This window comes from Triticum aestivum, chromosome 3B (assembly GCF_018294505.1).
Source record: "Triticum aestivum cultivar Chinese Spring chromosome 3B, IWGSC CS RefSeq v2.1, whole genome shotgun sequence".
Classification (NCBI taxonomy): Eukaryota; Viridiplantae; Streptophyta; class Magnoliopsida; order Poales; family Poaceae; genus Triticum; species Triticum aestivum.
Window position 1 is genome coordinate 653,307,411 of NC_057801.1, and position 72,089 is coordinate 653,379,499.

The 72,089-nt window shown below is 45.8% G+C and overlaps 2 protein-coding genes across 3 annotated transcripts; one reads left to right on the forward strand and one right to left on the reverse strand.

Moving 5' to 3' along the window:
• Nucleotides 1-17,462: 17,462 nt before the first annotated feature.
• LOC123071485 (sialyltransferase-like protein 1) lies at nucleotides 17,463-19,179 on the forward strand. The gene has a single exon (XM_044495059.1). The coding sequence runs from the start codon at nucleotides 17,664-17,666 to the stop codon at nucleotides 18,849-18,851; it is 1,188 nt and encodes a 395-aa protein (XP_044350994.1). The 5' UTR covers nucleotides 17,463-17,663; the 3' UTR covers nucleotides 18,852-19,179.
• A 20,116-nt stretch (nucleotides 19,180-39,295) lies between these two features.
• On the reverse strand, nucleotides 39,296-44,690 carry LOC123071486 (uncharacterized). 2 transcript variants are annotated; one of them, XR_006434355.1, is made up of 2 exons: nucleotides 44,583-44,690; nucleotides 39,296-39,701 (listed from the first exon to the last, which is right to left on the reverse strand). XR_006434355.1 is itself a non-coding variant. In XM_044495060.1 (2 exons), the coding sequence occupies exon 2, from the start codon at nucleotides 44,352-44,354 to the stop codon at nucleotides 41,721-41,723; it is 2,634 nt and encodes an 877-aa protein (XP_044350995.1). In that variant the 5' UTR covers nucleotides 44,355-44,357; nucleotides 44,583-44,689; the 3' UTR covers nucleotides 41,628-41,720. The 2 variants fall into 2 exon arrangements, 1 of the variants encoding a protein (XP_044350995.1); XM_044495060.1 differs by lacking the exon at nucleotides 39,296-39,701 and adding an exon at nucleotides 41,628-44,357 and having other exon boundaries at nucleotides 44,583-44,689.
• Between the last annotated feature and the right edge of the window lie 27,399 nt (nucleotides 44,691-72,089).

Below are 72,089 nucleotides of genomic sequence, written 5' to 3' on the forward strand. Positions count from 1 at the left end.
ATCATGCCTAGATATTTTCATAACTATGCACTTTTCTATCAATTGCTCGACAGTAATTTGTTCACCCACCGTAATACTTATGCTAACTTGAGAGAAGCCACTAGTGAAACCTATGGCCCCCGGGTCTATCTTTTATCATATAAGTTTCCCATCTACTTTTATTTGCATCTTTACTTTCCAATATATATCATAAAAATACCAAAAATATTTATCTTATCTTATTCTCTCTATCAGGTCTTACTTTCGCAAGTTACTGTGAAGGGATTGACAACCCCTTTATCGCGTTGGTTGCGAGGTTCTTGTTTGTTTGTGTAGGTACGAGGGATTTTTGAGGAGCCTCCTACTGGATTGATACCTTGGTTCTCAAAAACTGAGGGAAATACTTACGCTACTTTGCTGCATCACCCTTTCCTCTTCAAGGGAAAACCAACACAGTGCTCAAGAGGTAGCATCGGGTAATGACGTCATGTCATACTACCAAAATTATCAGCGGATTGGACTCGTGAAGTATTATATTCTCTATGGGCGTGTGTGGAATTTGTTTTGCAGAGCCGGACACGATTCTTGTGTTTGAAATTTACTTTGGAGTATTCGGAGAAGGAACTCGCCTTGCAATGCCGAATACAATCTGCGCGCCGGACTCTTCGTCATTGAAGCCTGGTTCAGGGGCTATTGAGGGAGTCCTAGACTAAGGGGTCCTCGGACAGCCGGACTATATACTTTGGCCGGACTGTTGGACTATGAAGATACAAGATAGAAGACTTCGTCCCATGTCCGGATGGGACTCTCCTTGGCGTGGAAGGCAAGCTTGGTGATTCGGATATGTAGATTCCTTTCTCTATAACCGACTTTGTACAGCCCTAGCTTCCCCCGGTGTCTATATAAATGTCACGCCCAATATGCGATACTATCCTAAAGAGACACGAAGGTCCCACCAAGGATAGAACCGCATATTGATACGCTTTTGCAAGGTGGATATCATTACATCAACATTACATAATAGATGGGGATACATACAAAAGGCATGCAATGCCACACGAATACAACATCATCTTACATAAGAGCACCACCCGACTATGGATGAAACACAAACAGAAGCTCAAACGACATCCACCCTGCTAGCCCAGGTTGCCGACCTAGAACCTATCCCCTGATCGGAGAAGAAGCAGAAGAAGAACTCCCAAAACAAGCAAACATCGCTCTCGCGTCATGATCATCGCATAACCTGTACCTGCAACTGTAGTTGTAGTAATCTGTGAGCCACGAGGACTCAGCAATCCCATTACCACGGGTATCAAGACTAGCAAAGCTTAATGGGTAAGGAAGGGGTAAAGTGGTGAGGTTGCAGCAGCGACTAAGCATATATGGTGGCTAACATACGCAAATAAGAGCGAGAAGAGAGCAAACGGAACGGTCATGAAGCTAGCAATGATCAAGAAGTGATCCTGAACTCCTACTTACGTCAAGCATAACCCAAAACCGTGTTCACTTCCCGGACTCCGCCGAAAAGAGACCATCACGGCTACGCACACGGTTGATGCGTTTTAATTCGTATCTGGTGTCAAGTTATCTACAATCGGACATTAACAAATTCCCATCTGCCACATAACCGCGGGCACGGCTCTCGAAAGTTTATACCCTGTAGGGGTGTCCCAACTTAGCCCATGATAAGCTCTCGCGATCAAGGAAGGATATACCTTCTCCCAGGAAGACCCGATCAGACTCGGAATCCCGGTTTACAAGACATTTCGACAATGGTAAAACAAGACTAGCAAAGCCGCCCGATGCACTGACGATCCCGATAGGAGCTGCACATATCTCGTTCTCAGGGCAACACTGGATAAGTCAAGCTACGAGTAAAACCAGCCCTCGAGTTGCCTCGAGATGGCCCCGCAGGCTGCTCGGTTTGGACCAACACTTAGACAAGCACTGGCCCGGGGGGGGCTAAAATAAAGATGACCCTCGAGAGAGTGACTCCCAAGGGAAAAGTAGGTGGTGGTGAGGCAAATGGTAAAACCAATGTTGGGCCTTGCTGGAGGAGTTTTATTCAAAGCGAACTGTCAAGGGGGTCCCATAAATCACCCAACCGCGTAAGGAATGCAAAATCCGGGAACATAACACCGGTATGACGGAAACTAGGGCGGCAAAAGTGGAACAAAGCACCAGGCATAAGGCCGAGTCTTCCACCCTTTACCAAGTATATAGATGCATTAATTAAATAAGAGATATTGTGATATCCCAACATAATCCTGTCCACCATGTAGCAATCTTCAACTTCACCTGCAACTAACAACGCTATCAGAGGGGCTGAGCAAAGCGGTAACATAGCCAAGCAATGGTTAGCTAGGAAGGGTGAAAAGGTTAGAGGCTGACATGGCAGTTTGGGAGGCTTGAAGAGCAAGTGATAGATAGCGCAGCATAGCGATAGAACAAAGCAACTAGCAAAGCAATGATAGTAGTGAGATCCAGGGAAATGGTCATCTTGCCTGAAATCCCGCTAGGAAGAAGAACGAGTCCATGAAGAAGACGAACAGGAGTAGTCGAACGAGTTCTCACAATCGCAACATTACTGGAACTAAGAAGCAACACCAGAAAGAAACAAACAACATGGTAAATGCACAAGCATAAACACGGCATGATGCACAATCAAGTATGATGCGTGTCCGGTTTAATGAGGCATGGCATGGCAAATTGCAACAAACAATACTATAAGTTAAGTGGAGCTCAATATGCAACGAGTTGCATATTGACAAAACACCACATTGACATATTTAGTTTAGTCTCGTATAAGCTACCAAACAATATTAAATGTTGTTACACATGGCAAGAGGTGAAGCATATGAAAACTACCTATCTAGGCAAGTTTAAATGAGGCCGGAACAACAAACAACAATTCCGGAAAATCCCCATGTGCATATTTTAGATTTGGTACTGTTCTGCCCTAAACCACATTTTAGAGTTGTTAAACTGCAAAAGAAAGTGCACCATGTTAAACTAGGCATTTTCCCACCCCATTTACATATAAAGTTTATTAAATTTGGAGGTACGGTTATTTAGTTATGAAATAAATCCTTTTAGCATATTACCTAAGCAAAATTAAACAAACAGCATTTTAAGCATTTTAACATGGGATGAAAATAGCATATTATGAAACTAGATGAAATTCTAAGAACTTTGCATATATAATATGTTTTAATCTGATGCATGGTTAATTAATTATTGATGCATGAACATTAAGGGATTTTCTGAAAAACTGGCAATCTCTGGATAATTAGGAAATTCGTAGAACCAAAAAAACATATATGGGCCAAATCTGACTGGCCCGATGGGAGCATGGGCGCTGGAGGCTCACCCAGCTGGGCCTAGCCCAGGGCGGTGGAGGAGGCAGGCCGAAGCGGGCGAGCTGGCGGCCTAGGCGACTGGTCAATGCGAGGCGAGTGAGCTGCTCCTTCTCGTTACTGAAGAATAGAGGCAGCTGCAGGTTCAAGGCGACGCAGAAAGCGGCATCACCGAAGGTCCTGGCGCCGGGGTCGGCAGGAACCGGCCGGAACGGGGCTGATTCGGCAGCCAGGTGGTGGAGCAGAGGAGATCCGGTCCAGATCGGGGCCGGGACGCGAACTTGACGGGCGACTATGTGTTGTTGTCTGAAGAAAAGGACAGAACCTTCAGAGGAGAAAACAAGGCAAGGAAGAAGAGAGAGACGGAGATGGCAGGGCATGACGACCTGCGGGGCTTCACCGGCGTCTACACTCGTCGGAGATGGCGACCGAAGGTGGGGGAGGTGGAGCAGAGGCAAGCCGGCGGTGTCGGGATCCTCTTGGCGGCCTTGGCGTGGTGCTTGCCTCCTGCTCAAAGTAGAGGATGTAGGGGAAGCAGAGACCGGCAGCGAGGGATGCGGGGTCGCGAGGCGGCAGCGCTCGGGCAAACGGGAGGAGCGGGTGCGAGGGCTTCCCTCCCTGGAACGAGGCGGAGGCGACGGGAACCTCCAAGAGCTCCATGGGCGGCAAGATTCCTGCAAAATGGCGGCATCGCGACACCATCAGAGGGAGCGAGAGAGAAGAAATGGAGGAAGGAAGGAGAGGGGCAACGGGGCTGGTCATGCTGGTTTTCGAGGTCGCCGAAGCGGCTGGGTCGCTGGAGCGGCGCGGTAGCGAGGCCATGGAGGTGCAGGCGACAGCGAGAAGGCACTCGAGGTCGGAGGTGCACGGTCGCAGGGATGGATCGAGGAGCTCGGCTCCTGGATGAAGGGAGGTTGGAGAGGAAGGGCACGGGGGACCCTGGTGCTCCGGTGGCTTGCGGTCGAGACGAAGCAGAGGCAGGGGCTCCTGCTCGTGGCCGAAAAACACGGGAGGTGGTCGGAGGCCGCGGGTTTAAGGGAGGAGGATCGGAGATGGATGGTGCTTGGCTCAGCGCTGAAACCAAGGGAGAGAGTGGCGGCGGCGTGGGGATTTGGTGGAGATTGGACAGGCTAGGGCTAGGGTTGGACGGTTTAAATAGTAAGAGGGTTTTGGTTAGGGGTAATCGGACCCTCCGATTTACATCGAGCGGTCGAGATAAAAAGGTTAAGAGAGATCAAATAATAAACTGAAGATATTAGAGGGATGTTTGGAGATGATCCGAATCCAACGGTGACGACAGACCAGTTCGGGTTCGGGTAAGTTTCGGACGCGCGCAAGGAGTTTTGACGAAAGGCCAATGAAGACAAAGTGGTCAGAGAGAGGGTGACGAAGGCAAGGGAAGAAACAGCAACAACGAACGAATGCAAGTTTTAAAACATGACGACAATGGAGTGCCGATGCAATGTGAATGATGCGATGATGAATGCAACAAATAAATAAAACACACGGCGACAATGAAGAACATGGAAGGCGTCTGAAGCTTCGGTCTCGGGGCGTTACAACACTCCACCACTACAAGAGGATCTCGTCCCGAGATCTAGGATGGCACCGGAGGGAAAAGGAAGAGGAAGATAAGAGGTAAACTAAGTTGCTTCTTTGACAAACGAGTGAAACCATGAACCTTGAGATGTTGAGCAAAATGAAAGAAAGAAAACAACGAAGATGAGCAAAGTTGAAAACACTCCGGTTGAAAAGAGATGCAAGACTTGATAAGATGAAAAGAACTTGAAGAGATGACACAACACTCCGGTTAAACGGGTAAGCAATAAAAGAACATGATCTTGACAAAACAAGATGATGGGTCGAAGAGAGCAACATCACAATGCCTCCGGAATAAAGAATAGAAGATAGATCATTGGAATAACAGAATGTAGGAGAAAATGCCAACTTCTGCCACAAATGAGCTTGGAAAGCACCCTTCCAAGAAGGTTATAACAGAGTTGTTGGAAAAACCAACAACGAAAAGAATAAACTTGTAGTGGGCTTATGGAAACATCTCAACACTTGCGGTGAAATTCTGCCACTAACGAAAAACAATTGCTTGTGTGAGATCAAAGAAGAGATGAAAACTTCTTCCGCGGAGAGGATAGATAGATAACTTGGATCATTGATAAGCACCACAATAGCAACATTCCTTAGGGAAGGCTTTAGGTGACACATGACACAAGATGACTCCAACGAAGAGATTGGTGGATTTAAAATATCTCATTCTTGACAACATGTGAATCATGAAACATGAAGGAAATTGTCAAGAGTGACATAACACCACCTCAAAAGATAAGGTAGAAAGAATTGCACTTTGGAATGCAAGATGAAGAATACTTGAGCTCCTCAAAACAAAACATGTGTTGAGCACCATGTTTATTTTTTTGAGTATAGCTTGGCGGATCTTAACTCCGTGAGAAATCTTGACGAACTATTGAAGAATGAAAGGGCTCCTTGATGAACCACCATGTACAGCCTCCATGGAGAACTCCGGTAATAAAAGGATGATAGAAACAAAGAGAGGTTGACAACACAAGGTGAAGCCTTGCAATGATTTAGATGGAGCTTCGCGACGATATACCAGAGAAAACTTGGAAATCCGTAAAAGAAAAGATGAAGCATCTCGAACCGAGAAAAATGACATGATGAACAACTCTGGAAAAAAGAAACTAGATCACTTGGATGAAACAATGATAAGAATTACGTTATGTGTATCCTTCACCGATTTAAATTGATGACAAGCAACGGATTTGGCATACTACTTATTCTCGTAAAAAATATTAAGGGGGGGTATATCACAAAACTTGAGAAAGTCTTCATGAACCACCGGTAGGATTGGAAAGAACGAATGAATTAATATGATAATCAAGGAAAAAGAATCTTGAACGAACCACCGTAAGGATTCGGAAATGACTGACGAAAGAGAATGAATCACCGGGAAGAATTAGAAGAACCAATATGCTCGAGGGGATTATATGCAAAAAGGACAAAGAGATCATGAGCTGATTAAGGAACACTTGAACGAAGCACCGGAATAATTGGATAACGGTAACTGAAATGTGAGGACGAAGAATTCTTCTGGGACGATGACCTCCGGTGAAAAGAAATGGAAAAACAACTCCTGACATACTCCGGATGGGTAAGAAAAATGAATATCTGACAAATGGAATAATTCGAGAGGATAACATCAAGCTAGAACCACGAATCTTCGAGAGAAGGGCAAGATTTAGAGGAAAACTCTTCTTCTATCTTCAACTGACGATGAGAAACACCACCAAAATTACTGAGATACTCCGGGAGAATGAAAAGCGAAGAGGTTGAGCCAACAATGAAAAGAATTTGAAAGCGATCTTGGAGAAGGCATGTGACTGATGGAATCCATTCTTACGTCACACTTTGAAAAGAATTTGTGGTATAGCTCCGGGAAAATTAGAAGAGTCAGGTAAGATCCCGGGAAAAGACCTGTGGGTTAGGGCCCACTCAAAAGAAAACACCGTTGGAAATGATTTTAAAGAGAGATTGCACCAGTTGAATTAAATGTCTTAAATGAGATAACAATCTCGAAATATCTTGAACGGATTGAGAATGGAAACACAAGTCTTGTGAGATATCTTAAGCACTCCAGAACAAATGAATAGGAAGAAGTGAATGATTAAGAGGTGCATCGGCAAGAGAAGACATTTGAAATGAGGAAAGGGATATGATCAACACCGAAAGCTTGAATTGGATCCACTGGAAAAGAATACGAGAATGAAGAATGATGAACTTGAAACTGTTGAGCATCTTCATGGGAAATCACCGGATACGAACATTGTAAGAAAAGAATGAAGAGACTTCCCACAAATAAAAGGATACATGATTAAGAAATCTGAGTCCTTGAAGAAAAAGGGTGGGAGGGCGGGAAAACAAAGGCAACTTGGGATGGATGAAACAAACACCGGTGAGAAAACTTAGAGTTGATCTTGCGAATGTTGAAAATGATCGGATCCACTTGAAGAGAAGCACGCCGGTTTGGAAAAGAATTAACATGACGACCTCGATGATCAAGAGGGATTAGTATTCACATAGCAATATGAGAACATCGTTTAGGGAAGGTATGGATTCAACATTTGACTTCGAAGCAACTCAAATACCACAAATAAAACAAAACAAAGGATTTGGCTTGCAGAATAAGCCGGAACAAATACATATGATAGAGATTTACCCAATCCCATATCATGCATCTGTCGGAAAGATATTCTAGGAGCTACTTGAATTCCCACCTATAGAACTCCCGAAACTTTCTGGTTATGCAATCTGGTGTTGGGGATACAGGGGAAGCAATATATCTCACCCAAACTAACAATCCCTACATCCAGTTGTATCCATCCGTCAACACATAACCAAGAAACCTTCAGAAATCGTGTACCTCAACCTTCGAAAAGCATCCGTTATACAAGCTATGGCAATACTCCCGAACTCCCGCCCCAGTACTGGGTGGCGTCGAGGTTATCTCACCAACAACTGCATAAAAGAGATTTTCGATGTCGGCAAAACTCAGGTATTCCAGAACTGCAACGATAAAATTGTGACGACAACACCTCGGAGCTCAACTCCCCGGGTCACTGCCACATAAAAGACAAGAGGCACCAAGAACAATGTTCTCGTCACAAAACCATCGGAACGATTCCAAGATACTCGCGTGATCCTAAAAAAAATTTAGTGAAATTTGAGGAGAGGAAAGACAAAACATCCACGTCAGGAGACCTCACCAGAGCGACGAAGGGGCTGGGGAGTAAAAAGAATCCTACTCTCCGGTATATATATATAATCCTAAGACTCAAAATGGTTTTCTTCTAGACTCAACAACGGCCAACAATCAAGGGGGCTCCTATGGTCGGTCGAGGCTCTGATACCAACTTGTCACACCCAATATGCGATACTATCCTAAAGAGACACGAAGGTCCCACCAAGGATAGAACCGCATATTGATACGCTTTTGCAAGGTGGATATCATTACATCAACATTACATAATAGATGGGGATACATAGAAAAGGCATGCAATGCCACACGAATACAACATCATCTTACATAAGAGCACCATCCGACTACGGATGACACACAAACAGAAGCTCAAACGACATCCACCCTGCTAGCCCAGGCTGCCGACGTAGAACCTATCTCCTGATCGAAGAAGAAGCAGAAGAAGAACTCCCAAAACAAGCAAACATCGCTCTCGCGTCATGATCATCGCATAACCTGTACCTGCAACTTTAGTTGTAGTAATCTGTGAGCCACGAGGACTCAGCAATCCCATTACCATGGGTATTAAGACTAGCAAAGCTTAATGGGTAAGGAAGGGGTAAAGTGGTGAGGTTGCAGCAGCGACTAAGCATATATGGTGGCTAACATACGCAAATAAGAGCGAGAAGAGAGCAAATGGAACGGTCGTGAAGCTAGCAATGATCAAGAAGTGATCCTGAACTCCTACTTACGTCAAGCATAACCCAAAACCGTGTTCACTTCCCGGACTCCGCCGAAAAGAGACCATCACGGCTACGCACACGGTTGATGCGTTTTAATTCGTATCTGGTGTCAAGTTATCTACAACCGGACATTAACAAATTCCCATCTGCCACATAACCGCGGGCACGGCTCTCAAAAGTTTATACCCTGCAGGGGTGTCCCAACTTAGCCCATGATAAGCTCTCGCGATCAATGAAGGATATACCTTCTCCCAGGAAGACCCAATCAGACTCGGAATCCCGGTTTACAAGACATTTCGACAATAGTAAAACAAGACCACCAAAGCCGCCCGATGCACCGACAATCCCGATAGGAGCTGCACATATCTCGTTCTCAGGGCAACACCGGATAAGTCAAGCTACGAGTAAAACCAGCCCTCGAGTTGCCCCGAGATGGCCCCGCAGGCTGCTCAGTTCGGACCAACACTTAGACAAGCACTGGCCCGGGGGGGCTAAAATAAAGATGACCCTCGAGAGAGCGACTCCCAAGGGAAAAGTAGGTGGTGGTGAGGCAAATGGTAAAACCAATGTTGGGCCTTGCTGGAGGAGTTTTATTCAAAGCGAACTGTCAAGGGGGTCCCATAAATCACCCAACCGCGTAAGGAACGCAAAATCTGGGAACATAACACTGGTATGACGAAAACTAGGGTGGCAAGAGTGGAACAAAGCACCAGGCATAAGGCCGAGTCGTCCATCCTTTACCAAGTATATAGATGCATTAATTAAATAAGAGATATTGTGATATCCCAACATAATCTTGTCCGCCATGTAGCAATCTTCAACTTCACCTGCAACTAACAACGCTATAAGAGGGGCTGAGCAAAGCGGTAACATAGCCAAGCAATGGTTAGCTAGGAAGGGTGAAAAGGTTAGAGGCTGACATGGCAGTTTGGGAGGCTTGAAGAGCAAGTGATAGATAGCGCAGCATAGCGATAGAACAAAGCAACTAGCAAAGCAATGATAGTAGTGAGATCCAGGGAAATGGTCATCTTGCCTGAAATCTCGCTAGGAAGAAGAACGAGTCCATGAAGAAGATGAACAGGAGTAGTCGAACGAGTCCTCACAATCGCAACATTACCGAAACTAAGAAGCAACACCAGAAAGAAAGAAACAACATGGTAAATGCACAAGCATAAACATCGCATGATGCACAATCAAGTATGATGCGTGTCCGGTTTAATTAGGCATGGCATGGCAAAGTGCAACAAACAATACTATAAGTTAAGTGGAGCTCAATATGCAACGAGTTGCATATTGACAAAACACCACATTGACATATTTAGTTTAGTCTCGTATAAGCTATCAAACAATATTAAATGTTGTTAAACATGGCAAGAGGTGACGCATATGAAAACTACCTATCTAGGCAAGTTTAAATGAGGCCGGAACAACAAACAACAATTCCGGAAACTCCCCATGTGCATATTTTAGATTTGGTACTGTTCTGCCCTAAACCACATTTTAGATTTGTTAAACAGCAAAAGAAAGTGCACCATGTTAAACTAGGCATTTTTCCACCCCATTTACATATAAAGTTTATTAAATTTGGAGGTACGGTTATTTAGTTATGAAATAAATCCTTTTAGCATATTACCTAAACAAAATTAAACAAACAGCATTTTAAGCATTTTAACATGGTATGAAAAATAGCATATTATGAAACTAGATGAAATTCTAAGCACTTTACATATATAATATGTTTTAATCCGATGCATGGTTAATTAATTATTGATGCATGAACATTAAGGGGTTTTCTGAAAAACTGGCAATCTCTGGATAATTAGGAAATTCGTAGAACCAAGAAAAACATATACGGGCCGAATCTGACTGGCCCAATGGGAGCATGGGCGCTGGAGGCTCACCCAGCTGGGCCTAGCCCAGGGCGATGGAGGAGGCAGGCCGAAGCGGGCGAGCTAGCGGCCTAGGCGACTGGTCAACGCGAGGCGAGCGAGCTGCTCCTTCTCGTTACTGAAGAATAGAGGCAGCTGCAGGTTCAAGGCGACGCAGAAAGCGGCATCACCGAAGGTCCTGGCGCCGGGGTCGGCGGGAACCGGCCGGAACGGGGCGGATTTGGCAGCCAGGATGTGGAGCAGAGGAGATCCGGTCTAGATCGGGGCCGGGACACGAACTTGATGGGTGGCTATGGTGCTGTTGTCTGAAGAAAAGGACAGAACCTTCAGAGGGAAAAACAGGGCAAGGAAGAAGAGAGAGACGGATATGGCAGGGCATGGCGACCTGCGGGCTTCACCGGCGTCTACACTCGCCGGAGATGGCGACCGAAGGCGGGGGAGGTGGAGCAGAGGCAAGCCAGTGGCGTTGAGATCCTTTTGGCGGCCTTGGCGTGGTGCTTGCCTCCTGCTCGAAGTAGAGGATGCAGGGGAAGCAGAGACCGACAATGAGGGATGCGGGGTCGCGAGGCGGCGGCGCTCGGGCAGACGGGAGGAGCGGGCGCGAGGGCTTCCCTTCCTGGAACAAGGCGGAGGCGACGGGAACCTCCAGGAGCTCCATGGGCGGCAGGATTCCTGCAAAACGGCAGTGTCGCGACACCATCAGAGGGAGCGAGAGAGAAGAAATGGAGGAAGGAAGGAGAGGGGCGACGGGGCTGGTCATGCTGGTTGTCGAGGTCGCCGAAGCGGCTGGGTCGCTAGAGCGGCGCGGTAGCGAGGCCATGGAGGTGCAGGCGACGGCGAGGAGGCGCTCGAGGTCGGAGGTGCACGGTCGCGGGGATGGATCGAGGAGCTCGGCTCCTGGATGAAGGGAGGTTGGAGAGGAAGGGCATGGGGGACCCTGGTGCTCTGGTGGCTTGCGGTCGAGATGAAGCAGAGGCAGGGGCTCCTGCTCGTGGCCGAAAAACACGGGAGGTGGTCGGAGGCCGCGGGTTTAAGGGAGGAGGATCGGAGATGGATGGTGGTTGGCTCGGCGCTGAAACCAAGGGAGAGAGTGGCGGCGGCGTGGGGATTTGGTGGAGATTGGACAGGCTAGGGCTAGGGTTGGACGGTTTAAATAGTAAGAGGGTTTTGGTTAGGGGTAATCGGACCCTCCGATTTACATCGGGCGATCGAGATAAAAAGGTTAAGAGAGATCAAATAATAAACCGAAGATATTAGAGGGATGTTTGGAGATGATCCGAATCCAATGGTGACGACAGACCGGTTCGGGTTCGGGTAAGTTTCGGACGCGCGCAAGGAGTTTTGACGAAAGGCCAATGAAGACAAAGTGGTCAGAGAGAGGGTGACGAAGGCAAGGGAAGAAACGGCAACGACGAACGAATGCAAGTTTTAAAACATGACGACAACGGAGTGCCGATGCAATGTGAATGATGTGATGATGAATGCAACAAATAAATAAAACACACGGCGACAATGAAGAACATGGAAGGCGTCTGAAGCGTCGGTCTCGGGGCGTTACAATAAACCGGAGGGTTTAGACTTCTAGGGTTTAGTCATAACAATCATATCCTCATAGGCTAGACCTCTAGGGTTTAGCCATTACGATCTCGTGGTAGATCAACTCTTGTAATACTCATATTCATCAAGATCAATCAACGGGGAAATAGGGTATTACCTCCATAGAGAGGGCTCGAACCTGGGTAAACATCGTGTCCCCCGCCTCCTGTTACCATTAGCCTTAGATGTATAGTTTGGGACCCCCTACCCGAGATCCACCGGTTTTGACACCGACAGTGATCATAAATACAACTTACATGCTCATAGGAAAGTTTGACAAGGGACTAGATAGCTCGAGAGTGGGATTTGCTCCTCCGACGATAGAGAGATATTCTTAGGGCCCTCCTGGGGTGATGACAACAATCATCATTTGGACAGACACGGGTGACTACGCCATGGGTATGCCAAAACACTTCAACAAGAAAGAAGAACAAAATCGGCAACGAGGGCAATGGTATAGTGCGCATGTGTATGAGCCAGGAGGATACCGATGCATCCCGGGTTTTGTAAAGTATCGCAAAGAAAAGAGAACATCACCTGATAACCAAGGTTCGCTCGAATGTCATTCTTGTAATCATAGGGATCGATATGGACTTCCACGGTTCCGCCATCGATCATTGAACGAAGGGGTTTCATTCATGTTTATGTATTACCAAGCCTACGGGGTCACAACTTAAGGTAATCATGATCTGCTGAGTGTTAATAGGACGAGATTATCAAGGATTTATTTGTGTAATTGTTTCATTAATGTTCGAAATAGTTTCGAGAGGAACCAAAAAAGCGTTTCGGAGTCACCGTAAGTGTTTCAGAGTATATCAGGCAATACCGGGTATTCCTGATAAATAATATATAGGTGGAAAATGTTTTTCGGTGATTTTAAATTAATAATAACAGGCTCTAGTAATTGTTAGGATGATTTTATATTTAATTTAATATCAACGGACCTTAAAAGGCCAAGAGGTGGAAGGGAACTTGGGCCACAATGGCCCAAGTGGTGGTGGCGCCTCTCTTTCCCAAGGGGGAGGCCGAGTTGGAGCGGGGGGAGGAATCCTCCCCCCCCCCTTTGTCGACGCCCCTAGGATGGGCTTTCCCTCCTTGGTGGCAGCCCCTCTACCCCCCTCTAATCTATATATGCTTGAGGTATTGGCCCTTTTTCAACACACGAGTTTTGGAGCCTCCTCTAGTTGCTTTAGTTCTTGATCTAGTTGATCAATTAGAGCTTGACCTAGATCCTCTAATCCTCATAATTAGAAGCCAAGTGTGGTTCTAATTTACTCCCCCTAATTCTCCAACGATGATTAGCTCTCGGTGGTGAAGCGCTGCTGGATTGTGAAGACTGTATGCTTACAACCAAGTAGAGAGGCCACGCTTTCGGTCTTTTGTGCGAGGGATCCTTCATGGGCGGTTCGTGGGATCTTTTATCTATGGTACAAGGGACTTCAATTACGATATACACCGACTCGTCTACTTTCGCTGCACTACGAAGTCGGTAACGATCGTTGATCCAAACCTTTATGCATCTTCATATTGTTCCTGGGTGTTCATAGGGCGATTCTGTTTTGTCTTCTACCACGTTTCCCAACAATCTCCACAAAACCACTGGCTGAAGAGGGAGGAGGTTCCGGGCAGGGTGGCAGCCATGAGTGTGCCACTCGACGATGATAGGAGCCCAAGGATCGGCCATGAGGAGGGTGCACGGGAGCCTGTTAGGTTCTAAGTGCAAATTAAGGGCTAGGAGGAGGTGATGAAGCAATGGCTGGTCAACAAAACTCCTCGCGTCGTCAACCTCTCTACCAACAAGTGGTGCGAGTTCTTGGTCTAGGTGCAGATTTTCAAGGGGCACATGGTGCTCGGGCGGGGCTGGGAGTACTTTTGCCGGCGACACTGGATCATCCCCGGTGACCTGCTCGTCTTATGACTCTCTGGGCTGGGCCTGAATGTGCATATCTTCAAAGCCAACACCTCCAACATCTGCAGGGTCCGGTGCTCCAAGCATAGGTGCGTCAGCGACATCTGCAATGCCCTCTAGGTTGTCTTTCTCTAGATTGCCTGAAGTATGAACCAAGTTAGGTCTGAACTAAAGTTTGTTCATCTAGTCTGTTGGTAAACCTGTCTATTTTACCCAAGGATCAGCACCCCGGGGTCCAGCAGGGGCATGGGATGCCCTGTTATTTTAAACGTAAGCGTAGTAGTAATTATGGTCTGCATGTTCTTGTTGTGTTGTTCTTGTTGTGATGTTCTTGTTGTTCCTGTGTTGTGTGTTGTGATCTGATCGTGTGTTGTATGGTGCAAAAGGGGTGGTAAGGCCACCGTATCTGAAAGGTGTGAGCAGAACAACTACTTGCACGCATCGAAATAGTTGCGCTTTGTATCTGCTCATCCTTAAAGCACAAACACAAGTAACCAAACAACAACTCACCATCTGGACCTTGATGCAATGCAGACAACCAATCAACATGCATATGTTGGTTTTTTGCCTGCATTAGCTCAATCATGGCCAGACGGGTTAAGTATGCAAAGTGGCACAAACGGTGCACGTTACCAAGCGCCTCCTTAGAGCATCTCTATTGATATTGTTGAAGGAGTGAGGAAGCATGGCCGAGAGAGAATACAATTTGGTTACTGCTACTCACGATAGAGCCATTGGAGTCCTCGAAGAGGAAGGGTGATGTAGCACAACAACAAAAAGTATTTCCCTCAATTAAAACCCAATCTTTATCGAACCAGTAGGAGGCAACACGCAAACAATTTTAGCAGCACCTACAACAAACAAAACAATTGCTTGCACCTTATTCTTGCCAGTTATAAGATTAAAAATGAACCTTTCTGGGCATTTTCTCCAGAATGTCACCGTCGCCGGTTGTACCGTACGAATTCACCTCGCCCTCGGCTGGCGGACGTGAGGCGGGTGGCGGCGCGACAATAGGAGGTAGAGTAGGGACTTCCTATCTGCCGCATTATGCGGCAGAATGTCCAGGCTTCGCATATGGCAATCCCTCGACTGGGCTGGGCCAGGAAGGCAGCGATCAGTGTAAAAAAATAAATGATTAAAAACGCAGCACTTCAGCCAGGATTCGAACCGCGACCGCTAGCCTGTAGACATGCGTAGCTAGCCACTACGCCAGTCTTTGTACGCTGAAACAATTGCAATGCGATCCTTTAGACCTGCCATATCTAAAGAATCGGATTATTTTTCCTTTTTCCTATCATTTGTTGTAAATTCTGAATATATTATTTGAAAAGTACGAAAGTTTTTTACAGAACACAAACGAGTTTTGAAAAAGTTTTAGCAATTTTTTGAATTTTTAATCAAATTTGAGAAACAGGAACAACTTTGAAGTTGTTGACAAATATTGAAACAGGAACATTATTAGAATTACGATCATTTTTTTATAAAAAGAAAATGTTCTTAGAAAATATGAACAATTTTATGAATGGTGATTTGTTTTAAACACATAAACATTTTTTGAACTTGTGAACAAATCTTGAAAAGCAGGAACATTTTCTAAATTCCGAACATTTTTTGAATTTAGAGAACAAAATTTTGAAATTGAGAACAAAATTTGAACATAAATATTTTCTAAAAGTACGAACATTTTTTGAATCTTGAGAACAAATTTTGAAATGAAGAACAAATTTGAACAATTTCTTAAAGCATGAACATCTTTTGAATCTTGAGAATTTTTTTTGAAACAGAGAACAAATTTGGAAGCATGAACAAATTTGGAAGCACGGACATTTTTTGAATATTTAGAACAAATTTTCGAACAGAGAACAAATTTGAAAATACCAAACAAATTTGGAAGCGCGCACATTTTTTGAACAATTTTTTAAAATTCCGAACAATTTTTGAAAAATGCATACAGTTTTTGAATTTGTGAACAAAATTTGAAAACACGAATTGTTTTCAAATTCTGAACATTTTTGTAAAAGCGCGAACATTTTCCAAAAAATGCGAACATTTTTTTGAAAAATAAAACATAAACTTGAAAAAAAACGAAACAAAAATAGAAAAAGAAAGAAAAAAACCAGTTCAGGAACCTTCTAGAAGGTTCCCAAAACCGGAAAAAACCAGCTGGAAACCTCTAGAAGGTTCCCAAAACCGGGAGCGCTGAAACGGTTCAACGGGCCGGCCCGTTGCGTCGCTGCTCGGTCGCTCGCCTGTGCAAAGCGCCAGCAGTTTGACGCAACGAGCGGCATATAGGATTTTCCGGTAGAGTAGTACTCGTCGGCCCTGCGCCAAGTCGAGGTGGAAGCGACCGGTGGCTAGAGTCTTCTTTTCTATTGCCACCCCACCGAGTTGTCCGCTGCCTTGGCTGACGGCTGACTGTCCCTCAGCATGGGCAATGTTGTATTGTCGTCGCGGTGGAGCGACTGCTGGTGACCGACTTCGACGTTGCACTGTCATTTGTTATTTCTTCCCTTGCTGTCACCATTTCTGCGGTGGCGCCACCGAGTTCATGGCCGCCGTTGTGTCTCCAGCGTCGACGATGGTGCCAAGGGTGCGGCAGGGGACGACATTTTCATTCTGCCGGTCATTGAGGAAGGGGATGGTTGACGGTGAGGATAGGGGTGGCGGCGACGGGGCGGACGGGAAGGTTGTGTGCGAGCGGGAGGCAGCGTGGATTTTTGCTCAGACGATCACGGCTGGACTAAAAGTGAGCGTCTAGGAAAGTTTTCGGAGAAAACACATATTTACGAAAAATTGGTTTTAGAAGATTTGCCTGCTAGATAGGCCTTTTTTTCCTTAAACTTAACTTTTGTTTACAAATTTGATTATCAGGGATCTACTAGAAATGCTCTAACAGCGTTTTTTTTACCTTGGAGCTAAACCTCACCTTTCGCTGCCGGACTTGACCACCTCATTAGAGGTGCGAGACGTTGGTACGCTTACTGGCCAGGAGAAATACATGTGTGGCTCATCGGTCACCGGGCGAGATCCAAGGGGGACAAAAGTGCCAATTTCACCGGGACAAAGGGCCAACACGCAAACAATTCCGCCCATCATCTCTCGCGTGCCGGGGCCTCGTGCAGTCACGTTGCGTCCCTCACACACACAGCACAGAATCATTGCTCCTCCCGACGCTGCTCGAACCCAACAAGAACAACGACACATAGGATCCCCCGTTCCCCGAACCCAAAGTCCAACCACCTACTACAAATAAATCAACCTCGCTCCTGCCCACCTCGCCGTACCCGAACCCTCCCATCGCGTCGCGCCCCACTCCCCGGCCGCCCGGACCTCCTCGGCTCGGGCTCGCACCCCCCAGATGCGCATCCCCCGATGCGGCCCCGGCCCACTTAGCCCCCGGCTGCTGCGGCGGCGGCCATGAAGCGGCCGCTGCGGGGGCCCTTCGCGGCGCTCCTCTTCGTCGTGCTCTGCGGCGCGGCCTCCTTCCCCTCCGCGCTCCGCCGGGCGCTGGCCCCGGCGGCCCCCGCGCTCGCCCCGCCGCCGCCGCCGCTCGATCCCGCGCGCCTCAACGCCACGCTCCTCCGCGTCGCCGCCCTCGACGGCTCCGAGCCGTCCCTGCGCCGCGACGTCGACGACCTCCTCGAGGGCCGCCTCCCGGCTTCCGGGCGCGCCCGCGCCCGCGCCTGGCGCCGCGACAGGCTCCACCCGCTCCACCTCCGCCACCACCAGTTCCCCGTCCACCGCCGCGGCCACGCAGACCGCGACCACGCCGACTCCCTCCTCCACCCGCTCCCGCGCGAGGAGCTCCTCCTCGACCCCGCCCTCCGCCGCGCGCTCCGCTCCTGGCACCGCCTTCGCCGCTACGACCCCGCCGTGCTCCGCGACCTCCCCGCCGTGCTCTCTCTCCCCGCCCGCATCCCCTCCTGCGCCGTCGTCGGCAACAGCGGCATCCTCCTCCGCCACGCCCACGGCGCCCTCATCGACTCCCACCACGCCGTCTTCCGCCTCAACAACGCCCGCATCGTCGGCTACACCGCGCACGTCGGCGCCAAGACCAACCTCTCCTTCATCAACAGCAACATACTCCACCTCTGCGCGCGCCGCCCGGGCTGCTTCTGCCACCCCTACGGCAGCGGCGTCCCCGTCCTCCTCTACATCTGCCAGGCCGCCCACTTCCTCGACGTCGCCGCCTGCAACGCCTCCTCGCTCGCCACCCACGACGCCCCCATCTCCGTCACCGACCCTCGCCTCGACGTCCTCTGCGCGCGCATCGTCAAGTACTACTCGCTCCGCCGCTTCGTCGCCGAGACGGGCCGCGCGGTCGAGGACTGGAACGGGGCGCACGACGCGGCGCTGTTCCACTACTCGTCCGGGATGCAGGCCATCATGGTGGCGGTGGGAGTGTGCGACAGGGTGAGCGTGTTCGGCTTCGGGAAGGTGGCAGACGCCAAGCACCATTACCACAGCAACCAGAAGAACGAGCTCGACCTCCACGACTACGAGGCGGAGTACGCCTTCTACCGCGACCTCGCCGAGCGCCCGCAGGTAGTCCCCTTCCTCAAGGACACTGGCTTGGCCGTCCCGCCGGTCGTGTTCTACCATTAGGCGCCAGCTTCCTAGGGTGCGGGCAACGTGCTCGACGTTATGCTACGCGTGGTTCTCTTTTCTTTTTGGACCTGCTTGTCTGCTCAGTGTAAAATGTGCTCTGCGAGGTGGGTTATTTATTTATTGTGATTAGATGATAGGTGAGTTGAGATAGAGAATTGGAGCTGCAAGTGTACATTAAGATTTAGGATCCTCCACTGGTATAACCGTATAGGAGAGGTTGCTTGTGTTTTTGGCTGCTTCACGACGACAGCTAGTGAAGTGTAATTTCAGACTGATTTGTCTTGATAATTTCTTCCGAATCAAATGTATACCTCCTTATGTGAAACCTTGCTGCCACTATGATTCAGCTGATATGTACTCCCTCTGTAACTAAACGTAAACGCTCTTATATTTCTTTACGGAGGGAGTAATCTAAACGCTCTTATATTTCTTTACAGAGGGAGTATGTAGTTTCTCTTAGGTGACAGTATGCTTCAGCCTTGCTGCCACTATGCTTCAGCTGATAAAATCTATACCTTATTTTACTGCTTGCTGATGTCTTCTTGATATGTTATCCTTTTTACCCTACTTATCATCGAACTTGTGAGCTAACAGGATAACAGTGTACATAATTACTTCTGTGAATGCGTTTCGTCAGGAGTAGCTAGCATCACTTGGTCCAACAAGATGAAAATGGTTGGAATTTAGCTCGTGTGCTAAGTTTGTTAATGAGTTTGAACCATTGTCAGTGTGTTGATGAGTTTGAACCATTTTCATCTTGTTTGATGTGTGAAGCCTTATTTTACTGCTTGCTGATGTCTTCTTCATATGTGTTCCTTTTTACCCTACTTATCATCGAACTAGTGGATAACAGTGTACACAATTACTTCTGCGAATGCGTTCTTGTTTGCGTAGCATCACTTTGGTCCAACAAGATGAAAATGGCTTGAATTTAGCTCGTGTGCCAAGTTTATTGATGAGTTTGAACCACTGTCAACTTGTTGGACCAAAGTGTTCCCATACGGTTGCTATTACCTCTTCTCTTTTCGGACCTGTTCTCTTTTTGCATCGCACAAGCTCACAGTTGCTGTGAACGACTGGAGTTCACCTGTTGTATTGCCTTACATTTTATGTTTGTGCCAAGACTAGGACCAGGAAAGGATGCTTGATACATGTCGCTGAGAAATATTTCCATGGGGTAGTACCATTCTCTTGTTCTGCCATTAGCATCGAGCCTCCCCAGGTTACAAACGATTTTTTGTACTGCCTGCGTCTTTCCCCAAGATAAACAGATGGCCGCATAGCTGGCCATGTGCCGACAACAATATTCTCTCAGCTTATTTGAAATGAATCCACCTTGGTCTGAAATTACCCGTAATGAAGAAGTTGCAGTATGGCGGGCCGTTGTTTAATCGGTGGATCGTTGTGCGCAAGATGCATTTGATGATATTGTTCGGTCCACCATGTTACGCGTGCACCTGCATATTTAGTGAGCCTGGTACCTTTTTGTACTGCTATCTTTTTTATTGGTTCAAAGGACGCCCCCTACATGTTATTGAGTGTACTGGATCTTATCTTGAGCCAGTAAACTAATTGGCAGCTTTGGGTGGCTTTTTGGCATTTGCCCTTGTCTTTTGATGAAAAAGGAAATCTTAGCATCTTCATCATGATCCCTTCTAGAGTGTGATGCTAATGCGATGACTGTATGATCGTACAAACTATATCTGTTTTTTTTTCATCTTACTGAGCATTATTGGTAATTACAGGGTCTGAGACCCTCTCTTTCATTTGATCGATAGACTGTGCATCGAAATTTCATAACCAAAAGTATCGAGTTTCTTTCATTTGCTCATAGGATCTCTTCAAACATAATGGTTTGCAATTTTGTCTCTGCTTGCAAAGTTCTTACCCGATGCAAGTTTCTGTCGTCTGGGGAGCCGCTGTTGCTTGTTGGTCTCTTCAAGAATTCCTAATTTATTGCGATGATGACCACACTCGATCCTGTTTCTACAACCTGAAGCAATCCAAGTTCAAGGAAGAAGGAAAGACTGCGGTGGTCATCGTTGATAATCGTTGGTAAGCAGTGACGCAGGACTAATGCTACTTGCGGCCTAGCATAATGAGTTACCCGATCATTTAGCCAGAAAGCTGCGGCTCACTTGCCTGTCAAGGGGACCTTTTGCATCCCCGGCCACTAAATTGAAGGAACTTTTACCTAATACAAAGCGATTTGACGGCTTATACTCATGTTTACAACCCGTACGTTGATGCTTCCACCAGTTCCTGCCTGCTGGCTCTGTTGCGCATTCCAGCTCGTGCTGCTGGTGGTTTATTTCCCCTTCATTGTCTCTTCTTCTGAAGTTACTCGTTTTACTCTTCAGTCTGGTTAGACGCCCATGCCACGCTACGGAAGGAAAAAAAAGGTGATACACAGTTTGGCAAGCTATATATATATAAAATGATTTCACTTTGTATTTAAAAATATGCATTGTATGTTAATATTATAAAAGTTCCTCATATATAAAATTATAAAAAATGTTTTGTGAGTACTTGGGGAAAAAATCATCAAATATTGTTTTTTTATAATATAGCTAAAAATGGAGATGTGCAAAGAAAAAGAAAAACAAGAAGCAGGAGAAAAACCAAACCAGAAGAAAAAAGAAAGAGAACGAAATAAATAAATAAAATTCAAAAAGAAAAGAAAAACGCACAATGGAACAGAAAAACTAGAGTGGCACAGGCGACGAAGCGTAAACTGGGCCGGCCCAACTTGCTTACGTGTAGATGTGGCCTTCACTTCTTGACTAACGGTCCTAGCGCTAAAAAACTAAGATTTGTCCTTCGTATTTGCATGATTTTTTACTAGGTTAGGTCATGGTGACGTGCAAGCGCACATGACTGTTGTAGCACTTTCGTGGTAAATAAAGTGTTGAACTTACATGGAGCTGATAGGAAGCTACCACAAACCCTGCAACCACGATGTCACTTAACACACTTACGTACGCATCCGAACCGAAGTTTGGAAATAGTCTACTCTATAAGTTGCTAGGAAAACTACTACCTCCGTCTGGGATTAATAGTCCCATTAGCCAAAACACAAAGGCCAAGGCAAAGCATTAGTAACCAGCAACGCTTAATCACAACAGCCAATCAAATCACGAGCAGCTTTGCATGCAGCTAGCTGCCTCGTTCACTTTGCAAGCATCCAATCCAGCAGCGGCCAACATTTACAGCAGGCAACCCACTTGCCTCTTCGGTTTCTGCATGCCCCTACCCACGCGCGTCACCAGCCAATCAAGCGCAAATCCAGCGGTCGGATCAAGGAAAAGCAACTGCGCCAGCGGCCTTGGAAAAACGTATGCAGCTTCTTGGCTCACTGGACTTATATACCCGGACGGAGGTAGTAGATAAAAAGGGATTTAACTAAACTACTAACAAAAGAGTAAAAAACAGTGAATAAAAGATGCTAAGTTAGTAAGGATGGTGCTTGAGTAATAAAGCGTTCTCAAGGGTTCCAGAATCACTACCACTAACATGAACTATCGAATCCTCTATTCACTAGTCAAATTGTCAGGACCCCGATCCTATGTCACACCGATCTAGCATGTAACACCTCATATCACTTTGCGGCCTCACGCACGGTATTCCCACGGGTGTCGCCTTACCAGGCCCGGGACCGTTTGCGCCTTTTGGCTCACGTATATAATAGTGTCGCTAACATCCATATGACAAAGAACCTGGGCTGACATGACTAGTCGTAAACCCAAAGTGGCACTAACTTACAGGGACAGGCATACATGACCCAGCAACGAACGTGTTGGTCAACAGCGAGTGAATCCGGGCTATAGCAACTGGGCTAGCAGGACTCTAGAGAATCTGGGCTGTAGCAGGCTAACGGGACTCCGGTAGACACCGCGTGATATTTCCCCGAAGGGACAGACACATGATCGAAGAAGGACACATGCCGACCAGCCTAAGTGTTCCGGAGCAATAGGAAGCTACCATGACTCAGTGGAAGCACTAGGAGACATTTCTCGGTAAGAGAGGCTACAAAGGATAAACAACTAGATAGTCAGATCCCACACATAGCAAGCATTTTAATAACATACACATAATGTGCTTGATATGTGCAAATACAACATGACATCACAACATGACTCTACAACTCAAGATATTTATTCATTAGGCTCCAAGGAGCGAGATATTACAAGCATGGGTCTCATGACCCAACATTCAGAGCACACAAGTCAAAGCACAAGCGGAAGCTTAACATGTCTGAGTACAGACATCTAGAAATGAAAAAGGCTGAGAAGCCTGACTATCTACCAGATCCCGCCGAGGGCACAAGATCGTAGCTGAGGTAACAAGCTAAACATCGAAGTCCACGTGGAACTACTAGCGAGACTGAAGTCTCTCTACAAAAACATAAATTAAGCAACGTGAGTACAAATCTACCCAGCAAGACTTACATCAGAACTAACTACAAATGCATCAGTATAAATAAAAGGGGTGGTGGAGTTTGAATGCAGCAAGCCAGCTTTGACTCGGTGGCTATCCTGAACTACGACTGCAAGTAACTCTTTTGAGGTGGCGCACATGACTCCACATATTCACCATATCAATACACCATTATGGATCCGCTCCCGTCTCCCTACGAGAATACCATCCATAGCACTCATGCTTATCTTGCGTATTTTAGAGTATCCACCTTCACTTGTCTATGAACTGTATAGGCAACCCAGAAGTCCTTTACCGCGGAGACGGCTATTCGAATAGATAATGTTAACCCTGCAGGGGTGTACTTCTTCACACACGCTCTCACCACTTATCGCCGTTTACACGACATGTACTCGTCAACCTTCAAGCGGAAGCCCGGCGAGAGTGTCGGCCACGACCTGACTAGCCACACAAGTCTCTCGTCCGGGTTTATCGCCTATTCGGCTTCCATCCGCAAGGAGATCCGGCCGGGGCGTCGCTCACGGCCCCAAACGACGTGTGCAGGGTTCCCAAGCCCACCATTCGGGTGCCACTTGGTACACCGGGCCACTGTGCCTAGTCTGTCCCAAGCCCACCTGTACCGGGTGCCACTTGGTAGACTACTAGCACTACCTACAAACACCAGAAACTAGTTGCAACTCCTGGACAGAGATCGGGTTGATTAATAAGTCGAGAGGGGCACTTAAGCATTCCAATGCGCGGTAGTAACTGTTCATGGATCACAAACACAGAACTCAGTTCCTGAGGACGGCTTCAATGAGACAACCCACCATGTACTCCTACATGGCCTCTCACCGCTACCTTTACCAAATCGTGTTCACACACTTAGACCACACACAGTAGGACATGTTCACACACCTCTAATTCATCTCCGATGAATCAGACCTGACTCAACTCTAAGCAGTAGCAGGCATGACAAACAAGCATGAATGAGTAGGCACATCAGGGCTCAAACAACTCCTACTCATGCTAGTGGATTTCATCTATTTACTGTGGCAATGACAGGTCATGCAGAGGAAAGGGGTTCAACTACCGCAGCATGTAACAGTTAAATTGTTGTTGTCCTAATGCAGTAAAAGAGAGCAGGAACGAGAGGGTGGGATTGTATCGGAATGACAAAGGGGTTTTTGCTTGCCTGGCACTTCTAAAGATAATATAGTTCTTCATCGGTGTCATCGAACTCATCATCGGAACGTCGTCTACTGAGAGGGGACAAATACCGGCTAACAAGGAAGAACACAATCAATGCAATGCACAATATGATGCATGAATGTGACATGGCAATATGCTGTGGTTTGAGCTAATACAACTAGCAGCAAGTTAAATGGAGTTGGTTTGAATCCAGGATTCAAATTCAAACTCCATATGTGGATATTCAAATGCCATTTATATGATTTGTCCTAAAAAATAGCTATAAGTTGTTCTAACATGCATGAAAATGATGCAGATGGATAGATTAGATTTTTCTGATCATTTTTCATATATAATTTGTTTCATTTGGAGTTATGGATGAATTTCTATGATTTTTAGAAGTTTTGGGCATTTTCTGGAATTCTCTGAATTATTTTAAATCCAGAAAATGATTAACTGCGTCAGCATGATGCCGCCGTGACGTCAGCAGGTCAACTGCGCCTAACCAAAGTCAAACCTGACAGTGGGACCCATATGTCATCGACTCAGCTAATTAATATAGTTAATTAGCCTTAAGTTAAACCTAACTAAAATGTTAGTGGTGTCGGGGCCCACATGTCAGTGACTTAGCGGGTTAACTAAGAGTTAATTAGCTCTAAGCTAAAATTAGCAGGGCTCTGGGCCCACCTGTCAATGACCCAGGGGGAGTCAAACCCCTGGTCAAATAAAGTCAAACCCGCCGGCGTTAAGCCGCCGGCGAGGTCAGTGGCGGCCGCCGGCTTCGGAAAAACTCCACAGAGCACGGCTGGATGCACTGGAGGCAGCTCTAGGACGCTGGCGGCGCGGCGCGTCGGCTGGTGGTGGTCTCCGGGCCTAGAATGGCATGTAGCGTTGCTGGCGACAACCACAGCATCGGCCGTAACTCGAGCGAGCTCGGGGTCGGGGCTACGGCCCACTCTAGGAACCCCACTTGTGTGGTTTCTTTCATATGTTTTTTCTTTGAAAAACTATTTGTTGGGTGTTTTTCTCTTTTGTTTTTTCCTCATCAAATTTTCCGAAAATATGTTCGATGTGTTTTTAAGAAGAAAAAATAGTGTGTGCTAAGAAAATGTTCAGTGTATAGCTCACCATACATTTAAAATGATTTCACTTTGTATTTAAAAAATATTCATTGTATGTTAATATTATAAAAGTTCCTCATATATAAAATTATAAAAATGTTCTGTGAGTACTTGGGGAAAAAAACATCAAATATTGATTTTTTTTATAATATAGCTAAAAATGGAGGTGCGCAAAGAAAAAGAATAACAAGAAGCAGGAGAAAAACCAAACCAGAAGAAAAAAGAAAGAGAGCGAAATAAAGAAATAAAATTCAAAAAGAAAAGAAAAACGCATAATGGAACAGAAAAACTAGAGTGGCACACGCGACGAAGCGTAAACTGGGTCGGCCCAACTTGCTTACGTGTAGATGTGGCCTTCACTTCTTGACACTAACGGACTGACGGTCCTAGCGCTAAAAAACTAAGATTTGTCCTTCGTATTTGCATGATTTTTTACTAGGTTAGGTCATGGTGACCTGCAAGCGCACATAACTGTTGTAGCACTTTCATGGTAAGTAAAGTGTCGAACTTACAGGGAGCTGATAGGAAGCTACCACAAACTCTGCAACCACGATGTCACTTAACACAGTTACGTATGCACCAGAACCGGAGTTTGGAAATAGTCTACTCTATAAGTTGCTAGGAAAACTACTAACTCCGTCTGGGATTATTAGTCCCATTATCCAAAACACAAAGACCAAGGCAAAGCATTAATAACCAGCAACACTTAACCGCAACAGCCAATCAAATCACGAGCAGCTTTGCATGCAGCTAGCTGCCTCGTTCACTTTGCATGCATCCAATCCAACAGCGGCCAACATTTACAGTAGGCAACCCACTTGCCTCTTCGGTTTCTGCATGCCCCTACCCACGCGCGTCACCAGCCAATCAAGCGCAAATCCAGCGGTCGGATCAAGGAAAAGCAACTGCCTATAGCCAGCGGCCTTGGAAAAACGTATGCAACTTCTTGGCTCACCGGACTTATATACCCGGACGGAGGTAGTAGATAAAAAGGGATTTAACTAAACTACTAACAAAAGAGTAAAAAACAGTGAATAAAAGATGCTAAGCTAGTAAGGATGGTGCTTGAGTAATAAAGCGTTCTCAAGGGTTCTAGAATCACTACCACTAACATGAACTATCGAATCCTCTATTCACTGGTCAAATTGTCAGGACCCCGATCCTATGCCACACCGATCTAGCATGTAACACCTCATATCACTTTGCGGCCTCACACACGGTATTCCCACGAGTGTCGCCTTACCAGGCCCGGGACCGTTTGCGCCTTTTGGCTCACGTATATGCTAGTGTCGCTAACATCCATATGACAAAGAACCTGGGCTGACATGACTAGTCGTAAACCCAAAGTGGCACTAACTTACAAGGACAGGCATACATGACCCAGCAACGAACGTGTCGGTCAACAGCGAGTGAATCCGGGCTGTAGCAACTGGGCTAGCAGGACTCTGGAGAATCTGGGCTGTAGCAGGCTAACGGGACTCTGGTAGACACCGCGTGACATTTCCCCGAAGGGACAGACACATGATCGAAGAAGGACACATGCCGGCCAGCCTAAGTGTTTCGGAGCAGTAGGAAGCTACCATGGCTCAGTGGAAGCACTAGGAGACATTTCCCGGTAAGAGAGGCTACCAAGGATAAACAACTAGATAGTTAGATCCCACACATAGCAAGCATTTCAATAACATACACACAATGTGCTTGATATGTGCAAATACAACATGGCATCACAACATGACTCTATAACTCAAGATATTTATTCATTAGGCTCCAAGGAGCGAGATATTACAAACATGGGTCTCATGACCCAACATTCAGAGCACACAAGTCAAAGCACAAACGGAAGGTTAACATGTCTGAGTACAGACATATAGAAATGAAAAAGGCTGAGAAGCCTGACTATCTACCAGATCCTGCCGAGGGCACAAGATCGTAGCCAAGGTAACAAGCTAAACATCAAAGTCCACGTGGAACTACTAGCGAGACCGAAGTCTCTCTACAAAAACATAAATTAAGCAACATGAGTACAAATCTACCCAGCAAGACTTACATCAGAACTAACTACATATGCATCAGTATCAATAAAGGGGTGGTGGAATTTGACTGCAGCAAGCCAGCTTTGACTCGGTGGCTATCCTGAACTACGACTACAAGTAACTCTTTTGAGGTGGCGCACATGAGTCCACATATTCACCATATCAATACACCACTATGGATCCGCTCCCGTCTCCCTACGAGAACGCCATCCATAGTACTCACGCTTATCTTGCGTATTTTAGAGTATCCACCTTCACTTGTCTATGAACTGTATAGGCAACCCAGAAGTCCTTTACCGCAGACACGGCTATTCGAATAGATAATGTTAACCCTGCAGGGGTGTACTTCTTCAGACACGCTCTCACCAATTATCGCTGTTTACACGACATGTACTCGTCAACCTTCAAGTGGAAGCCCAGCGAGGGTGTCGGCCACGACCTGACTAGCCACACAAGTCTCTCGTCCAGGTTTATCGCCTATTCGGGTTCCATCCGCAAGGAGATCCGGCCGGGGTGTCGCTCACGGTCCCAAACGATGTGTGTAGGGTTCCCAAGCCCACCATCCGGGTGCCACTTGGTACACCGGGCCACTGTGCCTAGTCTGTCCCAAGCCCACCTGTACCGGGTGCCACTTGGTAGACTACTAGCACTACCTACAAACACCAGAAACTAGGTGCAACTCCTAGACAGAGATCGGGTTGATTAATAAGTCGAGAGGGGCACTTAAGCATTCCAATGCGTGGTAGTAACTGTTCATGGATCACAAACACAGAACTCAGTTCCTGAGGACGGCTTCAATGAGACAACCCACCATGTACTCCTACTTGTCCTCTCACCGCTACCTTTACCAAATCGTGTTCACACACTTAGACCACACACAGTAGGACATGTTCACACACCTCCAATTCATCCCCGGTGAATTAGACCTGACTCAACTCTAAGCAGTAGCAGGCATGACAAACAAGCATGAATGAGTAGGCACATCAGGGCTCAAACAACTCCTACTCATGCTAGTGGGTTTCATCTATTTACTGTGGTAATGACAGGTCATGCAGAGGAAAGGGGTTCAACTACCGCAGCATGTAATAGTTAAATCGTTGTTGTCCTAATGCAGTAAAAGAGAGCAGGAACGAGAGAGTGGGATTGTATCGGAATGAACAAGGGATTTTTGCTTGCCTGGCTCTTCTGAAGATAATATAGTTCTTCATCGGTGTCATCGAACTCATCATCGGAACGTCGTCTACTGAGAGGGGACAAATACCGGCTAACAAGGAAGAACACAATCAATGTAATGCACAATATGATGCATGAATGTGACATGGCAATATGCTGTGGTTTGAGCTAATGCAACTAGCAGCAAGTTAAATGGAGTTGGTTTGAATCCAGGATTCAAATTCAAACTCCATATGTGGATATTCAAATGCCATTTATATGATTGTCCTAAACAGTAGCTATAAGTTGTTCTAACATGCATGAAAATGGTGTGGATGGATAGATTGGATTTTTCTGATCATTTTTCATATATAATTTGTTTCATTTGGAGTTATGGATGAATTTCTATGATTTTTAGAAGTTCTGGGCATTTTCTGGAATTCTCTGAATTATTTTAAATCTAGAAAATGATTAACTGCGTCGGCATGACGTCGCCGTGACGTCAGCAGGTCAATAACCAGAGTCAAACCTAACAGTGGGACCCATATGTCATTGAATCAGCTAATTAATATAGTTAATTAGCCTTAAGTTAAACCTAACTAAAATGTCAATGGGGCCGGGGCCCACATGTCAGTGACTTAGCGGGTTAACAAAGAGTTAATTAGCTCTAAGATAAAATTAGCAGGGCTCTGGGCCCACCTGTCAATGACCTAGGGGGAGTCAAACCCCTGGTCAAAAAAAGTCAAACCCGTCGGCGTTAAGCCGCCGGCGAGGTCAGCGGCGGCCGCGGGCTTCGGAAAAACTCCATAGAGCACAGCTGGATGCACTGGAGGCAGCTCTAGGACGCTGGCGGCATGCCACGTCGGATGGTGGTGGTCTCGGGGCCTAGAATGGCATGTAGCATTGCCGGTGACAACCACATCAGCAGCCGGAACTCGAGCGAGCTCGGGGTTGGGGCTACGGCGTGCAAAAGGACGAACTGAAGCTCCCGCGAGGCTCTACGTGTTGCTGCGAAGCATTTGGACGTACTGGCATGACCAAATGGTCGCCGGAGCTACGCCGACGACAAGCACGGGCGGCGGTGGTTCTCGATCTCGATGAACGCGACGGCTAGAGGACGGGAAATATGCGGGAAAGAGAGGGGAAATGTAGCGGAGCTCACTGGGAGGTCGTTGAGCAGCTCAGCGTGCTTGGGGACAGCTCGGAGGCGACAAAACCATGACGGCGATCTCGGGTGCCCGAGGAGGAAGACGAGGGCGAATACGGATCCACAGGGCGTCCGGGCTCGTGTAGCTCGGTGAAGAGGAAGAATACATCAACGCGGACCTCGGGAACGAATCGAGGGGGCACGGCAACAGCGGTGAGCGCGCGGATGGCGAGCGGCGGCTGCGGCTGTGCTCGGGTGGGTGCGCATGAGAGGGACAGGGGAGAGGATGAACATGGGGGGAGGAGTGAGAGGGCCCGGGGGGTGCGTGGCGTCGTCCAGACGCGTCGGGGCAGCGGCGGGAAGCAGGAGGTGGCCGGGGCGCGTGGTCGCGCACATCGGACACGCGCCCAGCGTCCTCCTGGCGCGATGGAGATGACGACTGGCAGCGCCAGTCAGCTGGGCCGGTGCAGATGGGCCGCCAGGTAAGTGGCCCAGGTAAGGGTTTCTGCTTTTTATTAGTTTTTTTGTCTGTTTTCTTTTTTCTGCAGTTTCTTTTAATTTGGTTTTCAAACCAAACTATATTTTTTTAGCTTCTGGAAATTATTATGTGGCTAGATATAATATATTAAGAGCCACTCACAAATTTTCAGAATTGTTGGACTTGCAATTCTTTTATAGAAGAATTAAATCCAACTCAAATACTTATTGATTTAAATCCAAATGGCCAAAATAATTCCTCAAAAATGTTCCATATTTTTGGTTTGGACCAAAACCCTTGCCAAAAATATTAAACATCATTGAAGAGCATTTTGGAAACATTGGATGCATTTTCGAGGGTTATTTGCCCTTCTTTTAATTAAAATATTGAGGCTTTCAAATTTCCTCAGTTCAACTTTCAGAATTTAGACATGATGCATGGATGCAATGCCACTAATTACAATCATTATTCTAGGCCTGTGACAACTCACCCCCACTAAACAAGAATCTCGTCCCAAGATTCAAGTCGTGAGGTAAGAAGACAGAGGGGACACAAAGCTAACACGATCTTCACGATCCAACTGTCCTTCTCAAAGATGTTGATTCATTGCTTCATATTGATCTTGATGTCTTTGCTTTCGAGATCTTCATCCAACTTGATGAAGTCAGAAGGAAACTCTATCGGAAAGGATCATTGAAACTCTCCATACCATGCTAAGGCAATGCTCAAACGGTCGTTTGGCGGAGTGCAAAGGAGTGGCATACCCAGACTAGAATGGGTGATGTGGATTACCTTGTTGAAGACAACGCAGCAGCTGATTTTTGATTATCATCAGGAATGGATGGAACCCATGGTGGAATGGCACAATGGTGGTGCAAGCTGGGAACAAAATGCAAATGCCGGAAATGATTCTAGTAACTGGGGAGGAACTCAACAGTAGGGAATAATTCCACTGTTGGAGTGGTTATAACATAACCAAAGAAAACTGGAAACAATCCCAGTTAGCGCCAGTGATAATACCTAGTGCTTGTGCGTGCTCTCAAGAACTTGAGTATTTCCATATTCGTCAAGGTTTTACCAATATCCGTGACGAGGATCTTGACAACACAACATACCACCATGATGGAGATTGGTGGAGGATGCAGATGCAAAGGGAGATAACACCTTCTCAGATTTCACCTTAGCGAGGCCAAGGAGTCAAAATCTGGATGATCGACCGAGAGACATTTAGCACTCCGCTTCTAATGTTCCCCTTGATGTGCTAGCGTAACCCATTTATATGGGTTGGTATCTAGAACTTCAAGTAAAAGAGCGGACTTCGGGAGCACAGAATCCGTAAGGAACAACTTCTAGAATAAGTCATGCGAGATCCTCATGGGGAGTGACCAAATGGCTTAATCAACATACTACAATAATAGTGCTTCCAGCTAGGTGCGTCCACTTCACTGGAACCTACATCATAGTTCTTGTAAGAAGTTCCAACCATCACACCTGCCTGAGATTCAGGTCTAGTTGGTAACAGGATACCACAGACTGCATGTCTGAAAAAGAAAGTTGGCAACACAAACCGACGAGATGATGTTGCGGAATTCTCGGGAAATGAACTACGATAGCAAGCTCCAAAACATGAGTCGTTGCTGCTACATACATGTGAACACGCTGTCGCAGACAAGCATGACCACGTAGTAGTCTTATGATAAAACACTACCGAGTTCAGGTGGGGAACCATCAACAAGGGTATCGAAATACTTGGATAAGTCTTGCTCTTAAGAAGAGACTTCTTCTCCTTGAACAAATCAATCAATAGCTTGGTGTGCTAGGGATACGTATGGAATGAAGATGATCAGTCTACCAGACCATAGAATACTTTGCACGTGCATAAATGACTTGGGATGATTCCAAAGGAAATAAAAACAATCTTTCTCGAACTCACGGCGGCAACTTGCACCAAGTGCACGTGAACCAGAGGAAGTCACTTCTTTCATCCAAACATATGCTTCATGAGCTAGCATGAAGAAATGCTTTCAAAGTTTCCAACACTAGCTTAATGTTCAACATGAATCATGGAGGGGACAAACTGTTGCAGATGGGCTCAACAGCAACTCATCGGAATTTCCATATCACTGGATTTCCACCATTATGTGAACAATGTGATAGTATTGGTCAGACCAAAAGATGTAATGGTGTATGCTCGAGGGATCAACCACGAGTAAGACAACATTACAAACATCGCTGGTTCTGACTTGATTTAAGGATAGCCCACACTCAAACCAAAGTTTTGATAAGACAATAGGTTCAACAACTGATCACGAGGACCAAACGATCAAGAAATCATCTTTCTACAACAAACACAACACAAGGATATCCCTTTGGAATGAACTAAGTTAGATATAGCTTTTATCTTCCAACTCCCCAAGTTGTTGTTTAGCTTAACCAATTAGTTCACAGGTATCCAACACAGATTCTTGGAGAAAGGGTGGTTTACAAGGAAACCAACTTGATCACGAACTCAACATAGCGGTCAGGTGAAAACCTGGTGATACCTCCGAAAAGATATTCGGAAAATTACGAACCACCGGTATGTTTCTAAGCTCGAGAACAATCTTGCTTTTCAGGGCAAGACGATATGATCAAACAAGCAAGGGATTGGCACAGTCCTAACTCATTGATTGAAAGGTGCACCGAAAATAAGGACTAGGTAGCACAATCTATCTTAGAATGATGATTCAAGAACCAACGCGCTAAGAATGAAATTATTGTCCTTTAACTACCAAGCAACAAGGTTGCTAGGAGTATTGATTTCACGCATCATGGTTCACTTATCGACATTCCGGTTGCAACAACACGGGAACCGAGAAATGAATAATGATGGAGAGAGTATCACTGTATCAAGAGTTCATAGGATGGTGTGCAGTTCCCATGATATTCTTGATATAAAGATGGTAATACTCCAAGGTGGAGCAGAACAAAAGCTGGGTTAGTATTTGATCTGTGGAGCACAACTGCTTTGACCCAATCCTGCATATGGATGAGGTACTGGAGTTTGTTTCTCCTAGTCATTCTGGAATAGAATGGCTTGATGGACCACAAGAGTAATAGGCAACGATTACAGATGCACACATACTCTTGACTATCAATTGATAGACGAGGTCAGAAGACAACTAAAGAAGGACAACTCGAAAGAACATATGCTTTTTTGAGTTGTGGATGCATAGATTAGCATGTCGAACGAGTTCAATATATTTCTTCCGGATAACCCATGTAGAAAGGTAGAACTGGCAGAGTCACAACTACGAATGGAGAACTCATCAAGAGCACTCTGGTTGTGATCTTTTGGTTCAAAAGAACTTCTGCCATAAGCAGTTCATGGTATTTGGAAGAAGTAAATACCACGGACCTCGAGGACTATTGCAAAGGTTACTAATATCCTAAAGGCACTAGCAAACACTATCAACATGAAGTAAGTACAGTGATTCTCGGGTTCAAGAACCCAAAAGTAGAATGCCTACCAACTAAATTGCATCACGGGCTGCTTTCGAGAATGGTGGCCAGAATCATCACACTAGGAACACAAAACATGGTTAGATTACTAGGTGATACTCTAAACACCTAGGGTCATAATAATAGTTCCAACCTATATACCGAGGCAATGAAGTACCTCAACACACTAGCTAGTGTGGTTAAACTGGCCCAAAGGAACTTCGGAGCGGTAAGAAGGAGTTTGCGAATGCATCAGATTGTTTAGAAACCTGGGATGACTCGGACAGCATGACGGCTGTAAATGCTCAAAAAGATTTGAGACATCCTGCAAATTGGTGGCATAACCACTCAACATCATAAAATCAAGGTTCCGAGACTAACTGTAAACACACGGAAGTAGTAGGAACTGAACAGAGGCTTGAATCCATCAATCCTATAAGTCTATGGATTAGTCACAATTGATCCTAATAGAAAGAAGAGATAGCCTAGTTCCTTAACCCCGTAGGAATATAAGATGACTTGGATCAGAGGGGCATGAGGTATAAGGAGTAAAAAGAGCCTTACGTTCCATCCCACAATCAATTTCCCTACATATAACTAAAGCATTTCTAGACTCAACTTCGACCAGTTTGGCTTGGTAATCCTACAAGCAGTCAGGCTCTGATACCAAAGCTATCAGGACCCCGATCCTATGCTACACCGATCTAGCATGTAACACCTCATATCACTTTGCGGTATTCCCACGGGTGTTGCCTTACCAGGCCAGGGACTGTTTGCGCCTTTTGGCTCACGTATATGATAGTGTCGCTAGCATCCATATGACAAAGAACCCAGGCTGACATGACTAGTCGTAAACCCAAAGTGGCACTAAATTACAGGGACATGCGTACATGACCCAGCAACGAACGTGTCGGTCAACAATGAGTGAATCCGGGCTGTAGCAACTAGGCTAGCAGGACTCTAGAGAATCTGGGCTGTAGCAGGCTAACAGGACTCCGGTAGACACCGCGTGACATTTCCCCGAAGGGACAGATACAGGATCAAAGAAGGACACATGTCGGCCAGCCTAAGTGTTCCGGAGCAGTAGCAAGCTACCATGGCTCAGTGGAAGCACTAGGAGACATTTCCCGGTAAGAGAGGCTACCAAGGATAAACAACTAGATAGTCAGATCCCACACATAGCAAGCATTTCAATAACATACACACAATGTGCTTGATATGTGCAAATACAACATGGCATCACAACATGACTCTACAACTCAAGATATTTATTCATTAGGCTCTGAGGAGCGAGATATTACAAACATGGGTCTCATGACCCAACATTCAGAGCACACAAGTCAAAGCACAAGCAGAAGCTTAACATGTCTGAGTACAGACATCTAGAAATGAAAAAGGCTGAGAAGCCTGGCTATCTACCAGATCCCGCCGACGGCACAAGATCGTAGCTGAGGTAACAAGCTAAATGTCGAAGTCCACGTGAAACTACTAGCGAGACTGAAGTCTCTCTGCAAAAACATAAATTAAGCAATGTGACTACAAATGTACCCAGCAATTCTTACATCAAAACTAACTACATATGCATCAGTATCAATAAAGGGGTGGTGGAGTTTGACTGCAGCAAGCCAGCTTTGACTCGGTGGCTATCCTGAACTACGACTGCAAGTAACTCTTTTGAGGTGGCGCCCACGAGTCCACATATTCACCATATCAATACACCACTATGGATCCGCTCCCGTCTCCCTACGAGAACACCATCCATAGCACTCACGCTTACCTTGCGTATTTTAGAGTATCCACCTTCACTAGTCTATGAACTATATAGGCAACCCAGAAGTCCTTTACCACGGACACGGCTATTCGAATAGATAATGTTAACCCTGCAGGGGTGTACTTCTTCACACACGCTCTCACCACTTATCGCCGTTTACACGACATGTACTCGGCAACCTTCAAGCGGAAGCCCAGCGAGGGTGTCGGACACGACCTGACTAACCACACAAGTCTCTCGTCCAGGTTTATCGCCTATTCGGGTTCCATCCGCAAGGAGATCCGGCCGGGGTGTCGCTCACGGCCCCAAACGATGTGTGCAGGGTTCCCAAGCCCACTATCCAGGTGCCACTTGGTACACCGGGCCACTGTGCGTAGTCTGTCCCAAGCCCACCTATATCGGTGCCACTTGGTAGACTACTAGCACTACCTACAAACACCATAAACTAGTTGCAACTCCTGGACAGAGATCGGGTTGATTAATAAGTCTAGAGGGGCACTTAAGCATTCCAATGCGTGGTAGTAACTGTTCATGGATCACAAACACAGAACTCGGTTCCTGAGGACGGCTTCAATGAGACAACCCACCATGTACTCCTACATGGCCTCTCACTGCTACCTTTACCAAATCGTGTTCACACACTTAGACCACACACAGTAGGACATGTTCACACCTCCAATTCATCCCCGATGAATCAGACCTGACTCAGCTCTAAGCAGTAGCAGGCATGACAAACAAGCATGAATGAGTAGGTACATCAGGGCTGAAACAACTCCTACTCATGCTAGTGGGTTTCATCTATTTACTGTGGCAATGACAGGACATGCAGAGGAAAGGGGTTCAACTACCGCAACATGTAACAGTTAAATCGTTGTTGTCCTAATGCAGTAAAAGAGAGCGGGAGCGAGAGAGTGGGATTGTATCAGAATGAACAAGGGGGTTTTGCTTGCCTGGCACTTCTGAAGATAATATAGTTCTTCATCGGTGTCATCGAACTCATCGTCGGAACATCGTCTACTGAGAGGGGACAAATACCGGCAAACAGGGAAGAACACAATCAATGCAATGCACAATATGATGCATGAATGTGATATGGCAATATGCTGTGGTTTGAGCTAATGCAACTAGCAGCAAGTTAAGTGGAGTTGGTTTGAATCCAGGATTCAAATTCAAACTCCATATGTGGATATTCAAATGCCATTTATATGATTTGTCCTAAACAGTAGCTATAAGTTGTTCTAACATGCATGAAAATGGTGTGGATGGATAGATTGGATTTTTCTGATCATTTTTCATATATAATTTGTTTCATTTGGAGTTATGGATAAATTTCTATGATTTTTAGAAGTTCTGGGCATTTTCTGGAATTCTCTGAATTATTTTAAATCTAGAAAATGATTAACTGCGTCGGCATGACGCCGCCGTGACGTCAGCAGGTCAACAACGCCTAACCAGAGTCAAACCTGACAGTGGGACCCATATGTCATCGAATCAGCTAATTAATATAGTTAATTGGCCTTAAGTTAAACCTAACTAAAATGTCAGTGGGGCCGGGGCCCACATGTCAGTGACTTAGCGGGTTAACAAAGAGTTAATTAGCTCTAAGCTAAAATTAGCAGGGCTCTGGGCCCACATGTCAATGACCCAGGGGGAGTCAAACCCCTGGTCAAATAAAGTCAAAACCACCGGCATTAAGCCGCCGGCGAGGTCAGCGGCGGCTGCGGGCTTTGGAAAAACTCCACAGAGCACGACTAGATGCGCTGGAGGCAGCTCTAGGACGCTGGTGGCACGGCGCGTCGGATGGTGGTGGTCTCCGGGCCTAGAATGGCATGTAGCGTTGCCGGCGACGACCACAGCAGCGGCCGAAACTCGAGCGAGCTCGGGGTCGGGGCTACGGCGTGCAAAAGGATGAACTGAAGCTCCCGCGAGGCTCTACGTGTTGCTGCGAAGTGTTTGGACGCACTAGCGTGACCAAATGGTCGCCGGAGCTACGCCGGTGACAAGCTCGGGTGGCGGTGGTTCTCGGTCTCGATGAATGAGACGGCTAGAGGACGGGAAAGATGCGGGAAAGAGTGGGGAAATGTAGCGGAGCTCACTGGGAGGTCGTTGGGCAGCTCAGCGTGCTTGGGGACAGCTCAAAGGCGACAAAACCACGACGGCGATCTCGGGTGCCCGAGGAGGAAGACGAGGGCGAAGACGGCTCCACAGGGCATCCAGGCTCGTGCAGCTCGGTGAAGAGGAAGAAGACGTCGACGCGGACCTCGGGGACGGGTCGAGGGGGCACGACAACAGCGGTGAGCGTGCGGACGGCGAGCGGCGGCTGCGGCTGCGCTCGGGTGGGTGCGCGCGAGAGGGACATGGGAGAAGATGAGCATGGGGGAGGAGTGAGAGGGCCTGGGGGTGTGTGGCGTCGTCCAGACGTGTCGGGGCAGCGGCGGGAAGCAGGAGGTGGCCGGGGCGCGTGGTCGCGCACGTCGGACACGCGCCCAGCATCCTCCTGGCACGATGGAGACGATGACTGGCAGCGCCAGTCAGCTGGGCCGTTGCAGATGGGCCGCCAGGTAAGGGTTTCTGCTTCTTATTAGTTTTTTTGTCTGTTTTCCTTTTTCTGCAGTTTCTTTTAATTTGGTTTTCAAACCAAACTATATTTTTTTAGCTTCTGGAAATTATTATGTGGCTAGATATAATATATTAAGAGCCACTCACAAATTTTCAGAATTGTTGGACTTGCAATTCTTTTATAGAAGAATTAAATCCAACTCAAATACTTATTGATTTAAATCCAAATGGCCAAAATAATTCCACAAAAAATGTTCCATATTTTTGGTTTGGACCAAAACCGTTGCCAAAAATATCAAACATCATTGAAGAGCATTTTGGAAACATTGGATGCATTTTCCAGGGTTATTTGCCCTTCTTTTAATTAAATTATTGAGGCTTTCAAATTTCCTTAGTTCAACTTTCAGAATTTAGACATGATGCATAGATGCAATGCCACTAATTACAAGCATTATTCTAGGGCTGTGACACAAATGCATAAGTGGGCGGAGCCGGATACAGAACACGTTCTAGTCGAAGTAGACTTCATGCCATGCGCGCCGCCATCATAGTCCCCCCCATAGGGTTACAATTAATGATAATTAAGGGTTACTCCGTGGACACGGCCTCTCTAAGGGTTCTCCGGTATTTCCCTATCAGTTGTAACGGCGAGGAATCAAAGGCTTTTACTGTCACATCGAATTACCCCAATGCCCCAACCATTCACCGACAGTAGTTCCTCTACGACCTATATGGCAATAGTGCGATCGAGGTCTCCTCTCAACACTCGTGAGAACACTAACTCGAATCATGAACAGAAGATATTGGATCACATCAAGAATCATAAAGGGTTCAATCATATCCTCAAGAACTAATGTAATTACTCAAACAAGTTAATGGTACACATAGAGGGGTCAAGTTACAAGCCGGCATCATGCCGGTGAAGGGAGAAGGCATGGTGGTGATGATGATGGCGGCGGTGGCACAGTGAAGATGGTATGTCAAAGTCTTCCATTGATCCCCTCAACAAATACCTTGGGTTGCAAGGCTCATGCCTCAACCCATACCTTACCGAACTACTCACATATGAAGATCAGATCGCAGGAAGAAAACATTGAAGAAGACATCTTGAGATTGATTGATTGCAATATGTCTTACATTGGATGCCTTGTGCAATGCATGATTACACGTATGAATGAGATGGATGAGCACTATGATGGTGGTGGAGATGACTATGACGATGGCGGCTACTAGGGTTTATGGAAGAGGGTGATGATGAAGAGGTTCTGCCTTCTGTGCTCGTCCTTCTGTTAACATTTCGACGGGGTCTCTTTAACGGAAGTTGTTCAGGTGGACGATTTACCTCAAAATTCATGCCAAACGGGCGCTCATACGGATATGGGCGCGGAACACCGTCTTTTGTGTTGTCTTCGCGCAAACGCTTCCTATTGATTCGTTCTTCCTCCATTCTCTTTCCATTCCATTTCCTCACGTGATTTCTTCCATTTTTAGCTCATTTCCTGTGGAAACACATCAAAGATAGGATTTGTGAAATCCTTTACGTTCATTAGTCATTAGTACCAATATCGGAACGAATATATCTTTTTAGTTGAAATATCTCAATTTAAACAAAGGTGAAATGAGTGTAAAAATATCACTCATCAACTACTCGTATTCATAAGGAATTCCTTCTTTTTCGAGAGTCATTCGGAAAGAACTCCAAAGTTAAGTGTGGTCAGCTTTGAGCAATTTCAGGATGGGTGACCGACTGGGAAGTTGGTCCCAGGTATGCACGAGTGAGGACAAAGTGCGTAGGAAAGACTAGTGTTGATCTGTGGGGCCAGTCTAGATCCCGCCAGGGGTAACGGCCAGTAACTGATGGGTGTGTCCGGGGCGTTACAAGTTGGTATCAGAACTGGCCCTCGCGGTTACACTGATGTTTGCGGGCCAGGTGCGTGGTCATGTTGTGCATGACATTTGTGACCCGTCATGGCACACAACATGGCACATGTGTCGGACTGGACACACAAACGTATGTGCCAAGAGAAAACGTTCCTGTGGGCCAACAAGGACGACGGTTTCTTTGAGTGGGGGTGTATGTGATAGCCTAGGTTAATAGAGGTGATAAACTACTCATATTAATATGGAATTCCTTCTTTTCCGGAACCTCATTCGGAAGAACTCCAAAGTTAAGTGTGTTAAGCTTGAAGCAATTTCAGGATGGGTGACCGTCTAAAAAGTTGGTCCAGGTGCACATGAGTGAGTATAAAGTGCGCAGGGAAAACTAGTGTTGATATGTGGGGCCAGTCTAGACCCCCTCAGAAGTAACGGTCAGTAACCGACGGGTGTGTCCGGGGCGTTACACTGTTGGAGATGCCCTAAGACTGAAGTTCAACACTCCAATAGTCCAGCCCAATGATCAAATATCAAACATAGCACGAATAAGGTTGCGTAAGCCAGGACAGATTCGGATGGGGGGAAACTGGGGCGATCTAGGTTCCACGGAGGGATTCAACAAGCAAATAGAAAAAATATAACAAGCAGGGCCAAGTTTTAGTCGTTCGACTCTGAAAACCTGGACTAGTCGAGACTAGTCAATTGAGTCACTTGACTCAGCCAATTAGTCGAGGCGACCTTGCAGTTACGACTTCGTTCGATTTGAAAACCATGGTCCGGAGGCTCTCATGGTCAAATAAATCACGAACCAGCTCAACATCCCATTGTTCCGAAACCGGGTCGATCAGCTCTGCAACCTTGTTGAGCAAGGCCTGCCCCCTGAGCGACCGTGTCTTTCTCCTTGGCAACCAGGGGTCTTGCCAAATGTCAATCTGAGTACCGTCGCCCACGCGCCACACTACTCCCTCTTTTAAGAGCTCGACACCTCTCAGGACGCTCCTCCATGCATATGACATGTTCGGTACCAGTTCTGCTTACATGGCCTTCAGGACTGCTGCACAAAGGGAGTCCGGGTTCTGCAGGAGGCGCCAACCTTACCGAGCAAGCATGGCTAAGTTAAACATTTGCAAATCCCTGACCCCAACCTTGCCGAGCTAGCTAGTCCGAATCATAGTGTCAAAAAGCGTCTTATATTTTTGATGCAGAGCGAGTATGTGTGATGTACTATTCCTACTGATACAGCAGCTTGCATCAATAGGCAGAAAATGCCAGTTAACCATACCTGCATGCTTATGGACAATTAAATAATTCGTTGGTTAATTAAGATCATTTGTGGGCTTAATTAGACAAGTACTGTTGTATCGGTTCATTTTGTCCAGCTTTTGCACGTGTAATCAACTCAGTTGTGTGGCATGGCAGTTTAACTATTGACGGACCGGCACTCTATCTCTGGTATTTGGAAGATATCAATATCCTGGCCGGAGCTATAACTCAATTTGTGATGTTTCAAAATAGTAAAAAAATCAAGATTTTCCAGAACATTTCTATCATTCTTTCGGATTTTTTTGAGATATATTTTCTTAAGATTGCTGCGCCTTTTTTATGGTCTAGTAAGAAGGTAGAGTATGTGCCTTGAAAATGTCTCACCACAGCATTTTTGCTTTGCGCACACTGGAGTAACATGCTAGGCTCTCCTCATATAACATAGGAACAAAAGGAATAATTTCAGAGTCCATTCTATTCATCTCCGCCGCTAACTCTTCTTTGGAGCATGTCAAACTATTCCCTGAAGAAGTTGAAGGCATATCAAGAAGTGGACTACTGGCAAGCTGCACCTGATCAAGTGAATGCAGATTTAGAATTGTTTGCTCTACTGGATCATATAGACCTATTTTCCTCCCAGTGTTGAGCAGGATCCTCCCATGATCAGGACCAACAGCTAATGGCACCACAATACTTGTCTTGAGGGAATAGCCAGGACATGCTTCCAGGTTAATTGTGTATGCTCTGCCCCATTGGCCATGCTCTAGCTTCCATACATCTAATATGTCTGCCACTGGATCTGCTAGGACAGCGCATAATACTCCCTCAAGCTCAACAACAAATGCACGACAGCTGTTTCTGCTATTCCATCTTGCAAACCACGAAGGACACGGGACGACATCGAACGTTCTTTTAGCAAGGTTGAATGAGACAATGGCCCATTCACAGCACTGTCCCAACCTTGGTTCACTCATCCAGTACAGCATTCCTTCAACATAGGCCGGTGGCATATCATTCACAGGCAGAGGAGGTACCGAGATCTGTTGGGCAGCACTCCAAGAGTTACACCAGTATAACGCGCATGTCATGTCATACTGACGAGATTTGAAGTCCTTCCGGTGATAGAAGATTTCCACGATAACATGTTGACGAGTCGAAGGGCTGAAAGTCAAGCCAACATTTTTATTGCCGACTGTAAAAGCATGCTCTTCTGCTTTAGGCATTCTCGAGGGAAGGTGCAAATTTGGCCCCAGGTTACGGTAAACCCTGTGGAAACCTGTACATGGATTGCAGAGATAGTCCTTCGTCTCGGTGCTTACCAAGTTCAGCCCATGGCAAGGCTTAGAGCAAACCACCTTCGTATCAAGCAATGTACTGTGACTAGGAGCTTCTTGGAGGCATTTATTCAATGGAGCGAAACTGAAGCTCAACTGTCCAGTGCTCTTGACCACAAGCATGAACTTAGGTCTTTTGTCCATGTTCTTATGCTGAAAGTATGACCGAATGAAGTTTTCACTCTCAATCAATCTGAACCACTTCTTGCAGACAAATTTGTACTGTATGGCTGATTTAGCTGGGAGGCGGAGTAGGATCTCTCGAGTCACCTTTGCCAGGTCAGATGACAAGGCTTCATCTGTTCTATGCACGGGAGCAAGGGTCTCTTGAATGAAACCGAATCTTGAACTAGGACAAGCATATTCTGGAATTGAGTGTGTCTCCGTGATTGAAAGAATGGTTTCCAGAGCCTCAGACCTAGGGTCATAGGTGTGAACCATTTTCTGATACTTGTTGAAAATCTTGTGCATGCTAGTAGTGATGATTATCTTCTTCCTTGGTGACCTGTAACTACGAAAAGATCCAATAACTCTCAAAATTTGTGACTGACGCAAATCTCTTGCCAGGTGCCCCGACAAATGAATTCGATGATTCAGTAACCAGTCATCAGAGCTATAGTCCAGCAGTTTCCAGATCTCCAAAGTGTTACTACCATGAGGGATTCTGTTGCGAACCAAACATAGTTGCTCATCCATCTCCATTAGTTGCTCTCCTGATGAGGCCAACCAGGAGGCCGGCGGCGCTCCTGGTACCCAGAAGGGCGGTGACCGGATACATGCGAAGGTCTCCTCTGCAACCGAAAAGGACATGATGGCAACACTTGGAGTCGTGATGAAATAGGAAGGGTTCATCAACCAGTGCAGGCAACCATTGGCAAACACAGGAGATAATTTGTTGGTACACGCATTGCTAACAGCGGCACGTGCAAATTCACGCAGGTTGGAGGGTACTCCTCCGGCGGCAGGCCTCCAACAATCCCCAAAACGGCCTCCAGTCGTGTACACCTCGCACCTCACCAACTTCAAGTCTCTCTCATGAACCAACCCATTGATCAACCTGACCACCTTGTGCTCGTCTGTGTGGGCATCAAACCCCAGCCCAGCAGTGGACTTGGATCCTCGTACAGCGGAAGGCGGCAGACGCGTGGCAGCCCGTGTGGCCGCGTTGCAGATGTAGTAGGCCGTGTCGAGAGCATCATAGAGAAGCGTGAGGCCATGGCACGGTGCGGGCGTCACTACTTCCACACAGTTGCCACGGGCACCTTCGATGGTGAACAGTAAGTCCCCGCGATCTCTGGGGCGGCCTGATGATGATGACCGCGAGAAGGAACACGAGTAGACTGTGGTGGAGTCGAATGTGGCGGTAGGCGAGATGTACATCAGCTTGGCTGGTGGTGCCGGCCGCCTTGCGGCCTTAGCTGCTGCCATGTGGAGGCGGCGGAATTCGTCAGAAGATAGCAGCGCAGCCCAGCTGCGGCAAACTGCCCGGAAGCGGAAGACAGATTTGATGGGGAGCCACTGCAGCACCTCCATGATCATCTCGTAGGGAAGCGATGCCGCGCAACCATCTCGTGCAGTGGCCATGTGTACCCCCCTTCGCCTCCCCTTGGTGACCTCCCTCGGCATGGTATCCTCCCCCCTGCTGCTATCCATCTTCAACGCCCAATCGAGGTCTGACATACCCTAGAAAAAATCGAGGCCTGAGATACCCTAGAAAAAATCGAGGTCTGAGATGCAATCAACACATGGGGAAAATAACAAAAATAAAATCACTGCTGTCAGTATTAGCTAGCTCATTCAACTGATGGAATCAAACAACTTGGATCTAGTCTAGGGTGAAAATACTAGAGCAGAAGGGGATCTGGTTCCTCGTCGACCATGAAAAAAGATGAAGAGATAGTCCGTTACCGATGGGAAGGCGGGGTCGAATCGCGTCCTGCGGGCTCAGAGTTCCTTCAGCAGGAGGATTGGCGTCCCCTTGGCGGAGGCGAGGCGCAGGAAAAGACTCGTTTTTTTCCCAACTGAGGAAGAAACAGCGCAAGGAGAGAGAGGGAGCTCCTATATGACGCACCACGCGCTGAGAAGCAGCGAGCGCCCTTCCGGGCCGGCCCATGTGCGGCCGGCACGCCGCCTGTTTTGTTTTCGTCTATTCCTTTTCCTTTTTTTCTTTTCTTCAATAATTCAGGATATCAACAGCTTCTAAATTTCAGTAAAAGTTGCTAATTTTGAAAAAAAACATGATTTCGAAAACAAATCATTATTTCAAAAAGATGCTCGGGAACTAAAAAAATGTTCATGATAAAAAAAAAGTTCATGCATTCGCCAAATGTTCACGAATTTGCAAAAAAATGTTCATGATTACAAAAAATGTTCTCAAAATTTAAAACATGTTCACGAATTAAAAGAAAATGTTCATGATTTCAAAAAAAATCAAGGATTCGCTAAATGTTCAAGAATTTGCAAAAAATGTTCATGATTACAAAAAAAATGTCTTAAATTTAAGATAATGTCCGTAAATTCGAAAAATGTTCACGAATTTGTAACAAATGCTCATGATTCCAAAGGAATGAACATTTTTTTTAATATGATGAAAATGTTTTGAACATCGATGAACAAATTTGGCATTTGATGAACTTATTTTCTAATTTGAAGAACAAAATTTGTATTAGAGAAAAAATTTGGAAAAAATTATGAACAAAATTTGCATTCCATGAACATTTTTTTGAAAAAAATGATGAACAAAATTTTAATTCAGTGAATACATTTTGAATGTGATGAATATTTTTTGAATCTGATGTACAAAATTTCAATGAAAAATAAACTGATGAACATTTTTTTAGTTTGATGAATATTTTTTGTATTTTTATGAACATTTTGAAATCTGATGAACAAACAATTGAATTGGATGAATTTTTTTGGATTGTTGAACTTTTTTTGCATGGTTGAACATTTTTTGAAATCGATGAACAAAAATGTTGTTAACGAATTTGAAACAAAAAATGCCAAAAATAGTCAAAAAGTGAAGAAGAGTAAAATAGGAAAAAAAAGGGAAAGAAAAAACGCAAAAGAAAAAGGAAAAACAAGGAAAAAAATTAAAAGAATAAAAAAGGAAAAAAACAGTATAGAAAACATAAAAAACAAAAAAAAAGAACCTTCCCAAAACCGGCAGAACCAGAGGAAGGGAAGCGAACTGGGCCGGCCCGATAACAGAAGGAAAGACGCGGAGGGGGGTGGGGGTACGCGCTACGGTGCTACGCGGCGACCTACGCGCCATATAGGAACCGCGGGAAAGAGAGTGTGAATATTTACCGTCGATATTGTCCGTCTTTGAATTTGTGTCCCTTTATGCCAGGAAACCGGCAACGGCTTTATGGGCCGGCCTTCTGCCTTGGAAAAGATGGTCATGTTCTTGTCACGCACGATCATATAAATATGTTTCCTCCTGACCCTTGCTTAATGTCCTTCACCACTTCCTTCCAATCTCCTTTCGCTGGAGGATATCATGGTGCCATCATCCAGGAAATAATTGCTAGGAAAAATGATATGATTTCATGTACTTTCACTCATGAACATAGAGTTTTTAATTTCGAAGCGCATAATCTTGCCAAGTTTGGTTATAATTTAGGTGTAGGTCGTCATATCTGGTTGGGGTCTCCTCATGACCAAAACATTGTACCTTTAATTATTGACTAGTAAAAAAGGCGAGATTTCTCAAAAAAGAGAAGATAAATATGTTTCCTTGTCTCAAAAAAAAGATAAATATGTTTCCTTGTCTAAAACAAAAGATAAATATGTTTCCGACCCCTAAAAAAATATGTTTCTGTCGCACCATAAAAGGATGCCACCTAAAAATGCTACGCCAAACAAAAATGCATCTGCACAAGTAATTTTTTGTGTTTGTTTGTTGGAAGCAGCTCACACTTACCAAAACAGAACTCGGGATTTCATGAGATTTCTGTGTCTGTGTTTCTTACTTCTTTTTGTATTTTTCTCTGTTCCTTTTTTATTCTTATATTTTCTCATTATTCCCTTTTTGTTTAATTTAAGAAAACTGGTCGCAGTTTTCAAGACTATGTTTAAATTTTTCATAAAATGTTTCAGTTTTTTGTTTACATTTTTTTTCATATAAAAGTAAAAACAAAAGTAAACCAAGAAAATTAACTAAAAAAGGATAAAAAAATGTTTAAACACTACGTCACTCCGCTCGGCAAAGACAATAGCAACAAAACAAAATAGGCCGAGGCCCATATATGGTGCATGTGTCACCAACCTCCTGCATGATGCACAAAGTGTCATGGAATTCCTATTTGGTGCCTATAGCGCTGGCAAATCCTATTTGAGGCATTTACATTAAGGACGGGTCTAGCTGGCGGCCGGGCGCTCGCTTGGGTTCGCTAGCGGCCGGCCAAATAAAGTAAGTGCCTGTCCCTTGATCCCAGGGACTAGACAACCGCATACTAAAAAAGCAAAATTATTGTAATTCAAAAATACTAAAAAGGACACTGTTAATTAATCATCTTATGTGGTCTCTTCTCATGTGATGGATGCCTGCATGCCGTTGCATTAATGTTCCTCATGTTCATCCCTTGTGCATTAATTTTTGGTTTTCAAAATTATAAAAGACATATCTTCCAAACTGCGCATAGAAATTCAGATCCGTTTTCACTAAACCCTCGCGATTCAAAAATACATCTCGCATGGGGATGTTTCGACGAACTAGTCTTCTTGCCAACTAAACATCAATGTATGTACAACTAGACTACATTGTCGCGCCAACTGAGCATATGCGTGTGCCAAATAATCCTGCCAACTGAGTATATGTGTGTGTCAATAGTCCTGCCAACTAAACATCAATATGTGTGCAACTAGACTACATTGCCGCGTCAACTGAGTATATGTGTGTTTAACTAGTCCTGTCAACTAAATATCAATATGTGTGCAACTAGACTACATTGCCGCGCCAATTGAGCGTATGTGTGTGCCAATAGTCCTGCCAACTAAACACCAAAGTTGTCATGGTTGCTAGACTGCAATCTCATAGGAAGTTGAATCATGCAGATCCAAAAATTGATTTTGAAAAAGGTTGGACGATGTAGTACTAAAGTTGCATAATACAGTACTAAAGTTACACCATATAGCATCAAATTGGCATTAAAAAAATTTCGTTGAAACATACTCATGCGAGATCTAGTTTCAAAGATCTCGTCGCAAGAGTTACAGCAGTGAAAACGGATCTGAATTCCGACGCGTGGTTTGAAAGATATGACTTTTTAAATTTAAAACTCCGAAATGAATATGTGTGGACCTGTTCTGTTTGGAATGGAGTAATCAGTGTGAACGCATTTAATGCTAACAGTCACCTGTACTAGAAGACAAAAAAATTTAACAGACATGGATGCGAGACGCGCCGCTCCATTCAACCAAATAGCGCGTATGCACTTTTTAGATTTTAGGTTACATTAAATAGTTGGACTTTTGCACTGCACTTGATTTTTTTTTTGAGCGAATGCACTGCACTTGAATGGGTCGTCCCATTTAACTAGCATACAAACTAGATGTTTCGGCCCATATAGGCTTCCCTTCGCATCAGTTTTAGGAAGCTTTCCCCCTCAATAAAAAAAAGGAAGCTTACAAACATATTTTCATATATTTCTTTTCTTTTTCACTTTTTTTATTTGTTTGTTTCCATTTTCATATTATATTTCTAAAGTTTCCTTCTTTCAGTCTCTTTTTCATTTTTTTTGTTTTTAATTTTCCAAACTCCTGAACATTTTTTTTCAAATCTGTAAAGATTTTTTCAAGTTTGTGAACTTTTTCAGATCTGTGAAAATTTTATCGAATTCATAAAATTTGTTTAAATTTTTGAAAAAAAATCAGATTCATGATTTTTTTTTCAAATCCATGAATATTTTTTTGGGTTCGTGATCATTTAAAAAAATGTTGGAACAATTTTAGTATTTGCAAACCTTTTTTGATACCTTCAGCATTTCTCAGACATTTGCAAATGAATTCTTGAACATTTTTTCCATATTTACCAACAATTTTAAAACTTCGGCAAACAAAAATGTTACCGGTTGGTTTTCTACAAGGATAGCAGACCAACAGAAGCAAATAACGAGCGTAAAAAACAGCGAGTGGGCGGGCGGGTGAGCGCATTAGCAAAATAAAGCGAGCGGGTGAGTGAGCCTGCCAAAGGGAGCTATCGGGTAGATTACTAGGTACGCCCCTTCCATCGACGCGTGAGCATGATGATCTGCAAGTGCATAGAGCTATTGCAATCGTGATAAGTAAGTGTTGAACTCACAGAAAACAAATGTAAAAACAATACCAATTCTACAACTACGTTCATACCCAAACCGTACTTTGAAAACTATCTCTTCTATCGGTTGCTAGGAAAGCAACAATAAAAATGGGTTTGATGAGACTTCAAACTAGGACGTAAAATAAACTAAACTATAATAGAAATATAGTAAAGGAGGTTGTAAGTTTATGATTGAATATACCGAAAGGCAGTGTCTAGGCTTTCAATCTCAGTAGTGCTAGTGGGGCGACTAAGTGGTACCAACATACCAGTATTACAGATTGTACTCCTGAGATGACTAAACAATCTCCTTTGATTTTCATCCGCGAACTATCATTTCTAGGTGTACTAGACATAACCTCGCACCAAAGTCACACATGGGTGTCAATAATACACAACGGACCCAGAGATCACAATTTATCAATCCACTTTGTGTATGTGCAAGTCCTCACAAAATCATATGTACACCATGAATAGAGTAATACTAGATGATACCACAAAGACTAATAGTGCGCACTAGACCATACCTCAACCTAGAACCGAATTAGTTACTCAAACATAGATGAATATAGACACACATATGAATGCTTAATTGATGTCATGAACATGTTCAATGTTACAAATTACAGGAGCAAGGAGAGAGATGGTGACGGTGGCCGACGCCGGTAATGGTGGTGGCGGCTACGCCTCCTTCTACTCCTCTTTGCGTGGCCTCTGTGGTGGAGAAGATGGATATGAAGCTATGTAGGATAGGCTTTCCTATGGATGAGAGGGAAAGCCCTCCAACGACTGCTTGGAGTTCTTCAAGATGATTCACAACAACTAGGGTTAGAGGTGAATATATATAGGAGGCCTCCTTGTGTCTTCTCCATATATCCTTCACCGAACCCTTCATCTAAGGGCTTTAGGAGAGCCTTGTCCTCTCCCAATACCTCCATTGGTCGCCAAGGATCCCGTAGGAACAAACCAACACAAAATCGGTGAAGAATCGTGGAAGTTATGCTTGATTTCGCATCCTCCGAAGGGTGGTGTGAGTGCTGCTACAACCATCCACGGTCGTACCACATGCCATCTTCTTCTTGGAGTCTGTGTAGGTGTTTCGTATTTTTATTACCATTGCTTCATACGAACTTCGATTGGGTGTTCTTGGCCTCATTAGATTTGTCTCAGAAAGTCCCATACACCCATGGTATAGGATCTTCAATTCAGGAACTTTGAAAAATTTCATAATATCAAACTTTCAATAGGGCCTGAATCTGGTGCCGTGAACTTCTCTAGTTTAGCCCCAATTGTAGGGGGACGTAGTAATTTCAAAAAAATTCCTACGCACACGCAAGATCATGGTGATGCATAGCAACGAGAGGGGAGAGTGTAGTCCACGTACCCTCGTAGATCGAAAGCGGAAGCGTTAGCACAACGCAGTTGATGTAGTCGTACGTCTTCACGATCCGACCGATCCAAGTACCGAACGTACGGCACCTTCGAGTTCAGCACACGTTCAGCTCGATGACGTCCCACGAACTCCGATCCAGCAGAGCTTTGCGGGAGAGTTCCGTCAGCACGACGGCGTGATGACGGTGTTGATGATGCTACCGACGCAGGGCTTTGCCTAAGCACCGCTACGATATTACCGAGGTGGAATATGGTGGAGGGGGCCACCACACACGGCTGGGAGAGATCAACAGATCAACTTGTGTGTTCTAAGGTGCCCCCGTGCCCCCGTATATAAAGGAGCAAGGGGGGAGGCGGGCTGGCCCTTTGGGGCGTGCCAAGGAGGGGGGAGTCCTCCTCCTAGTAGGAGTAGGACTCCCCTTTCCTAGTCCAGCTAGGAAGAGGGAAGGGGGAAGGAAAGAGAGGGAAAGAGGAGAAGGAAAGGGGGGGGGGGGTGCGCCCCCTTCCCCTAGTCCAATTCGGACCCCTCATGGGAGGGGGCGCGCCACCTCCTGGGCTGCTGCCCTCTCTCTCCCCAAAAGCCCACTAAGGCCCAATACTCCTCCGGGGGTTCCGGTAACCCTTCCCGCACTCCGGTTTTCTCCGAAACTACCTGGAACACTTCCGGTGTCCGAATATAGTCGTCCAATATATCGATCTTTATGTCTCAAACATTTCGAGACTACTCGTCATGTCCGTGATCATATACGGGACTCCGAACTACCTTCGGTACATCAAAACACATGAACTCATAATACCGATCGTCACCGAACTTTAAGTGTGCGGACCCTATGGGTTCGAGAACTATGTAGACATGACCGAGACTCGTCTCCGGTAAATAACCAATAGCGGAACCTGGATGCTCATATTGGCTCCCACATATTCTACGAAGATCTTTATCGGTCAAACCGCATAACAACATACGTTGTTCCCTTTGTCATCGGTATGTTACTTGCCCGAGATTCGATCGTCGGTATCTCAATACCTAGTTCAATCTCATTACCGGCAAGTCTCTTTACTCGTTATGTAATGCATCATCCCGCAACTAACTCATTAGTCACATTGCTTGCAAGGCTTATAGTGATGTGCATTACCGAGAGGGCCCAGAGATACCTCTTCGACAATCGGAGTGACAAATCCTAATCCCGAAATACGCCAACTCAACAAGTACCTTCAGAGACACCTGTAGAGTACCTTTATAATCACCCAATTACGTTGTGACGTTTGGTAGCACACAAAGTGTTTCTCCGATAAAAGGGAGTTGCATAATCTCATAGTCATAGAACATGTATAAGTCATGAAGAATGCAACAGCAACATAATAAACGATCAAGTGCTAAGCTAACGGAATGGGTCAAGTCAATCACATCATTCTCCTAATGATGTGATCCCATTAATCAAATGACAACTCATGTCTATGGTTAGGAAACACAACCATCTTTGATTCAACGAGCTAGTCAAGTAGAGGCATATTAGTGACATTATGTTTATCTATGTATTCACACATGTACTAAGTTTCCGGTTAATACGATTCTAGCATGAATAATAAACATTTATCATGAAATAAGGAAATAAATAATAACTTTATTATTGCCTCTAGGGCATATTTCCTTCAGTCTCCCACTTGCACTAGAGTCGATAATCTAGTTCACATCACCATGTGATTTAACACTAATATTCACATCTGCATGTGATTAACACCCATACTTCACATCTCATGTGACCAACGCCCAAAGGGTTTACTAGAGTCAATAATATAGTTCGCATTGATATGTGATTAACACCCAAAGAGTACTAAGGTGTGATCATGTTTTGCTCGTGAGAGAAGTTTAGTCAATGGGTCTGTCACATTAAGAGCCGTATGTATTTTGCAAATATTCTATGTCTACAATGCTCTGCATGGAGCTACTCTAGCTAATTGCTCCCACTTTCAATATGTATCCAGATTGAGACTTAGAGTCATCTGGATTGGTTTAAAATCTTGCACCGATGTAACTCTTTACGACGAACTCTTTTATCACCTCCATAATCGAGAAACATTTCCTTAGTCCTCACTAAGGATATTCTTGACCGCTGTCCAGTGATCTACTCTTAGATCAAAATTGTATTCCCTTGCCAAACTCAGAGCAAGGTATACAATAGGTCTGGTACACAGCATAGCATACTTTATAGAACCTATGACTGAGGCATATGGAATGACTTTTCATTCTTTTTCTATTTTTTGCCATGGTCGGGTTTTGAGTCTTACTCAACTTCACACCTTGCAACACAGGCAAGAACTCCTTATTTGACTGTTCCATTTTGAACTACTTCAAAATCTTATCAAGGTATGTACTCATTGAAAAATCTTATCAAGCGTCTTGATCTTATCTCTATAGATCTTGATGCTCAATGTGTAAGCAGCTTCACCGAGGTCTTTCTTTGAAAAACTCTTATTCAAGTATCCTTTTATGCTATCTAGAATTTCTATATAATTTCCAACCAACAATATGTCATCTACATATAGTTTTAGAAATGCTACAGAGCTCCCACTCACTTTCTTGTAAATACATGCTTCTCCAAAAGTCTGTATAAAACCATATGCTTTGATCAACTCATCAAAGCGTATATTCCAATTCCGAGATGCTTGCACCAGTCCATAGATGGATCACTGGAGCTTGCACACTTTGTTAGCACCTTTCAGATCGACAAAACCTTCTGGTTGCATCATATACAACTCTTCTTCCAGAAATCCATTCAGGAATGCAGTTTTGATATCCATTTGCCAAATTTCATAATCATTAAATGCAGCAATTGCTAACATGATTCGGACAGACTTAAGCATCGATACGAGTGAGAAAATCTCATCGTATTCAACACCTTGAACTTGTTGAAAAACCTTTTGCGACAAGTCGAGCTTTGTAGATAGTAACACTACTATCAGCGTCTGTCTTCCTCTTGAAGATCCATTTATTTTCTATGGCTTGCCGATCATCGGGCAAGTCCACCAAAGTCCACACTTTGTTCTCATACATGGATCCTATCTCAGATTTCATGGCCTTCAAACCATTTCGCGGTTCTGGGCTCATCATCGCTTCCTCATAGTTCGTAGGTTCATCATGGTCTAGTAACATGATTTCCAGAACAGGATTACCATACCACTCTGGTGCGGACTGTACTTTGGAAGACCTACGAGGTTCTGTAGTAACTTAATCTGAAGTTTCATGATCATCATCATTAGCTTCCTCACTAATTGGTGTAGGAATCACTAGAACTGATTTCTGTGATTAACTACTTTCCAATTCGGGAGAAGGTACAATTACCTTATCAAGCTCTACTTTCCTCCCACTCACTTCTTTTGAGAGAAACTCCTTCTCTAGAAAGGATCCATTTTTAGCAACGAATATTTTGCCTTCGGATCTATGATAGAAGGTGTACCCAACAGTTTTCTTTGGGTATTCTATGAAGACGCACTTCTCCGATTTGAGTTCGAGCTTATCAGGTGAAAGCTTTTTCACATAAGCATCGCAGCCCCAAATTTTTAGAAACGAAAACTTTGGTTTCTTGCCAAACCACAGTTCATAAGGCGTCGTCTCAAAGGATTTTGATGGTGCCCTATTTAAAGTGAATGCAGCTGTCTCTAATGCATAACCCCAAAACGATAGTGATAAATCGGTAAGATACATCATAGATCGCACCATATCCAATAAAGTGCGGTTACGTTGTTCGGACACACCATTATGCTGTGGTGTTCCATGTGGCATGAGCTGTGAAACTATTCCACATTGTTCTATATGAAGGCCAAACTTGTAACTCAAATATTCTCCTCTACGATCAGATTGTAGAAACTTTATTTTCTTGTTACGATGATTCTCCACTTCACTTTGAAATTCTTTGAACTTTTCAAATGTTTCAGACTTGTGCTTCATTAAGTAGATATACTCATATCTACTCAAATCATCTGTGAAGGTCAAAAAATAATGATACCCGCCATGAGCATCAACACTCATTGGACCGTATACATCGGTATGTATTATTTCCAACAAGTCAGTAGCTCGTTCCATTGTTCCGGAGAACGGAGTTTTAGTCATCTTGCCTAAAAGGCATGGTTCACAAGCATCAAATGATTCATAACCAAATGATTCTAAAAATCCATCTTTATGGAGTTTCTTCATGCGCTTTGCACCGATATGACCCAAACGGCAGTGTCACAAATAAGTTGCACTATCATTATCAACTTTACATCTTTTGGCATGAATATGTGCATCACTACGATCGAGATCCAACAAACTATTTTCATTGGGTGTATGACCATCGAAGGCTTTATTCATGTAAACAGAACAACAATTATTTTTGACTTTAAATGAATAACCGTATTGCAATAAACATGATCAAATCATATTCATGCTCAACGCAAATGCCAAATAACATTTATTTAGGTTTAACACTAACCCCGAAAGTATAGGGAGTGTGCGATGATGATCATATCAATCTTGGAACCACTTCCAACATACATCGTCACTTCACCTCAACTAGCTCTGTTTATTCTGTAACTCCTGTTTCGAGTTACTGATTTTTAGCAATCGAACAAGTATCAAATACCCAGGGGCTACTATAAACACTAGTAAGGTACACATCAATAACCTGGATATCAAATATACCCTTGTTCACTTTGCCATCCTACTTATCCACCAAATATTCAGGGTATTTCCGCTTCCAGTGACCATTTCCTTTGTAGTAGAAGCACTCAGTTTCAGGCTTTGGTCCAACTTTGGGCTTCTTCATGGGAGTGACAACTTGCTTGCCATTCTTCTTGAAGTTCCCTTTCTTTCCCTTTGCCCTTTTCTTGAAACTAGTGGTCTTGTCAATCATCAACACTTGATGCTCTTTCTTGATTTCTAACTTCGTTGATTTCAACATCATGAAGAGCTCAGGAATCGTTTTCGTCATCCCTTGCATACTATAGTTCATCACGAAGTTCTAGTAACTTGGTTATGGTGACTAGAGAACTCTATCAATCACTATCTTATCTAGAAGATTAACTCCCACTTGATTCAAGCGATTGTAGTACCCAGACAATCTGAGCACATGCTCACTAGTTGAGCAATTCTCCTCCATTTTTCAGCTATAGAACTTGTTGGAGACTTCATATCTCTGAACTCGGGTATTTGCTTGAAATATTAACTTCAACTTCTGAAACATCTCATATGGTCCATTACATTCAAAAGGTCTTTGAAGTCCCGATTCTAATCCATTAAGCATGGTGCACTAAACTATCAAGTAGTCATCATATTAAGCTAGCCAAACGTTCATAACGTCTGCATCTGCTCCTGCAATAGATCTGTCACCTAGCGGTGCATCAAGGATATAATTCTTCTGTGCAACAATGAGGATAAACCTCAGATCACGGACCCAGTCCACATCATTGCTACTATCATCTTTCAACTAAGTTTTCTCTAGGAACACATATAAAACATAGGGAAGTAACAACGCGAGCTATTGATCTACAACATAATTTGCAAAATACTATCAAGACTAAGTTCATGATAAATTAAAGTTCAATTAATCATATTACTTAAGAACTCCCACTTAGATAGACATCCCTCTAATCATCTAAGTGGTCACGTGATCCAAATCAACTAAACCATGTCCGATCATCATGTGAGATGGAGTAGTTTTCAATGGTGAACATCACTATGTTGATCATATCTACTATATGATTCATGCTCGACCTTTCGGTCTCCAGTGTTCCAAGGCCATATCTGCATATGCTACGCTCGTCAAGTTTAACCCGAGTATTCTGCATTGCAAAAACTGGCTTGCACCCGTTGTAGATGGACGTAGAGCTTATCACACCCGATCATCACGTGGTGTCTCGGCACGACGAACTTTGGCAACGGTGCATACTCAGGGAGAACACTTTTACCTTGAAATTTAGTGAGAGATCATCTTATAATTCTACTGTCAATCAAAGCAAAATAAGATGCATAAAGTATAAACATCACATGCAATCAATATAAGTGATATGATATGGCCATCATCATCTTGTGCTTGTGATCTCCATCTCCGAAGCACCGTCATGATCACCATCGTCACCGGCGCGACACCTTGATCTCCGTCATAGCATCGTTGTCGTCTCGCCAACTATTGCTTTTACGACTATCGCTATCGCTTAGTGATAAAATAAAGCAATTACAGGGCGATTGCATTGCATATAATAAAGCGACAACCATATGGCTCCTGCCAGTTGCCGATAACTCTGTTACAAAACATGATCATCTCATACAATAAAATTTAGCATCATGTCTTGACCATTACACATCACAGCATGCCCTACAAAAACAAGTTAGACGTCCTCTACTTTGTTGTTGCAAGTTTTACATGGCTGCTACGGGCTGAGCAAGAACCGTTCTTACCTACGCATCAAAACCACAACGATAGTTCGTCAAGTTAGTGCTATTTTAACCTTCTCAAGGACCAGGCGTAGCCACACTCGGTTCAACTAAAGTTGGAGAAACTGACACCCACCAGCCACCTATGTGCAAAGCACGTCGGTAGAACTAGTCTTGCGGAAGCGTACACATAATGTCGGTCCGGGCCGCTTCATCCAACAATACCGCTAAACCAAAGTATGACATGCTGGTAAGCAGTATGACTTGTATCGCCCACAACTCACTTGTCTTCTACTCGTGCATATAACATCTACGCATAAAACCAGGCTCGGATGCCACTGTAGGGGAATGCAGTAATTTCAAAAAATTTCTTATGCACACGCAAGATCATGGTGATGCATAGCAACGAGAGGGGAGAGTGTAGTCCACGTACCCTCGTAGACCGAAAGCGGAAGCGTTAGCACAACGCGGTTTATGTAGTCGTATGTCTTCACGATCCGACCGATCCAAGTACCGAACGTACGTCACCTCCGAGTTCAGCACACGTTCAGCTCGATGACGTCCCACGAACTCCGATCCAGCAGAGCTTTGCGGGAGAGTTTCGTCAGCACGACGACGTAATGACGGTGTTGATGATGCTACCGACGCAGGGCTTCGCCTAAGCACCGCTACGATATTACCGAGGTGGAATATGGTGGAGGGGGGCACTGTACACGGCTGGGAGAGATCAACAGATCAACTTGTGTGTTTTAGGGTGCCCCCTGCCCCCGTATATAAAGGAGCAAGGGGGGAGGCTGGCTGGCCCTTTGGGCCGCGCCAAGAGGGGGGAGTCCTCCTCCTAGTAGGAGTAGGACTCCCATTTCCTAGTCCAACTAGGAAGAGGGAATGGGGAAGGAAAAAGAGGGAAAGAGGAGAAGGAAAGGGGGGGGGGGGTGCGCCCCCTTCCCCTAGTCCAATTCGGACCCCTCATGGGAGGGGGGGCGCCACCTCCGGGGCTGCTGCCCTCTCTCTCCCCTAAAGCCCACTAAGGCCCAATACTCCTCCGGGGGGTTTCGGTAACCCTTCCGGCACTCCGGTTTTCTCCGAAACTACCCGGAACACTTCCGGTGTCCGAATATAGTCGTCCAATATATCGATCTTTATATCTTGACCATTTCGAGACTCCTCGTCATGTCCATGATCATATCCGGGACTCCTAACTACCTTTGGTACATCAAAACACATAAACTCATAATACCGATCGTCACCGAACTTTAAGCATGCGGACCCTACGGGTTCGGGAACTATGTAGACATGACCGAGACTCGTCTCGGGTCAATAACCAACAACGGAACTTGGATGCTCATATTGGCTCCCACATATTCTACGAAGATCTTTATCGGTCAAACCGCATAACAACATACGTTGTTCCCTTTGTCATCAGTATGTTACTTGCCCGAGATTCGATCGTCGGTATCTCAATACCTAGTTCAATCTCGTTACCGGCAAGTCTCTTTACTCGTTATGTAATGCATCATCCCGCAACTAACTCATTAGTCACATTGCTTGCAAGGCTTATAGTGATGTGCATTACCGAGAGGGCCCAGAGATACCTCTCTGACAATCGGAGTGACAAATCCTAATCTCGAAATATGCCAACTCAACAAGTACCTTCGGAGACACATGTAGAGCACCTTTATAATCACCCAGTTACGTTGTGACGTTAGGTAGCACACAAAGTGTTCCTCCGGTAAACGGGAGTTGCATAATCTCATAGTCATAGGAACATGTATAAGTCATGAAGAAAGCAATAGCAACATACTAAACAATCAAGTGCTAAGCTAACGGAATGGGTCAAGTCAATCACATCATTCTCCTAATGATCTGATCCCGTTAATCAAATGACAACTCATGTCTATGGTTAGGAAACACAACCATCTTTGATTCAACGAGCTAGTCAAGTAGAAGCATACTAGTGACATTATGTTTGTCTATGTATTCACATATGTACTAAGTTTCTGGTTAATACAATTCTAGCATGAATAATAAACATTTATAATGAAATAAGGAAATAAATAATAACTTTATTATTGCCTCTAGGGCATATTTTCTTCACCAACTTGGTCCTTTCTTATGTGCCAAGTCCATGAACATGTCAATACACCTACAGAAACCTCAAAACAAAGGGAAACTAATAAAAACAAATAAAACTCTGATTTATGATTTAGATAGACCCAACTTGTATCAGGATGTTTCCTGTTCCTTATTACGTTGCTCAATGGTACATGAAAGCACTCGAAAACTTACCACTGACCGACGTCTACTCTATGTTTTTTTAGGGATGATGTCTAATCCTATCCTTTTCATCTTGGCGCACACGGTTTTCCTCTTCAATTAATCTTAGACGTACATCATGCTGCTCCAAATGTGACGAACGTCTTATGCAACCCTTGCGGCCATGATCCGTCGTTTTAGAAGCACATGCTTCTCGAAACGTGACGCGTAAATAACTGGTTACGGAAAACTCTACCATCCAGACTTAATCTAATTTTTTCTATTAGTCACGTATTAAAAATCCTATTAATTCTATTGGATTTCATTGAAACATGTCTAACTTTAACATCTTGTTTGTCCACAAGGCAATGTAAAGCAAGAATTTGGGTAGACCCGAAATAGTCATTGGACCAACGATGCGCCCCTGACTATTCTATTCTTTATATGGGTCGACCCGTGGCCTCTCAAATTGGTCTTGGGGCCATAGGGGCCGGGTCTAAGGCCAGGTCCGGTCGGTTCATTCCCATCCAAAATTCCCTAATTTTAAGGTCTCACAATCAATAGAGAGATTTCCAACTTGAAATTGGGTCACCCGGATTTTGACCAGGTCAACTATATTCTTCTTCTAAAGGAGGTCTCTCATTAGTTCTTTTAATCCACTAAGCTCCCTAATTTTGGAGTCTCCGATTCAATTGAGTTATCAAATTTTGGAATTAGTTCATGATTTGATTGAGTCAACAATTTTTCAAATCAATCAACAAACAAAGCTAGGGTTTTTGCCTCCTGCCGGCGCCGCCGCAGGTCCGCCTCCTCTCCGGTGGCCCTAGGGCCATGGGGGCGTGGTGGATCTCGGCAAGGGCCGGTGGGAGGGCTTCGCTTTTAGCCGTTTCTTTCAGTTTTGCTAGGGTTTGTGTCCTGCTCAGGAAGATGAGACGGCGGTGGCTCCCTGAAAATGGAATAAAGTTTTCCCTGCCTAGCCCCCGTCCCGGCGGTGCGTCTAGCACCGTTGGTGGGTGTGTGGAGGTGTGTCTCTGGCGGATCTATCTTTGCTGGATTTGCTCGGATCTCGTCGTTGTTCGACTACGTTCGTGTGTCTTCGGATTGAATCCTTCTGATCTACGTTTTTCTTCATCTGCGGCGGTTGCTATTCTGGTGCGCTGGTCCTACGGGGCCTTAGCACGATGACTTACCGACTGTCTACTACAACAAGTTGTGCCAGACTCCGGCGATGGAGGGGCGATGATGGCGGCGCGCCTTCGGCTCACTTCAGTGCTTGTAGTCGTCGCTAGGTGGTCTAGGGATCTGAATGTAATTTCTATTATTCCTGGTATTCGTTGTACTGCCATATGATTGAATATGAATAGATCGAAAATTTTCTTGCAAAAAAAAAGCAACAACCAAAAACATCAACATCCACAATACTAAATAAATAAAACATGAAAATTTTATTTCATGATGAATCTAATGTTACCGGTCTGATATTATGGATATTAGTATACTTCTCTACACATTTAAAGAGGTTCAACTTTTTAAAAACGAATAAACTTTATAGTTAGAAATTGAGAGAATAGAAAATTATGAAAATCCAACAACAAGAACGGTGCAGCAAAAAGCGTCCAACCTTCTAGTAGGTGACTAATCCTCGCATCTCTTGGAATGTGATTACGTTGTTGTTGGATTGATTGCTCATACTGAAATGCGGCGTCTCGACTGTCTGAACACAAAATTGACACGAATAGCTAGCTAGCCAAGTGGTCTTCAAGTTTACGTTCTCCAGATTGCACTGATCACATCCATCATTTTCTTCTCTCTTCTCCATGCGGTAGCTGTGTTCTGCATGACAGCCAAATTAGAGGTCAAGCCGACACGCTTTAATGCCATTGTCTGGGATTTTGGATAAATCAACAACATAACAGTCTTTCTAATCGTCGTTTATGTCCATGAGCCCAAACAGAATAGTAAAATAAACCCGATCGAGCGGCCGATTGGTCACTGATTTTGCATGATAATCCAGCGATCTGCATGACGTGACGGTTCCATATAATCTAATGCAGAGTACTTTGCTGATTTGCACTGCCCAGCCTTTCCTTTCCTTGCAGGTAACGCAAATGACTCACGTCCGTGTCGCGAGTCATACTTCGGTCAAGATAATGTTTTATGTTGGAATATTGTATTGCCAGGGAGAGAACGAACGTGCTCTTGTTCACTTCCGGTCGGTGAATCTCTTGACCGGCTGCGATATCTTTTAGTGAATTTGTGACATGAGGCTGATCGAACGGGACTATGAAGGTTTATAATCTACTAATAAAAACCTGCACGTTCTAAAAGCGATCCTCCTGCCGTGTTGATATAGCACCTGTACCCGCCGTACACGTGAAATCTGATGGCGTACCGAAGAATACAGCTCGGTTGACGCTCCACCATTAACAAGTTTATGGCTGTTTTTCCTTGGCGGCGCAAATTCAAATCGAATGCGTCGATCGGCGGCCAAGAAATCAGTCTTATATTAGGGTAATCTTTCTCTTTTCTGCCGTAAGTTCGAGTGCTGATCACACTGGTGGAGGCAGAAAGCTAAGAGCTGGACAGGCAGGATGACGACGCATGCATGGAGTGTTGCCTTAATCTGACGCTACAGAGGGCATATAAGTACTAAGAGACAAACGCAAAATGTGCATATGCTAGCGTTTAGACATGCTGAGAACTAAGAATACGTGAATGTGATGAATATCCTTTCCCCCGGCATCATGTGAACAACCAGCCAGCGCACCTGCTGGCTGCTCGATCATACGCCGTCGCTGACGTCAACTTAACCCGAGATATCCCGGAAGAGAAGGGGGCCACGGTGCGAATGCACCCATCCGCAGACGCGCGCGGGTCCATCGTTCCTACCACACGCGCGCGTCTCCGGTAGCGCCGTACGTGCCCGGCCGCGCGTGCCGATCGTGTCGTGTGCCTCCTTGCTGTCGTAACGCATGCGCATGATTCCTAATAGCTCGGGAGAATGGCCGTTCGCGAGTTCTGACAAAACGACAGGCCGCCGTGGTGGGCTTCGCGGCATTTTGTTCCCCACGTTTGCACGTACGGTATATACGGGTCCTGATTGACACCACGCCGCCGGCCGGCTGGTCACCTTCGGCTCGATGGTGTGCGAGCGCGCCGCCGCCTTTTCTGACATTCCTCGACCCGTCCACGCGTCGGCTTGATCACTGGCCACTCGTACACACGGCATGCGTGCTTAACACTATGCAGTGTCCACATCGAGGACGACCTTCTACGATTCATGCAAGACCCAGGCACACCGGGTACACACGGAAGGGGCTGATCTGACGGGCACGCATGGTCTCTATATATCAAGCAGAGGCCTTAAGGTATAGGCCGTGGTCCCATGCATGCGATCATACCAAGAGCATAGATGGGTTCTTCGAGAACTTCGAAAGAGCGGGTTGTGCAACCTAAAACCCCACATAATATGGGTTCAAATGCACACAAATATATGTATACCCTGCACACATACATATATGTGAGTATATATATATGATGGCAGACCACATCACACATGGTAGAGGGCTACGTCAAGAAGATCAGCTCTCACGGCTTCTTTTTCTCTTTGCTATGGATCCCCTCGATCAATTATCTGGTATAGCAACTATCTAGGTGTAAGTACAACTCCACTAATCATGGAATTGTATTCTAATTGTTCTAACATCGTAATATGCAGACAATACAACCGCCTTTGTCGCCCCCATTAAAGAGGATATTTAGATATTTTTCTTGCATTTTAGGGTAGTTCGGCGATGCCATGAGAATTTCTATCAACTACAGGAAACATTTGGTGGTGTCTGTTAATGGTGCATATTAGATGTGATGTCCTCAGCCTCTTCACCTCAATGACCTTCTCAACCCCTTTGGGATGCCTCCCTCATGTTTTCCCTTGCGGCACCCGAGGCTCTCTCTTTCAACCACAAGGCCTAGACAATTTTTGTTTCCAACATGCAAATTGGTTTCTGGCACCTTCAAGACAATGTGGCAAACAAACATAAGCTTACTACTGCGAGTACAGAGGGCGTTACTTATTCCGTGGCCTCAACTTACAAGATTCAATTCCTTCGTCTCAAGAAGTCACTGCAATCCATCCATGGCTACCTTCAGAGTCAAGTTTTCCATGCAACCGGTTACTCAAAATAGGATTTGGATGGTTGACCATCCCACGCGATGGATGGGCCAAACCGTGGCCTTACTCGGTTTTGCAAGCCGGAGTTGGAGTAGGCGGTGGCACAATATTTTCAAATGTTGCTCATGATTCTCTCGAAAAAAATATTGATTATATATCATAATTAATTCGGAAAACAATTAAAGCCCGACTTGGCCTCCACGATCTCTATCCTAATTCTTGGAGTATGTAATTAGTGTTTCCTTAGTCATGGATGGGTGGACTTGGATGGTGCACAAAATGTTCAATTCAAGGTGCTCACATCTTTAACCATGCTAGTTTTGTGACAGATTTTTTTTTTTGAAACAAGGCAAAAGACTTGCCATTTTTATTGATTAAGAATAAGAGAATTGCCCGGTTAATTAATGGAAACCCGGACGAAAACCGTTATAGCGTGCATACCGGCCGACCTGGCACCCACAAGACCGTCACACATCGCCGAGAAAAGGACACCTTCGAGGTTGCCTGCAACATCATCGTCATCACCTCTCCCCGAGCAAGCGACTCCGACTTTGTCGCTGACGACCCAACAAGACCCCTTCGAACGAACGACACACGAAAACCTTGCCAGCCAAGGCCAAATAATCGACCGTCCGCGTCGAGGATGAGGCAGCTCTGACTTTGATGACGAGCCTCGCAAGAGAAAAGGAGCATGCCTTGCACCAACAAAGTCCGATCTGCCCATCGCCCGGTATCGTTGTCGCAGAGTCGCCTCGCAACGCCGCAACTGTTAGAATAAATCTGAGGCATACCGTTGATCATCCGAGGACCAAGCAATCGCACGAGCACGACACCGAGATTTGTTAACGAGGTTCACCGACATGGCTACATCCCCGGGGCATTGACTACGGGCGCTCCTCCCCATGACACCATCACAATACCGCACCCCGGCCGCCCGGGCGCCGGCACACGCCGCCGGCTCCCCCGCGTGCCCGTGCTATTATGTTGGCATAGGTTACATCGTGTGTCTACCCCTGCTATATATGAGAGGCTTAGGATACAAGTGTCCTATTAGGACACAACTCCTACCCTGTCTACACACAGTACGACTTCAAGTCCAACTGTAACCTAACTTATATAATAATATTCGACACAACTCTAACAAACTCCACCTTGGCGAATATTCTCCACCACCTTGAATTCGTCCGTGCGTCGAACCTCCATGTACATTGGACTTGAGATACGCCATGAGCACTGTTGCTACTCCCAAAGACTCCATATGACTTCACCTGCAACTTGTAGTCCCTTCTTTTCTTGACCACACTCAACACTCGAGCAAAATTAAGTTCCTTGTTACTCTAGTTTGCGCTCCCAACTTCCAGAGTATCAGTCCAACGCCATCACACATCGACCACTGTCTGCGTGAAAGTGAACAACTCACGTATTGGACGCCACATATAAGAGTTAGCTGAACTCAACATCACCACTCTTTCTTGACCGTCTGTCTGAAACTTGAAGGAATTTCACCGTTGCCCTGTGTCACCCTGAGTCAAATTCACAGTTGTCTCACCCTTTTCCCGGATAGTCTCTGACATGTCCCACAACTATAGCACTCCGCCTCCTTCTGTATTTGTCATCCGCACTTTGCCATGTGCACTGAACACAACAGAATATACGGCCATGTACTCTCTCTGTTTTGACAAATCCAGACTTTCCGCCACTTTCTCAGATTCTCCATGGTCAACTCCTGTCCATCAACTAGCACCGATAGACCCAGTCACCAACTTGGGTACTCGTCAACACTGCTTCAGTATGCCCTGCACAATTTGTCTGACCACATGTCTGACCACCAGTGCCTTGGCCTGTCGCTGTGTCCCGTGTTTACCGCACGCCTCGCCGCTATCACCGCATCGAGCCTCTGCTGTCCTGGTCGAGTCTTCCGGGTAGCTAGCCCACACTGCCTCAACCCCCACTGCAGAGAACCACCGATCATCACCGACCGATGCCGAGTATCACGTCTCCATCAGACCACTGGTACCCAGTCCGATCCACGTGTCTCTCGCTATCCCGCTGAAATAGGCTTCGACTCTCCGAATTCTTACGCCGTAGCCCCTCCATCAGCACAGAGTGTAGTCTTTCGCCGGACTCCAGCTCCACCTTCAACATGACTCCATGGTGGTTGTACGTGCCACCCTCCCGTGCCCTGTCGACTTCAAGCTCTCATGCGCACCGTCTTGAATCAACCCCGCGCCATAGTCCGTCGAAGCCGCACAAGCCCTCAGGCCTGCACCACGTGTTTCCACGCCCCAGAAGCCAGCCACCATCAGCATCACGCTCCTATGTCGTCGTCACTGAAATCACCGCCGTCTTCTTCTTTGACCAACATCTCCGTCGATCCGTCAGACAGTCCAGTCCGACCCAGCCGAAATTAACCGACTGCAACCATGTTTCACCCTGCATCGGTCTGCCCGCACATCTCTGTGTCTTGCTTGATGCCCTGCGTATGCATGATCCTGCCACGACGCGCTCCAGGCTCCTCTGAGCCTTATACGCACGTCGCCATCCTCGCCACGCGGACCACAGACTTTCATGCTACCATCCCTATACACAAACCATGTACAAAGAAATAAACCAAACTCCACCATATAAACCTTTCCATGTGCACTTAGCCTTTGGAGATCAACCTTCAAACTTCACCACGTGCTCACATAGGCTGTAGGTCCATTGGTCTTTCTTATCTCCCGATGGTCAGCAACAATCTGTTACGTAGCTCTTTTTTTCCTTAACAAATCCAACGTGCATGCAGTGGACCGCACGGCTCTTTGCCTCTGCCCAGCTTTCTAGGCAACCAACGCACCGAGCCTGGGCCGTAGCCAGCGAGCCGCTCAGCCGCCCGGCGCCTAGCGTTCCCGTGCCACTTTCGCCGAGGATTCCTGCTGCTACACGTTGCCACGCTGGCTGTCTCCGATTGCTTCAATTCCTTCAAGAAACACCCCTCTCGATTGCATCCGATTGATTTTGTCAACCACACCGCAATCCTCCAACGAATCGGCAGCGACTCGTCTTGACTGTCATGCTGTCTACTTGACCAATCTGCTTTCGAATACCGAGCGATCAATTTCGCTGCTTTCGTTGTTCACACAACTCACAGCACAATCACCTTCGACCTTCCTTGAGATCAACTTCCACGGGAACCTTGCTCATGATACCACTTGTTAGATTAAATCCGAAGCATACCGTTGATCATCCGAGGACCAAGCAATCGCACGAGCATGACATCGAGATTTGTTAACGAGGTTCACCGATATGGCTACATCCCCGGGGCATTGACTACGGGCGCTCCTCCCCATGACACCGTCACAATACCGCACCCCGGCCGCCTGGGCGCCGGCACACGCCGCCGGCTCCCCGGCGTGCCCATGCTATTATGTTGGCATAGGTTACATCGTGTGTCTACCCCTACTATATATGAGAGGCTTAGGATACAAGTGTCCTATTAGGACACAACTCCTACCCTGTCTACACACAGTACGACTTCAAGTCCAACTGTAACCTAACTTGTACAATAATATTCGACACAACTCTAACAGCAACTTCGACTTCAAGCTCAAGAACATGCCAGACGGTCGACGACGAAGGCAAGCCACGACCCTGCTCATCTTGCAACCATCATCGTCACCACACAAGTCGCAACGCCACATCCGCACCGCCAGCGGCACCTGCCGACCATGATGTCGTGCACGTCCAGCCCCAAGGAACAGCAGGAGGGATCACGGTCTTCAAGACGGCGCCCCCAAGAGGGAGAGTAACGACGAGTCACCGCCGCCGCCCGATCCTGCAGCAGGATCTTGGCTTTCACCTGAAGAGCTCGATCTGGGAGAAGAGGATGTGCAGATCTCCTCGGCAGCACCTTCAAGAAGGATGACGACGCCCATAGGCGTCGCTGCCGCCGGCCGGCAAGCACCGGTCGGACTTTCGCCCGGAGCAGCACAACCTCACTCCAATGCAGTTGGCCGCCGCCAACCAGCACCTCCATCGTCCAAACCTCCACTGACCCGCACACCGCTGCATAGCGAACGCACCGCCGCCAAACAGGGACCGCCACCACACCTCGCTGTCGTCGAAGCTGGACAACAACACCGGTGTCGAGCCAGATCTGGCCGCTTGCCAGACCCAGCAACCCTCCTCTGCAGGGCAGCCACAAGAGGCGCACAACTCCCGGCCAGCAAACCTGCAGGTAAGCAGCGCGTCGCCTGCGAGCAGAGGTGGGAGGGCCGCCACCCCAACCCAACCATGGCCGGACCTGAGAAGGAAAGCAGAGTCGCCGCCTCAGACCGCGGGGAGCCGGAGGTGCCATCCCGCGAGCAGCAACTGGAACCAGCGGACCATCGGAGGAGCCACCCTCCAGATCCAAGGTCCTGTCCACCGGAGCGCCGCAACGTCGGGTCGCCGAGCAGGACGAGGGAGCGACCTCCCTCCACCCGAGATGCGCGCCTTCGCGCGGGGAACGCCCCGCCGCCGCCGTCCACGGCGCGGGCTTAGCCCGGCCGCATCCTCCGACAGCGGCAAGGGGAAGAAGGGGTGGGGAAGGGGGGCGCCGCCGGCCGACGACTGGGGATCCCTCGAGCCGCCCAGGAGCGACGCGGGGGTCGGGTTTGTGACAGATTTGAAAGAAGTAGGTTTTCGGTCATGCTCATATCTAGCTAGACCCCTCAAATGAGGCGATGATCATTGTTGCTCGACTCAAGGAAGAAGTGCCCTTGGAGCCGCGCAAGTAAAATGCTTCTTATTAATAATTGATGAAAAGGGAAAGCTTATCTATTTGGACCAAGGCCGTCATCCAAGTCCTTTTGAAAATCTAGGCCGTGAGAAATGCATAAGCTTTAGAGATTTCGACGAGCATGTCTCTGTTTCAATTAAAAACTATATTAGTGACTTAACTCTATAAATCTATCGGTTTAAACAACTCGAGAAAAAAAATCTATCGGTTTAAAGAAGTTGATTGTAAGGTTCACGCTACGTCCCTGTGTGATTACCATTCCTCGCGGTTAACCGCACCACGTAATCCTTGCATTTTGAGTAATGGTATGTACTTCCTTTGTTTCTTTTTAGTCCGCATATAAGGTTTGGTCAAAGTCAAGCATTATAAAATTTGACTAACTTTATATTAAAAAATATAAGCATTCATAATATGAAATAAATATATTCAGATGCACCATGAAACATATTTTCATACTATATAGTTTTAGTACTGTAGATGTTCATAATTTTTTTATGTAAATTTGGTCAAACTTTGTGTAGTTTGACTTTGACCAAGTCTTATATGCGGAGTAAAAAGAAACGGAGGGAGTATTAGAAAATGGTAAAACTTTTGCCCCATTTTTCTTTTTGACAGGCACATGTATATTTAGTGCGTATATATTACGACTTGATCGCCGATTGATCGAGTAAACCACGCACACACGGACTAGTAGCTACTTCGTTAAAAGTTAACTCGCACCCATTTTCTCCTGGTCAAGCTAACGCACTAACACACACACTGACACACTTCCACGTACCTTTACTTGCGCGATCAACACATCACCTTTCCTGCTTATACCAAAGCACTCAGAGCACATCTCAAAAAAAAAAAAAAAAGCACTCAGAGCAAGTGAAGGCTGGAGACGGGAGGGGTTGTTTAACCCAGACCCAGTAGTGTGACCCGGGCTGCGGTCCAGGGGCGCCACAAAGTTGGACTCGGTCGGCAAAGCTGGAAATGTGCTTTGGAAATGTGGCCAAGGAAAGCATATACCGACCCCTGGAAAAGCACATCATAATTTTCTCCAGGTGGTGCCTACACTTCATTCATCTTTTGTCAAAAACACTTCATTCATCTAGCCAATCTAGCTAACATACCTACGGCGCGATCACTGTCGAGATAACTCCAGCTTAACTTTGCTTTCTGTTCGTGTGTCTGGTGACGTACGTCGATCATCGGTCGCTAGGCGCGCGCGTGCGTCGTCGGTCGTTTTCGCAGTTTGCTGACTCCGCCTGCGTGTGCCTCCGCGAAGAATGTTGAAGTTTTTGGTCGCTACTGCCACAATGGAACGCGCGCACAACTTAACGAGGGAGGACCATTTTGCGCCTCCATGCTCCATGCTCCATGCTCCACGTATAGATGCATGCATTCTCAGTTTGATTGTACCAGCCCCTACTTACCTCCGTCCTGTTTATTGATCCCCTGAATATTCTAAGTCAAACTTTGACCATAGATTTAACTAAGAAAATAATAATGCGTGTAACCAAAAAAAATATCATTGAAAAAAATGTTCAAATATGAATCTAACGATATATTTTTGGTGATGTGCATTATTATTTCCTTAGTTAAATATAGGTCAAAGTTTGACACAAAATATTAAAAGGACCAATAAATTTGTATGGAAGTGCAAAAATGCCTTATATTCTGGGACGGAGGGAGTAATATAAAATATTTTAGATCACTACTACTGCTACGATGTAACGCCCCAGATATACTTTCCATATTTGTATCCAACTCTTGCCGTCTCCGGCGCTAAGTTATATTTATTTCTCGGGTTCGGGTCTTTGTCTCCGTGTGTTGTTTTTGTTTTCTTGCATCTCATATCATGTCATCATGTGCATTGCATTTGCATACATGTTCATCTCATGCATCCGAGCATTTTCCCCGTTGTCCGTTTTGCATTCCGGCGCTTCGTTCTCCTCCGGTGGTCATTTCTAACTTTCTTTCGTGTTTGGGAAATAAACATTTCCGGATTGGACCGAGACTTGCCAAGCGGCCTTGGTTTACTACCGGTAGACCACCTGTCAAGTTCCGTACCTTTTGGACTTCGTTTGATACTCCAACGGTTAACCGAGGGACCAAAAAGGCCTCGTGTGTGTTGCAGCCCAACACCCCCCAAATTTGTTCCAAAACCCACCAAACTCTGCTCCATGTCCTAGAGCGTTTGATCACGATCGCGTGGGCGAAAACCGTACCTCATTTGGACTCTCCTAGCTCCACTTATGCCTATATATACACCCCCCTTTCGGATCTCAGATTCCTCCCCGTCCTCCTCCGAAAAAAAGGAGATCCAACTCCTCCCGCCGTCGACGGACATGTCCGGCCTCCCCGTCCGCCGCCACGTGTCGGCCTCCTAGTGGCCGCCGCCCGGTCCCCAGTTCGCCGCCGCCCGCGGGCCCGCGAGGCCCGTGCGGGCCCCCCGCGGCCCGATCCGCCGCCGCGCCTTGTTCCGCGCCCCGCCGCCGTCTTCTCCCCGGCCGGCCGCCGCCGCGGGCGCCGCCGCCGCCCCAGCCGGAGGTCGCCGCCGCCGCGGGCACCTCGCCGCCCGCCGCCGGCCACCGCCTCCTCCTCACGTCCCCGGCCACCGCCTCCTCCCTTGCCGCCGGCCACCACGGGCCTCAAAGCCGGCGAGGCCCTGGCGATCCTCGGGCTCTGAGAGCCTCGCCCGATCCAGATCCGGTCGCGTGAACAGTAAACCCTAACCCCCGATTTTTTTCTAAGTCCCGAAAATTTTGATCCAAGTTGCTCTGTTCGAGGTCCCGTAACTTTGTAACCGTAGCTCCGTTTTGGGTGTACGATATATCAAAATCTTCACCTCGACATGTACATCATTTTATTCCATTGAATCATTTGCATTTGAGGTCATCTTGATACCCAAAATGCTGTTAGAAGGAGGCTTCGTGAGTTAAATTGTAGATCCTTTAGTTCATCATGCACTTTTGTCATTTTTGCCATGTTTAATTCGTGCATGATATGCCTGTGCCCCTTTGGGATGAATTGTTAAGCATTTTGTATTCTTTCTAGAGGTGCCACCCATGCATTTTTTAGGATGTGTGTGTTGTCTTGTGCAAGCTTGCGAAGAGAGGTACCTGAGAATGCAGATTTCAGGGACTTAGTGATTTTCACTAAGTCTGGGATATTTTAGTTCATGATGCTATATGTCCAGCTTGTTTCCTAGTGATCCGTGCCTCTTTTCAGGATAATCAGTAAGGGAGTTTTGATATTTATGTTATGCTTTATCCATCCGTGTCTTTGTTTGCATATGTGGAGTGCTCTAGGTTGACTCAATCGAGCTCAACTTTTGCTTCGTTGTTAATCTGGGCAGATCGTCAACTTGTTTGCGATTTTGGCCGATGCTATTGTTAGTGATCCGTGCATGCTATGCCATTGTTCTTGCCATGTCTAGCTTGTATTTTGTGCCTTCTTAATGGATGTATGCTTGCCTTGCTGTGACTTGCACCATGGTGAGTGCATCGAGCTCGTTTACATGCCTTCGTGAGTTATATTTCAGCATGTCTCAGTTTTCACTAAGTCTGAAAACTGATTGTGTTTTAGCTATGTTCGTGTGCCCGTTAATATATTTTGTGATCCCTTTTGGCCCCAGGTCACTTTGGGTGTTTTGTTAAGCTTGTTGAGTAGCTCCATGCCATGTTCTTACTTGTCACATTCAGGTCATGTATCATGTTGTTTTGCTGCTCCGAAGAGAGCATCGTGATCTGAAATTTCAGACTAGTGTTATTTCACTAAGTCTGGAATCTGTTTTGCATTTGCGTTTTAGCCATGCTTGTTTGAACCTCATAATGGATGAATTGGCCGTGGCTCAGTGCTAGTCTTTTGTTAACCATCTTGTGTACATCACTGCCATATATTTTGTTTTCATGTTTGGTGGCTGTAGCATCTTCATTTCGTTGCATTTAGATGCCTACTTGCTGTAAATCGCAGACCGGTGTCATATCTTAAAACGCTTGCCATTTCCAAACCGTAACTCCGATTCCAATGATCTTTATATCGTTTTCAAGCGATTTCATCCCCTCTATTCAGTGGCATACTTGGTTTTCCAAGTTGATGCCAGGTTCATGCTTTTCCTGTCATATCTTGCATTTCACATCCCG

Coding starts and splice junctions, on each gene's coding strand:
- LOC123071486 (XM_044495060.1), bottom strand. CDS start 44,354: ATGTCAGACCTCGATTGGGCGTTGAAGATGGATAGCAGCAGGGGGGAG.
- LOC123071485 (XM_044495059.1), top strand. CDS start 17,664: ATGAAGCGGCCGCTGCGGGGGCCCTTCGCGGCGCTCCTCTTCGTCGTG.